Genomic DNA, 72089 nt, shown 5'->3' on the forward strand with positions numbered 1-72089 from the left:
GAACAACGCTCATCTCTAATACTGAACCAGCATGGCTACCACAGCATCTTGCAGCGGCATGCTATTCCATCCGGTTTGCGTTTAGTTGGACCATCATTTATTTTTCAAAAGGACAATGACCCCAAACACACCTCCAGGCTGTGTAAGGGCTATTTGACCAAGAAGGGGAGTGATGGGGTGCTACGCCAGATGACCTGGCCTCCACAGTCACAAGACCTGAACCCAATCGAGATGGTTTGGGGTGAGCTGGACCGCAGAGTGAAGGTAAAAGGGCCAACAAGTGCTAAGCATCTCTGGGAACTCCTTCAAGATTGTTGGAAGACCATTTCTGGTGACTACCTCTTGAAGCTCATCAAGAGAATGCCAAGAGTGTGCAAAGCAGTCATTAAAGCAAAAGGTGGCTACTTTGAAGAACCTAGAATATAAGACATATTTTCAGTTGTTTCACACTTTCTTGTTAAGTATATAATTCCACATGTGTTAATTCATAGTTTTGATGCCTTCAGTGTGAATGTACAATTTTCATAGTCATGAAAATACAGAAAAATCTTTAAATGAGAAGATGTGTCCAAACTTTTGGTCTGTATTATATATATATATATATATATATATATATATATATATATATATATATATATATACATCCAACTGAACTAACAGTCCTTCTGAGGACTAATCCAGCTACATATATTCAGTGGTGATAGCAGGAGTTAGGCAGGCAGGCAGTGTATGTGGCAGACTGCAGTGTATGATACAGCACAAGAGGGTTCATTGAACGTCCTGTCTGCTGTTGCTGTAATAATTACAGATATTTTTAGACATAGCCCTAGATATCAGGGGCCAGGGAAAAATTTTTTTTATCTTAATCCTGGTTATTTGCTTAAAAAGCAATCCACAGTACACCATTTTTCTGCTCCATTTCCTTGTTCACACTGCAGAATAAAGCCAAATCTCCATTTTTCAGCAATAAAAATCCAGAAATTTGAACTGAATGTGGAAAATATTGGCCTCCTTTTCCATTCTGTTGCAGTGTGTCGGTCAAGCTATTCACACTAGGTGTCTGTGAAAAATAGTATTAGCAAATTAAAGGCCAACTATTTAAAACCGTGGTTCTGTCAGACATATCACCTAAAAGACTGTTCCAAAATTAGACATTTCTTCCATTTTCATTCCGTTGCAGTGTGTCGGTGAAGCTATTAACACTAGGTCTCTGTGTAGAACAATATTAGTAAATTACAGGCCTACTATTTAAAACCTTGGTTCTCTGTCAAACATATCTATATATATAATTGTCTTATCCCGTCTGTCTGTCTGTCTGTCTATCTGTCTGTCTGTCTGTCTGTCCAGGAAATCCCGCGTCGCTCATTGGTCCGGCAGCGGCCAATCAGCGCCGCGGGATTTCTGAAAAAAGATGGTGGCCATTAGCGGCTCATCTGCGGGACGGAGCTCAGCGGCGATGCAGCCGGGAGATGAGCGCCGCGAGGCGCTCATCTCCCGGCCGGTACCAGCAGAAGGACCTCGACCGCCGGACCCATCTGTGGGACGGAGATGCAGCCGGGAGATGAGCGCCGCGAGGCGCTCATCTCCCGGCCGGTAGCAGCGGAAGGACCGCCGGCGTCGCTGACCTCCATGCGAAAGAGAGGACTGGGGAGCGGCGCTGCGGGTCGGGATACCTCTGCTGCGAGCGCCCGCTCATGTCCTGGGTTCTCGCTGCGGAAGTACCCGCACAGGCAGCGCCGCTCCCCGGTCCTCACCAAGACGATTTGATGATTAGTCGCGCTCTTCGGACCCGACCAATCACTGATCTTGCCGCAAAAGTTAAACACTACTGTGCTGATTGGTCGCGGACGCTGCCCGCGACCAATCACCGATTTGGGCGCCAAATTTAAATATCGGCCGCGACCAATCACCGATCTTGGCTCCACATTTAAACACCGCTGTGCTGATTGGTCGCCGACGCTAGGAGCGACCAATCACCGATTTTGGCGCCACATTTAAATAGCGTCCGCGACCAATCAGCACAGCGGTGTTTAAATGTGGAGCCAAGATCGGTGATTGGTCGCGGCCGATATTTAAATTTGGCGCCCAAATCGGTGATTGGTCGCGGGCAGCGTCCGCGACCAATCAGCACAGTAGTGTTTAACTTTTGCGGCAAGATCACTGATTGGTCGCGGGCCAAGACCGCGACCAATCACCGATTTGTGCGGCACATTTAAATAGCGGCCGCGACCAATTGGATGTCAGCGCCGCTCCCCGGTCCTCCCTTCACACCCTAGCCGCATGGATGTCAGCGCCGCTCCCCGGTCCTCCCTTGACACCCTAGCCGCTGATGTCCCCACAGTATCCGCATGGTGTTACATAGGTCCGGACATTTGTGTTAAAAATCGCTGATTGGTCGCCGACGCTATTTAAATGTGGAGCCAAAATCGGTGATTGGTCGCGCCCAGCGTCGGCGACCAATCAGCGATTTTTAACACAAATGTCCGGACCTTTGTAACACCATGCGGATACTGTGGGGACATCAGCGGCTAGGTTGTGAAGGGAGGACCGGGGAGCGGCGCTGCGGGTCGGGATACTTCTGCTGCGAGCAGTCGCTCATGTCCCAGCTTCTCGCAGCGGAAGTATCCGCACAGGCAGCGGCGCTCCCCGGTCCTCACTAATACTATTCCGCTCCCCGTCCTCACCAATACGATTCGCTGATTGGTCTCGCTCTCCGCACGCGACCAATCAGTGATCTTGGCGCTAAAGTTAAACACCGCTCTGCTGATTGCTCGCGGCCACTGCCCGTGACCCATCACCGATTTGGGCGCCACATTTAAATAGCGGCCGCGACCAATCCCCGATCTTGCCGCCACATTTAAACACTACTGTGATGATTGGTCGCGGACGCCAGCCGCGAGCTTGGCGCCAAATTTAAACAACGCTCTGCTGATTGGTCGCGGATGCTAGACGCGTCCAATCAGCGAGATTGGCGCCAAATTTAAACAACGCTCTGCTGATTGGTCGCAGACTCCAGCCGCGACCAATGAGCGAGATTGGCGCCAAATTTAAACAACGCTCTGCTGATTGGTCGAGGCCGCCGGCCGCGACCAATCAGCGATTTTGGCGCCAAATTTAAACCCCACTCTGCTAATTGGTCGCGGATGCCGGCCGTGACCAATCAGCAGTATTGGCGCCAAATTTAAACCCCGCTCTGCTGATTGGTCGCGGTTGCCAGCCGCGACCAATCAGCGATTTTGGCGCCAAATTTAAACACCGCTCTGCTGATTGGTCGCGGCCAGCGATTGCGACTAATCAGCATTATTGCCGCCAAATTTAAACACCGCTCTGCTGAATGGTCGCGGCCGTGACCAATCACCATTATTGCCGCAAAATTTAAACCCCGCTCCGCTGATTGGTCACGTTCGCTAGCCGCGACCAATCAGCATTATTGGCGCAAAATTTAAACCCCGCTCTGCTGATTAGTCGCGACCGCCGGCCGTGACCAATCTGCGATATAGGCGCCAAATTTTAACACCGCTTTGCTGATTGGTCGCGGTTGCCGGCCTCGAGCAATCAGCGATTTTGGCGCCAAATGTAAACACCGCTCTGCTCCTTGCGCCCGGTCGGCCGCATACCTATTCTAGAATACCCGATGCATTAGAATCGGGCCACCATCTAGTCACTTATAAGACTGTTCAAAAACAGACATTTCTTCCATTTTCATTCTGTTGCAGTGTGACGGTCAAGCTATTCACACTAGGTGTCTGTGAAGGATAGTATTAGCAAATTACAGGCCTGCTATTTAAAATTGTGGTTTTCTGTCAGACGTATCACATTTAACTGCATTCCAAAATCAACCATTTCTCGTGAACATGGAAAATATTGTCCTCCATTAAAAATGGTCAAGGTGCGTGGCAAGGGACGGGGAAGTGGATGTGATGGTGATGGTGCATGCAGAGGTCGAGGCTGTGGGCAAGCTGAAATTTTGCCACAACAAACACCCACATCTTGTCGCTCGACCTTCCTGTCCCAAATAATAAGGGACCGCAGAACACTACTATTGAACACCGAGCAGTGTCAAAAGGTTATTGGTTGGATAGCAGATAATGCTTCCAGTCACTAAGCCACCACCACCACCACCCTATCTTCCACACGGTCAAGTCTCAGTAGCCTTGAGTCTGGACCGCATATTCCTCACCCTGATCCTCCTTCCTCCCACCATGCCAAGTGCTCGGAGACAACTGATCTCACACTTGGACCCTCAGAAGAGCTGTTGTTATGTTCTGCTACCAAAGCTAAGGAAAGAGAGGAGATCTGTCCCTACTATAGGACTCAGCTGAATCCCTACGATGTAACAGGGAACCTGATCCTGCGATCAGACCTGCTAAAGTCCTAATCTAGTCTGTACGGAGACCTATAGATGTGGGGAGGGAATCCCTACAAGTACTAAGGACTGGGAGGAATATGGGACACCTCCTAACAGAAATAGTAGCAGACAGACGAACAAACAAAATAGATAGAACATAGAGGTCCGTAGACCAAGCAAACTAACAGAGCTAGATACAGAGCACAGGCTAGCTAGAAAGTAGATATACAATGAAGTCCAGCAAAGCCAGAAGGGCGGAGCAGGATTAAATAGGCCAACAAGGTCATGTGACCAGCAAAGGAAAAAAAACCTAACAGCAAGGTTCTAACAGTACCCCCCCTTCTAAGAGGATCCTCCGGATCCCCTAGGACCAGGCTTATCAGGAAATCTCCTGTGAAACGCTCTGATAAGTCTGGACGCGGAAACATCATCTGACCTCACCCAAGAGTTATCCTCGAGTCCGAAACCTTTCCAGGCCACAAGATACTGCAAACTACCTCTATACCGTCTAGAGTCAAGGATGCGAGAAATTTCATATTCCCCGTCCTCCACCACCGGAGGAACAGAGGCAGAGGCTTCACCATCCGACACAACAGCTTTTTTTAACAGAGAGACAGGAAAGACCGGATTAATTCTCCAGGAGGTAGGAACCTCCAACCTAACAGCAGATTGGTTGACAACCTGAAGCACCTTAAAGGGCCCTACAAACTTGGGACCCAATTTCTTAGAAGGAATCCTCAACCGCAGATTCCTAGAGGACAACCAAACCATGTCACCAACAGCGAACAAAACCTCCTGTCGTTTCCTATCAAAGTAGTCTTTAGATTTTCTGTTGGCCTCCTGAAGATTACCACGCACATCCGTCCAAACTCTTTCCAAATCACCGGAAAAATTCTCCTCCTCAGGCACGGCAGATCCCAACTTGGAGAACGACCCAAACGACGGATGTCTCCCAGAACAACAAAAAAAAGGCGAACAACCAGCAGAAGAAGATGTATGATTGTTCAGAGCAAATTCGGCAAGTGGCAGAAACTCAGACCACCCCTCTTGATTGTCTGCCACAAAACAACGCAAGAACTGCTCAACATCCTGGTTTTTCCTTTCTGTCTGGCCATTAGATTCAGGATGATATCCGGACGAAAACGACAAATGAATTCCCAACCTGTCACAAAAGGCACGCCAAAAACGAGCCACGAACTGAGGACCCCTATCAGAAACAATGTCAGTAGGAACGCCATGAAGTCTGACAATTTCCTTGACAAAGGCCTTAGCGAGAGTTTTAGCGCAGGGCAGTTTGACGAAGGGAACCAAGTGACACATCTTGCTAAAACGGTCCACGACCACCCAGATGACAGTAAAACCCTCAGAGGGGGGAAGGTCAGTTATAAAGTCCATAGCCAAATGTGTCCAAGGAGCACTGGGGACCTCCAAAGGACAAAGCAACCCCGCAGCAGGAGTATGTGAGGACTTAGATCTAGCACATATAGTACATTGGCGCACCCACTTAATGACTTCCTTCTGCCATCCAGGCCACCAAAAACTGCGACCCACCAGTCTCTTGGTCTCAGAGATTCCGGGATGACCTGCCAACCGAGATTCGTGACACTCAACAAACAAATCTCTCCTAAAGGTCCCAGGCACAAACAACCTCCCATGAGGAGTGTTAGATGGGGCATTCTCCTGAGCTTTAAGAATCTCATCTTCCAAAACGGAGTCTAAAGCAGCTATCACAACACCTTCTTGTAAAATGTTTTCCTCTTTCTCAGCACCGACTATGGGAGAAAAACTGCGAGACAAGGCATCCGCCTTAACATTCTTAGTACCAGGGATGTAAGTAACGGAGAAATTAAACCGCGAGAAAAACAGTGCCCACCTAGCCTGACGGGCATTCAGGCGCTTGGCAGCATCAAGATATATCAGATTTTTATGATCCGTAAGAACCTGAACGGGAAATTCCGCACCTTCCAAGAAGTGGCGCCAGTGTTCAAATGCGAGTTTAATAGCCAATAATTCCCGATTACCAATATCGTAATTCAGTTCAGTCTCCGAAAATTTTTTTGAAAAAAAGGCACAGGGATGTAATCCATCCCCGTTATCCTGAGACAATACTGCGCCAACCCCCACAGAGGAAGCATCAACCTCAACCAAAAACGGCCTAGTAACATCAGGCTGCATAAGGATGGGAGCAGAGGTGAACCTCTCCTTGAGATACACAAAAGCTTCAATGGCCTCAGAAGACCACTGAACCGCATCAGCACCTTTCCTGGTGAGATCAGTCAGAGGTTTGACAATACTAGAAAAAAATTTTATGAATTTTCTGTAGTAATTGGCGAAACCCAAAAACCTCTGTATCGATTTCAAACCAATAGGCCTAGGCCATTCCTGCACAGCCTGAACCTTAACCGGATCCATCTCAAAACCTTTGCTGGAGATAATGTAGCCCAAAAAACTAATTCTCTGTACAGCGAACTCACATTTCTCCAGCTTAGCAAAAAGCGAATTGTCCATTAATAACTGTAATACCTCACGCACGCTCCGCCAATGAGACTCCAGATCTGGCGAATAAATCAAAATGTCATCCAAATACACAACCACATTTTTACCGATCAAAGGTCTAAGGATGTCATTAATCAGATTCTGAAAAAATGCAGGAGCATTAGTAAGACCAAAAGGCATAACCAGATTCTCAAAATGACCCACAGGAGTGTTAAAAGCAGTCTTCCATTCATCACCCTCCTTCATGCGCAACAGATTGTATGCCCCCTTAAGGTCAATTTTAGAGAACCACTTGGCCCCCAATAACTGGTTAAACAGATCAGGAATCAATGGCAGTGGGTAAGGATTGCGTACCGTAATTTTGTTAATCTCACGAAAATCCAGACAAGGACGTAAACCGCCGTCCTTTTTTTTTACAAAAAAAAATCCAACCGCCACAGGAGACTTAGAGGGCCTAATGTGACCGGCGGCCAAACTTGTCTGTATGTATTCCTCCAAAGCCTTCCTCTCAGGAATAGTAAGGTTAAATAAACGACTTTTAGGAAGAGTCGCTCCAGGGACAAATTCAATAGAACAATCATAGTCTCTATGGGGAGGCAAAACCTGCGATTCCTTCTCAGAAAAAACTCTCCAAAAATCCTGAATAGGAACAGGCAATTCTCCCCTATCCAAAGCTGCAATACGCCCGTTACAACACTTGTCATAACATTTATGGCTCCAGGATTTAATTTCACTGGTAGACCAATCCAGTACAGGATTGTGAAATTTTAACCAGGGCAAACCCAATATTACTGGAGAAGGCAAGTTATTCAATACTACCAAATCCAATTTCTCATGGTGAACACCATTAATAGTGAGAGGAAATTCACTGACCTTGAGAGTAATATTCTTTAAAGGGGAGCCATCCACAGAAACCACAGCAATGGGGGATGATAAAGGTTCAGGTTTTAAATTGAGTTTTTCCACGAATCCCCCATCAATTACATTCAGTGTAGACCCGCAATCAACAAACACCCGAAATTCCATTAATTTTTCCTGAGCAATCGTGGAAGCAGCTAAAAATATACCCTTGGAATTTAAACAGGCAATACGGGCGTGACTGACCATTTTTTTTTCTTTCTTCATACGAAGCTCACAGCCTTTAATCAAATGACCAGATTTTCCGCAATAGAAACACAAGCCTTCCGAAAAACGACGGTCTTTTTCTTGAGAGCGAGGTGCCACCGATCCAATCTCCATCGGTTCACCACTGTTAGTACACACATTATCATAACCAGAAACTGACATAGCAGAGGATTTGCTCTCATTAACCCTAGCACGCAGTCTTCTATCCACCCGTATAGCTAATTGCATAGCCTGTTGCAAATCCTCAGGTGTAGGATAAGCAATTAGCAGGTCTTTAACCCTTTCACTGAGCCCAGCAAGAAATAGACTTTTCAGAGCAGAATCGTTCCACCCTGTTTGAGTGGACCAACGACGAAAATGAGTACAATATTTTTCGACATTACCTGATCCTTGTTTTAAACGTCTCAACTCAGTCTCAGCTGATGCCACACGGTCAGGATCATCATATAATAGTCCTAAAGCAGAAAAAAAACTATCCACTGATCTGAAGCATGTATCACTAGGTTGCAAAGAAAAGGCCCACTCCTGAGGCTCTTTGCGCAAAAGTGACATTATGAACCCTACGCGCTGGGATTCATCCCCAGAGGACTTGGGTCTCAAACGAAAATACAATAAGCAAGCATTTTTAAATGAAAAAAATTCTCGATGTTCACCAAAAAATAAATCCGGCAAACATACCTTAGGCTCCAAGAAATATGCTCCAGAACAGTTACTCACGTGCTGACGGAGCTCGGCCACTTCCAGAGAGAGTCCCTGCAGGTGTTTAGCCAAATCCTGAACCGACACCATGATGGAACAAAAAAAAAAAAATCTTTCCTTAGAGAATTTGCAGGCTGGACTTACTGTTATGTTCTGCTACCAAAGCTAAGGAAAGAGAGGAGATCTGTCCCTACTATAGGACTCAGCTGAATCCCTACGATGTAACAGGGAACCTGATCCTGCGATCAGACCTGCTAAAGTCCTAATCTAGTCTGTATGGAGACCTATAGATGTGGGGAGGGAATCCCTACAAGTACTAAGGACTGGGAGGAATATGGGACACCTCCTAACAGAAATAGTAGCAGACAGACGAACAAACAAAATAGATAGAACATAGAGGTCCGTAGACCAAGCAAACTAACAGAGCTAGATACAGAGCACAGGCTAGCTAGAAAGTAGATATACAATGAAGTCCAGCAAAGCCAGAAGGGCGGAGCAGGATTAAATAGGCCAACAAGGTCATGTGACCAGCAAAGGAAAAAAAACCTAACAGCAAGGTTCTAACAGCTGTTCACTTTTCCATTTGTAGATTCAGGCCTCTCGCCCGGCCAGCTTCAAGCAAGTAAAGAGGAGAATGCGTGTAGCAATGCCCAAATATTGGAGCAGCCACGGTCAAACGAAGGCGATAGTGGGAAAGTGCAATTACTGTCGCAAGAGGTGGATGATGATGATGATGAGACACAATTGCCAGAAAATCAGAAGGAGGACCAGGGTGCAGAATACAAGGTGATGGATGATATAGTAACTGACCCAACCTGGCAGGGGGACATACAGAGTGAGGACAGCAGCACACAGGGGGAGGGAGGTGTAGGACCACAACAGGCAGGAAGAAGCAGCGTGGTGGCCGCAGACACAAGGCGGGAAAGCGTTGATCGTAACGCCAACACGACGGAAGTTGCTAGTACAACTGTTAGGTCTTCCAAGTCTCTGCAGATAACCCCAAAAAGGCCATTTGCACCACTTGCCAGGCCAGCATCAGCAGGGGTAGCAAAATTAGCAGCCTTACCACCACATGGCAGCAAAGAACCCAACTAAGTGGTCCGAACCCTAGGTCCAGCAACAGTGTCTGCGGGTGACACCACTGCTTGTTCCGCTGTTGTGCATGCACGCCAATCCCCTGTCCATGGCGCATGCCAAGATGCCTCCCGCCCTGCACCTGTCATTGCACACTCTCAACTAGAACTATCAGCAAGCACAGGCCACACTACCAAATTCACATATTCACAAATGCTTGCGCACGAAAAGTTGCCTTTTAGGCTCGTGGAGACCGAAGCTTTCCGCAGCCTGATGGCAGCGGCCGTCCCTCAATACTCGCTCCCCAGCCGCCACTATGTGCCATCCCCGCATTACACAAGCACGTGTCCCACAACATTAGACGTGCCCTAAACAACGCAGTTACTGGGAAAGTCCACCTAACCACGGACACGTGGACAAGTGCTTGTGGGCAGGGGCGGTACAGCTCGCTGATGGCACACTGGGTTAATATATTGAAAGCCAGAACCCAGTCAGACCTTGGGACGGAAGACGTCCTCCCGACGCCAAGGATTGCGGGCCCTGGGTCAAACAGGGTTGCCCCCACATTCTACAGCTCCTGCATCACCTCCTCCTCCTCCTCCTCTTCAGCCTCCATCTCCAAAATGACCACATCAGTCACAAGCTGGAAGCACTGCAGCACTGCCTCGGCCAAGCGGCAACAGGCTGTGCTGAAGCTAATATGCTTAGGTGACAAACCGCACAATGCTGAAAAGTTGTGGACAGCTCTGAAAGAGCAGGCAGATCTGTGGCTCTATATAGTATATCTTGACTTCAACAAAGCATTCTCATACCATCCTTATTGAAAAAATGACCAACTATGGAATGGGCAAGGCAACTGTTAGATGGAGTCATAACTGGCTTAGTGATCAGACCCAAAGAGTGGTCATAAATGGTTGCACATCCAGTTGGAAGAATGTCTCAACAAGGGGTACCACAAGGCTCTGTCCTGGGCCCTGTGTTGTTCAACATCTTTATCAATGATTTAGATTAAGGAATTGAGGGTAAACTGATTAAATTTGCTGATGACACAAAGCTAGGAGGGATAGCTAATACTAGAGAAGAGAAAGAGAGGATTCAAAAAGATCTAAACAAACTGGAACTGTGGGCAGCAACTAACAATGGTTTTTAACAAGGAGAAATGCAAAGTCCTACATCTGGGCAAAAAAATAAAAAAGCATATACAGAATGAAAGGAATAGCGCTAAGCATGAGTACATGTAACAAAGACTTGGGTATACTAATAGATCACACACTGAACATGAGTCAACAGTGTGTTGCAGCAGCAAAAAAGGCAAACACAATTCTGGGTTGCAATAACAGAAGCATACAGTCTAGATAACGTGAAGTAATTATCCCCCTCTACTCCTCTTTGGTCAGACCTCATCTGGAATACTGTGTCCAGTTCTGGGCACCACATCTTAAAAAAGACATGAAGAAATTGGAGAAAGTTCAAAGAGCGACCAAAATGGTGACCAGTCTGCAAACAATGTACTATGAGGAATGATTAGAGCATTTGGGAATGTTTAGCCTGCAAAAGAGACAACTGAGAGGAGACTTAATAGCTGTCTGTAAATATCTGAAGGGCTGTCACACTGTAGAGGGATCAGCTTTATTCTCATTCGCACAAAGAAAGACTAGAAGCAATGAGATGAAACTGAATGGGAGAAGATACAGATTAGATATTAGAAAAAACTTTTTGACAGTGAGTGTGATTAACAAGTGGAACAGGCGGCCACAAGAGGTGGTGAGTTCTCCTTCAATGGAAGTCTTCAAACTGGACAGACATCTGTCTGAGATGGTTTAGTGAATCCTGCATTGAGCAGGGGGTTGGACCAGATGACCCTGGAGGTCCCTTCCAACTCTAACATTCCATGATTCTATGAGATTAGTGGGTGCAGCCGTTCTGACACAAAGTTTTTAGATTTAGAAATGAACAGAGATAAGAAAGATTCCCCCGCCCATACCAGGCTCCATATATACAATGTATATAGACCGTGAGCTGCTTATCACAAGAGGGAGCTTGCTGGACCAGGGGCACATGCATCTGTTTGGGAGCAATTATAAGCTCCTGATGCTAAAACAATCATTGCAAGCAAACAAAAACATGGAGCTTGATAAGACAGGCATCACTGAAATCAGTTTTTTAACCAGCTTACATAGCAAAAACCTGCTGACAGATTCCCTTAATGATTCACTTACATAATAACATGGGAAATGCACAGGACCTAAAGCTTGGAGGCTAGGATGTATAATACAGAGGACCAGGGCACTTAGGTCTACTAATATAGTCCCATAACCCCCATTAACCTAATTTATCTTTCAAAGATCATTTAGCTGTATTTTTGTTTCCCGGGAAAGATTCATTCATTACTTTTGTCCCAGGCACATTTACTTTATTGACTATATGTGCACTACTTGACTACTTAAAAGTTAGGAATAGTAAACGCAATACATCTGAGGGTAGTTTTACATACTGCATTGTTGAAAAATGTCATTCATGTGAAATGGGAATTATAAAAGAAGAATTGAACCATTCCTTTCTGCTTGATTCGCTTTCCAAAACACGCTCTGTTGTGAATCTGCCCTAAATTCTTTAGCATGCCAGCACATGTGGCACTGTGGAAGCAGCACAGTTATGTGTGCCTTTGGCCATGTTTTCACAGCTCTCACTCTCAGTTTTTTTTTCTAGTGGGGCTGGTTCTTCATGTCAGCCTGCTTCCTGTCTGCTTGCATTGTACGCCTCTCACCCTTTGCACTGGAGAGGAGTGGTTACTCAATAACACTGAAAGTCTCACAGTGCCTCATTTTTGCATTGTTTTTCCTGAATTGGGTCTTTCCATTTACACAGAAGGAGGGGTATCTGATTACAGTCCATGAATCTCAACAGCCTGTGACATTTGTCCCATATCATGTGGCATTTCTGCACAGTGTAGCTTCACATCAATCCGTCCCTTGGACTGCCTGTTGCAAGGTACAAGTAAGAAACAACATTCTCAGAGATCAAATGCATTGCTAACTTTATTTCTGCATATAGGTTTGTAGTTAATTTAGTTAAGAAATAATATTTATGCTGACTTTAGTGAGTACTATGAATCTGTACTATTGGATTATCCTGATATAAAGTAGACCTGGTTATATGACTGCACTCATAGGGTCAACTGGATTTTTGCCGAGTCTGACGCTCTGCTCCACTGTCAGACTCCATTGTGCTGGACTTTGTTCATCATCTTGACAACCAACCTCTTTCCAATATCTCAAAAGCGAAAATATTGACAATATATCAGCAAAAAAATGGATAAAACATGTAAATGTGTGAATTTGGCCTAAAGCTGTGAAAAAAGGTAACTTTTCAAATAATATGTCCAGTGAACCCTGTATTAAGCATGTGGATTTACACATTAAGCGCTCTTTCACACGTCCTGATATTTCCGGTACTGCAAAAGCCAGTACCAGAGATATCCGTGTTCGTGTGTACCTGTGTGGCATACAAGTGGCAACCATGTGCTGCCCATGTGCCGCATCAGGATCACACGTACTGGCGCCTGGGAATCGGCAGTACAGTTAGCGCTGTTCCCAACTGCTGGGTGCTGAAGGAATCTCTCATCATTGTCCCCTGCTTGCACTGCGATCAGCGTGAGCAAGGGACAATGTTGAGAATAGTATTCTGCTCTTGCTGTCTCCAACAAGTGTAAAATTAACAATAAAATAAAAAAATCATTATACTCACTAGGCTTGAGGCGACCGCACACGCTGAGGAGCAGAGGAGAATGACTCGCTGCAGCGATCAGGCTTCTGATCTGCGCTGAGCTCAGTGAGCGGTGTCCTGTCACTACACCACACAGGACACATCCTCTATATACTATACCACACAGGAGAGCTGACATGCTCAGGCAGTCCCTGCATGTGTTGCGGCTGTCTAACAGCCGCAAAATATGCAGCTGCGGCGACTCGAACATAGTATTCGAGAACGCCGAAGCTGCTTGGATAGCACCCGGGCGTGCTCAGATAACACCTTCATGCATCACTAGAATTAACCCTTTTGGCTGGTGGAGATGTGTCATGACTTATTTTTTGCGGGGCTAGATTGCGTTTTTATTAGTACCATTTTAGAATAGATGTGACTTTTTGATCACTTGTTACAGCTTTTTTTGTGAATTCCGAAGAACAGAAAAAAGGAAATTTTTCATTCTTAAATTTTTTTCTGTTTATGGTGTTTACTGATCGGGTAAATTGTTTTTATATTTTAATAGATTAGACTTTTCTGAATGCGACGATACCACATAAGTGTATTTTTTTATTTTTTAAATATTTTTATTTTCAGTGGGATAAAAGGGGGTGATTTGAACTTTTTGGTGTTTTTTTTTACTTTGTTTTCATTTTTATTTTTTTTTTACCTTTCAGTTATTGGTAGCCCCCTTAGGGGGCATCGCTGTATATAGTGGAAATCACAGTCTCCTTTGGAGCCCGACCACATACAGGGTTTTGAAGGTGCTCTGTAATGACAGGCACAGTTGTCATCAGTGGACCTCTGGCTGTCAAGATAAGCCATCGGCGACTCGCAATCACGTCACGGGCACGCCAATGGGCGAGAGAATGATGTGCACGCATGTCGGTGCATGTTAAATGCTGCTGTCAGAAATTGACAGTGGCATTTAACATGCGCCATACATGAAAAGCAGATGATGTGAAGGGGTGAAATACCTGTGGGCCCCCTCCCCCACTGTTTCACCTCTAATTTCCTGTGGGCCCCCTCCACCTTGTGTCACCTAATTTCCTGTGCGCCCCCTCCACCTTGTGTCACCTAATTTGCTGTGGGCCTGCTCAGAGGGGGTAAGGGGGCCCACAGTAAAACAGAGGTGATTGACACAATGGGGAAGGGGGCCCTCAGGAAATTAGAGGTGAAACAGTGGGGGAGGGGGCCCACAGGAAATTTGAAATTTCCTGTGGGCCCCCTCCTTTGTGTCACCTTTAGATTGCATGAGGGCCCCCTCTCCTAACTGTGGCTGGAGAACTAGTCAGACTGCAGGCATGATGTATTTTATTTACTTACAGTCAGACTGACACACTCACTCACACTGCAGGCTGCAGCCATCAGACTCCCTCTGCTCCTCTTCACTATTCTGTGCTGCTTGGGCAATGGGCAGGACCTTGACCAATCACAGCACAGCTCTTTGTGCTGTGAGGTCACACAAAGAAAACTAAGGCTGATTGGCTCAGCATTAGACCACTGCTGTCCAGGGTCCTGTGGTAGAAGAGCTGGAGGCACTGGAAACAGGTGACTGTGCTCTGTGGATCAGCTGTTGCTGTGATGTGTGCCTCCTCACAGATGCAGTCTCACACAGTCAGCTGTGACTGTGCTGGCTGCAGTGAGGGTTGGCAGCACGCACCACAGATCAATAGAAGCCGGCAGCAGCAGGTGCCTGCCACCAATTAAAGTGCGGGCACGCTATGAGCAGGCAGAGCAGGCTTGACTGAAGAAGGCAGGAGCTCAAACTGGGGGCAGGCCCACCAGAGGATTCTCCTGTGTCCCGGTGCTCCAGTCCGACCCTGCATACTGTAAGTATAGATTCACATTTCTATCGCCTGTATGCCCATATTAGAAGTCTGATAAATGCCAGGGGGTGACAGATTCCCTTTCCACTGTGGAAATGCATGTAATCCGTACCTTAGTATGTCAATAAAGTTTTGTCAAAGCCAAATACCTTGAAGTATCAAAAACTAAGAAGCTTTATTTAAAACACGACATACCAAAATGGAGACAAAAAACGCAGCATCAGAAACTACATAAACATGCATGTAAAGAGAAACACATGAAAAAACGCAGTGAAAAATGCAAGTAACCTAATTTACTTAAAGGAGTTGTCCAGTACTTTTTTCAGTTGCCCTAATGTATTTAGCATGTGCCCATAAGTGTTTTTGTAATTACCTTTAGTTTTACGTATTGCCTGTGAGCGGCGCTATTACTGGCCGCTCACAGGCCTCACGTGACCCCCAGCTGCAGCCGGCTCTGACAGCCCCTGATGTCACGTCAAGTTCCGGCTGCAGACGGGCGTGACGCACTCCCCGCTGATTGATGGGCTGTGGGGGAGGGTTACCCCGCACGTCACAGCCCAGCATCCACCGCGGGCATTCCCTCTCCTCATTCATTGGGAAAGCGCGCGGTGGATGCTGGGTGTGACGCACAACCCCACCCACAGCCTAGCATCCACCGCGGGGACCGCATCACTGATGTCACACCTCACTTGACAAGACATCAGCGGACGAAAAAGCCGGCTGCCGCCGGGGGTCACGTGATGCCTGTGAGTGGTCAGCAATAGGGCCGCTCACAGGCAATACTTACAACTAAAGGTAATTACAAAAACATTTATTGTATGTGCACAGGTCCAGGAATTGAAGCAGAAATTTCCTGAGCGTTTTTGCCCCTCCCTGGCAGAAAAAAACGCATTTGGATTTACATGCGTTTTTGACGCCTTTTTACATGCGTTTTACAAGTGTTTTTGAGCATCAATGAATTATTTTTGGAGCTAAATAAAGTTGGTAGGACATTGCTTAAGCCCTTGGATTACCATAAGAACTGGGGTGAGTATATTGGTTCATTTAAATGCCTGTAGTCCTGTAGCCTTTTGATGGCGTCCCTGGTAGTGAGTAGCAGTCTGGGAACTGCAGCAAGGCGCGGGAGCGCCGCTACTACCCCCCACGCCACCGCTACTCACTACCAGGGACGCCATCAAAAGGCTACAGGACCACAGGCATTGTATTTAAGACTATTATGGCATCTTCCCTCTTGGGAAGCTCCCTGAGCCCTTTACCCTGAAATACTACAGTCCAGGCTTCAATATAACCACACAACAATAGCGACTAAATGAATAAGGCTGAGTAAACTGGCCGAAACGTCTACTACTGTCGCTCTTGGAAACTGGGTATAACAAAACCTGTTTATTTTGACTGTAAAAAATTAATTTTGCATCAATATCCTCTACGTGTGCGATGAATTAACTTATTATTGTGATTGGGCATCATATGCCTATTTCATCAGCACCTCCGAATTTGACAGAGTGCACGTGAATCTTTGCCTTATCTACTGATCAACTGATGGTCGCATGATCATCAGGTGATCAGTAACGTCACCGCAGGTCCTGGAAGTACACTGCGATGTACAGTGTACAGCGAGCCACCGACGGGACAGCATCGCCCAGGAGGACACCGGAGAGGTGAGTATGAAGGTTTATTTTTCTATTTTTCCTTTTTGATTCTTTTTTACGCTGGCACGGGAGCTGGGAAAACCGCCGCGTAAACACATTAAAACCGCATCGTGTGAACTCAGCCTTATGGGTACATGCTAAATACATTGAGGCAATTGAAAGAAGTACTGGACAACTTCTTTAATTATTATTATTTATTATTATAGCGCCATTTATTCCATGGTGTTTTACATGTGAAAGAAATATACATAGCGCAAACAATTACAATAAATTTTGAACAATACTAGTTGGCGACTGGTACAGGAGGAGCGAGGACCCTGCCCCCGAGGGCTCAGAATTCACAGGGGATGAGGGAGGATACAGTAGGTGAGGGTAGAGCTGGTCGTGCAGCGGTATGGTGAAGCGAGGGTTACTGCAGGTTGTTGGCTTGTCGGAAGAGGTGGGTCTTCAGGTTCCTTTTGAAAGTTTCCACGGTAGGCTGATGTGCCTGATGTGTTGGGGTAGAGAGTTCCAGAGTAGGGTAGATGCACGGGAGAAATCTTGTATACGATTGTGGGAAGAAGAGATAAGAGGGGAGTAGAGAAGGAGATCTTGTGATGATCGGAGGTCGTGTGTAGGTAAGTATCTGGAGACTAGGTCACAGATATATGGAGGAGACAGGTTGTGGATGGCTTTGTATGCCATGGTTAGGGTTTTGAACTGGAGTCTCTGGGCAATGGGGAGCCAGTGAAGGGATTGGCAGAGAGGAGAGGCCGGGGAATAGTGGGGGGACAGGTAGATTAGTTGGGCAGCAGAGTTTAGGATAGATTGGAGGGGTGCTAGAGTAGCAGAAGGGAGGCCGCAGAACAGGAGGTTGCAGTAGTCGAGGCGGGAGATAATGAGGGAGTGCACTAGTGTTTTTGGAGATTCGTGGTTGAGGAATGTGCGGATCCGGGAGATATTTTTGAGTTGGAGTCGGCGGGAAGTGGAAAGGACTTGGATACGTAGTTTGAAGGAAATATTTGAGTCCAGGGTCACCCCGAGGCAACGAGCTTGCGGGATTGGGGAGAGTGGGCAGCCATTGACTTTGATGGATAGGTCAGTTGGGGGGGTTGAGTGAGACGGTGGAAAGATGATGAATTCAGTTTTATGCATGTCAAGTTTTAGAAATCTGTCAGAGAAGAAGGATGAAATATTAGACAGACATTGCAGGATTCTAGTTAGTAGGGAGGAGATATCAGGTCCAGAGAGACACTGAATGTCCTGTCTGTTAAATATGAGGAGATCCAAGATAGGGCCAAGTCTTTGATGCTAAGAGATGAGAGAGTCTGTAGTAAGAGGGAATGGTCCACTGTGTCAAAGGCAGATGACAGGTCCAGGAGGAGGAGGAGGACAGAGTAGTGTCGCTTGGATTTGGCAGTTAGTAGGTCGTTGGTGACTTTAGTCAGAGCAGTTTCAGTGGAGTGGTGCAGTCAGAAGCCAGATTTTAAGCGGTCAAAGAGGGAGCAGGAGGAGAGGTGGGAGGACAGTTCAGAATGGACATGTTGTTCCAGTAGTTTTGAGGCGTAAGGGAGAAGTGATATGGGGTGAAAGCTAGACAGAGAGGATGGGTCAAGGGATGGCTTTTTGAGGATGGGTGTGATCGCGGCAGGTATGAAGCATGAGGGGAAGATACCAGTTGTTAGTGACAGGTTGAAAAGGTGGGTTAGGGTTGGGATGAACACTGTAGTGATGTTAGAGATGAGGTGGGACGGGATTGGGTCACGTTCGCAGGTGGTGAGGTGTGATTTGGAGCGTAAAGAGGAAACTTGATCGTCCGTAATGGTGGACAAGCTGGTTTTGGAGGGAGACGGTTGAGTAGTTATGAGGAGAGGCTGTGGGGACTTTAGGCAAAAGCTTTGTCTGATGGTGTCAATCTTCTGCTTGAAGAATGAGGCAAAGTCTTCGGCTGAGATGAGAGGAGAGGGACGAGGTGCTGGGGGATGGAGGAGAGAATTGAAAGTGTTGAATAGCTGTTTAGGGTTGTGAAACAGGGAGGATGTGAGGGATGAGAAGTAGGTTTGTTTTGCTGCAGTAAGTGTGGACTTGAAAGAAGTGAGGAACTGTTTGAATGCGATGAAATGCTTGTTGGAGTGGGACCTTTTCCATTTCCGCTCAGCAACCCTGGAGGCCCTTCGCAGTTCTTTAGTCAGGTTGATGTGCCAGGGTTGCCTATTGAGTGGGCGAGCTGTCGTATGTTTGAGGGGGGCGACCGAATTGAGAGCTGCAGCTGTTGTGGTGTTATATAAAGTGGCAGCAGCATCTGCATTGTGTAAGGAACTTATGTCTGTAAGAGGGAGAAGGGATTCAGAGAGTGAGTGTAGGTCAAGGTGTTTGTGATTTCTGCGAGGGTGTGCAAGTTTGTGGAGTGGGGCTTGTGCACCTGGAGAGGAGAGGCAAGAGAATGTAAGTAGGTTGTGGTCAGAAAGAGGGAGAGGTGAGCTAGAGAGGTTAGATAGGGAACAGAGGCGGGTGAAGATGAGGTCCAGTGTGTGGCCATCTTTGTGAGTGGGGACAGAAGACTATTGAGCAAGGCTGAAGGAGGAAGTGAGGAATAGAAGCTTGGAGACATGAGTGGGAAGTGTCAATGGGGATGTTCAAGTCACCCATGATGATAGTGGGGATATCAGCGGAAAGGAAATGAAGCAGCCAGGTGGTGAAGTGGTCAAAGAAGGTGGTGGCTAGTCCTGGGGGGTGGTAAATGACGGCCAGTTGGAGTTTTGAGGGGGAGTAGATGCGCACACAGAGCACAGCACCACTGTATGTGACTGCAGACTTTTGAATCCTGATAGTGAGCAGTGTGCAATTTGTTGTTCGTTATTGTCGGTGAAAGCTGACAGGCACAAGAGCAATTACGCGATTTGCATACATGCAATCATGTGCCGACTAGATGTACTCGACTCCTCACAATTCACTTGTAAGCCAGGTACATCTAGTGGAATGTGGCTGGAAGTATGTTAACAGCCCACTTTCACTGGCAACACTGGTGCGCACTGCATCCTCTCAGGATTCAGAAGTTTGCAGACACATAGAGTGACTGCTGACTTTTATCAGAAGAATGGACAACCACACTGCATTCTTTCTGCATCAGTTCTTCACAAGTTAGCTAAACGAGGTTGAACAGATCAATGAGTAGGTCATTTGAAATTCAAATTTCCTGGCTTAGCAGAATTTTATCCAACAATTCAATATCAATGAGAGAGGGAGAAATTGATAGCTGTGCGTGTGATATCAGGTATCTACAAGGAAATCAGACAGTGAGCTATCAATCAAGCTAAAGAGGCTGGTGCGGGTAGGGGAAATGACCTAAGAAGGCAGAGAATTGTTAAGTGCTCTGCCATGTCCACAATGCTAATCACTGGGGAATACAGCAACAGATAGATGTAAAGATATTTAGGAATTGTGGTAAAGCGACTTGCTCGGCTCTCCCGAGGCAGACACAGGACACATGGTTTGGGTAAACTTCCTGTGGGTTTATTTTGTGGCATAAACTCCAGCAGCATCCCATAAAAATAAATAGTCCCTCTTTGGGTTAATCAGAAAACAAAAGATAAAGTATAACAGAGTCCTTTAGCCAGCGAGGCTTTGCCCGCTCCAGGTAGCACAGTGAAGTCTCAGCAACACCAGTCGTCCGGTGTTACTCTCTGGCTTCAGCCCAACACAGCCTGGAGACTTCAATCTCCTGACCACACACTACAGAGAGGAAAAATAGTGACTGAGCATTTAAACCTTGCTTAGCCACACCCTAAGGGGAGGTAGTGTGAATGGCTTCACACCCTTTTTGCCATTCACAAAAAAACACACACTTTAAGTGAGGTAACCCCCAGCATATAACTTGCTGGCAAAAATTTTGTAGGTTTTAGTTCACACAGGCTAGCAACCTGAGTGACTTATACCTCCCCTCGTATATATCACACCAGTGACTCTGTCACATATTCCCCCCTTTGCCCAAAGCCGGGGGTTTGGGCACCTTCCGATACCAGATAGGGAATTCTAGAAAGGGCATCAGCGTTTCCCGTGTAACTTCCCGGGCCTGTGCTCCACGAGAAAGTTAAAATCCTGAAGACCTAGGAACCATCTAGTTACCCTGGCATTTTTATCCCTCTTTTCCCTCAACCATCTCAACTGGGAATGGTTTGACACCAGCTTAAACTTCCGGCCTAATAGGTAATATCTTAGTGTATCTATGGCCCACTTTATGGCTAGACACTCTTTTTACTATTGCGTAGTTCTTCTCGCAGGATGAAAGCTTCCGGCTCAGATAGAGAATGGGATGTTCTTCCCCATTTATCTCTTGAGAGAGTACGGCTCCTAGACCAACCTCTGAAGCGTCTGTCTGGACCGCAAACTCTTAAAGTCTGGTGCGACCAGAACCGGCTGCTTACACAGTGCTTCCACTTCACCATGGTTGATCTGGTGCCTTTTAGGAGATCCATAAGTGGTGTGGTCATCATGGCAAAATTTGGGATACACCGCTGGTTATATCCCACCTTTTCCAGGAATGCTCTTACTTGCTTCTTGGAGAGGGGTTGCGGCCAGGTCTGAATTGCTTCCACTTTATTGACTTGCGGTTTTATTTCGCCTCTCCCGTTGACATAGCTCAAATACTTGGCCTCCTCTTTTCTGACGGCACATTTTCTCGGATTTATAGTACATACGGCCTTCCTCAGCGCATTCAGAACGGCCTGTAGTTTAGGTAAATGACTAGCCCGGTCTGGGCTAAAGACTACAATGTCGTCAAGGTAGGCTGCGGCATACTTTTTATTTGGGGCTAGGATCCGATCCATAGCCTTCTTGAAGGTGACTAGGGCCCCCTGTAGTCCAAACGGCATCCGAGTGTATTGAAAGCACCCATCAGATGTCGAGAAAGCCATCTTCTCCTTGGCCATCTGGGACATGGGGATCTGCCAATAGTCCTTCGTCAGGTCCAGAGTGGTGATGTACCTTGCCAGTCCAAGCCTCTCAATGAGTTTGTTCACGCGGTGCATCCGATACGCGTCACACTTCGACACCTCATTCACCGTTTTGAGCCCTCATGAATGTTGTCCATACAGCAGCTCAAACGGAGAAAAGCCGGTAGAGGCTTGTGGAACCTCTCTTACTGAGAAGAGCAGGAACGGCAGCAGGTAGTCCCAGTCACGTCCATCCTTCTCTACGAATTTCTTGACCATCGCTTTCAGGGACTTTTTAAAGCGCTCTACTAAGCCGTCTGTCTGCTAATGGTAAACAGAGGTTCGCAGCTGGGTAATCTAGAGGACCTTGACCAGCTCCTTCATTACCTTGCTCACGAATGGGATCCCTTGATCCTTTAGGATTTCCTTCTGCAGACCGGTCCTGGCAAATATATGGACCAGTTCCCTGGCTATGCATTTGCTCGAAGAGTTCCTTAGCGGTACCGCTTCTTGATACTGGGTCGTATAGTCCATGACCACCAGAATGTATTGGTGGTTGATTTGACTAAGGGCCCTACTAGGTCCATAGCAATCCTCTCAAAGGGGACCTCTATCACTGGTAGTGGAACTAAGGGACTGCGGAACTGGGCAGAGGGAGCGGTTATTTGGCAGGTGAGGCAGGACCTACAATAGTTCAGAATTTCTCGGTAACATCCTAGCTAACAAAACCTTCTTAATATCCTCTCCTAAGTTTTCTTGAACCCTAGGTGTCCCCGTAGAACATGTGAATGGGCCATATCTAGCACCCTCCATCTGTATGGCCCTGGCACTAGCAGCTGTTCCATTATCTCACCACCCCTTAGTTTGGCCACCCGATATAACAACTCTCCCTGAACTACAAAGTGGGAGAACCTGGTTTCGGTCTCCAGCTCTTGAGCAACCCCATTACATACAGTAACTTGGTCAAACACCCCCTTTAAGGTTAGGTCCCGAACTTGATCAGTTCCAAAATTCTCTCCGGACACATCTAACTCATGGAGGTCGGCCTCCTCGGTCACCATCTTGCCCTCATCGCTGGCAAGGACGCACAGTGGGAACTCATCCACTTCGTCAGGGGTTCTTTTCCAGGGACCTGGATTTTGCCCATGCTACTTAGTCTGGTACCCTTTCCCCACAAGTCCCAAAACCAAGAAAAATAACGGCCCAATATGACGGGATGTATCAGGTCCTTAACCACCCGACCTCGTTGGACTGGGCACCACAGTCTGTTCCCACTGTCACTATGGCCACGGGGTAGTCATTGGCATCCCCATGGATACACCAAACGCCCACAGTTTTGGAAGGGACCAACTGGAGGGGAAGGGTAGCTCTGATTAAGGTCACCAGACTCCCAGAATCTAACAGTCCAAGCACCTTTCCTCCATTAACGAACATGGTACATGCCTGTGGCTCCTCGTCGGGTCAACAGTCCACACTGCAGGCTGGATACGCATAATAGGAACACAGTCTGACGAGGCTGCAGTCCATGGGCTCAGGGGACATATGACACCAGGTGGCTACGTGTCCAGGGTTGTGACACCGCCAACAGACTATATCCTTAACAACAGTCCTTGCGGCACCTTCAATGGAAGTGGGACACCCCCCAGTGGTGGCTCTAAACCCCTTCCGTGTTGAACCCTCCCCCTTTCGGGTATCCTAGTACAGGGAAGTGACTATATCTGGTTTCCCAAGGGATTTCTCAACCACCTGGTACCTCTCTATCAGGTCAATGAAGTCATCTGCGTTCTGGGGATCGCCCTGGGCAACCCAAGTCTGCACCGACTTGGGAAGGGAGTCCATGAATCTATCAATCACCACCCGCTCGAGCATCTGTGCCGGAGTAGAAGACTCTGACTGCAACCACTTCTGAACGAGATGCAGTGCGGTAAACTTTTATCGATAGGTGGTCGTTTGACTGACTGTTTACATAGGGATACCAAAGCAATATATGCACACTGACCAATCTGTACTAGATCGCTCAGTGCACACATGATGCCATAGTTCTCGACGGTGGGAGTCCTGTTTGCACAGGACGATCCATCTTCAAGAACGATAACATATTACACTACACAAAAGATCATTTCACCCAATGAACGAGCATTTTTTACACAACATTGTACAATGTTAATAGAAGGTTATTTTTTTAAAGGTAGAGTTTGAATCTTTGATACTATAATCATCGAGCACATTTAGGGCTATTCATCAAAGTGTTTTCACCAGAAAACTGCAGTTAATTGATTTGAAAAGTCACAATTTTTTTCAAAATGAGGAGTTGGACTAGAATTTTGTGAATTTCTGCATTTTCACACCAGTTTAAAGCAGCTCCAACAAAATGGAGATGGGGAGCATCATGGGTGGGATGCCCAACCGTCTACTAATGCAAAAGTGGCATCCCCGACTGGAGAAGCATTTCTAGCACATGCCACTGATAAAATGTTCCTGTGAACCCTTCATAAAGTCTGGTCATGCACATTGCCAGTCTTAATGACTTAGCCCCATTGTCTCTTCATGAGTAAAGCTGAATTCTGAAAATTCTGCATGCTTTCCATGATCCCTTAAAGGAAATCTGTCAGTAAGTTTTTTCTATGTAATCTGAGATGGAGCATAATGCACTTCCCAAAATACATTGCTCCTTTGTGCTTCATGGCATTTGAGACAGAGCAGCTATACTTTCTGTTTTTTTAAAAGACAATCGTAAAATCTCCACATTTCAGAAATCTAAATGTGTGCATGTTGTAAAAAAAATATTTTTTTCGCACATCTCCATGTTGTCTATTATTATACTAGCAAAGCAGGCATCTGCCCCCAAAAAGGGATCATTTGGATAGTCTTTACAATTTAAGTAGCCCAAAAAGTCTGCTACTGAACGGTTCTGTTAAAATAAGATATTGTCTATGAAATAATCACTGACAGACAACGGTGGTGGTGACTTATCTCTTAAAGAACAAAAGGATTAACATCGAAATCAGACATACTGGATCCTTGCCTTTTCCTAACATCATCAATCGGGGGACAGTCGAAGGCACCCATACTCATTAGATTTTCAGTAGAACCTGTCGATATCACCGGGTTCGGCAAAAGTTAGTCTAATGTGTATGGGAGCCTTAAGGCAAGAATGTTATTACTAAACCTAAAATCACCCCATGTAAAAGTGTATGATGTAATTAATTTAGAAATTTGTCAATGTCTTTTTAATTGGGGGCATTTTTTTGTTGTCATTTTTCCATTGTGGACACAGATTCACTTTGGAAATACACCTTGAAATATTAGGTGTTTGCATCTGGATGGTGCAGCATTCAAATGGCACATTTCTAATGTGTTTTGCTCATATCTCACTTTACTATACAATGTATTTTGGGAAGTTTCAGCACAAGTTGGCATGCTGCCAACCCATTCTGGCTGAAGGGATATCCGGGCAATGTGTGGGAAGTACAGAAACCTCTGACAGTGACAGGAATGTGTAAGTAAGTATAAGGATTCTTCCTTTTACACTGAGTTCTGTGCAGCATTAAAAATGTTCTTTTCCACACTCTGTACTGTCTCTTTTTCATAACCCTTTTCAGGTACTAAGTTTTGATAAAGGAGGTCCTATATTTCTAATAAGAAAAAAAGATTTCTTTCTGTCAGTAAATGATACCCAGCTGATTATTATCCTTGAATTTTTCTTTTTAGGACCTTTGTCATGTGGTGTCTTCTGCTTCCCGTGGCTTTAGTTTTGATCTATCTCTTCAGGTGGAACCAAAGACGTTTGGTTCTTCCCAATCTCATAGATAAGTATGTGCTGATCACAGGATGCGACTCTGGATTTGGAAACCTGGCTGCCAAGCAGCTGGACAAACGTGGCATGAATGTACTTGCAGCTTGTCTTACTCAGAAAGGAGCTGAAAATCTGAAGAAGGAGACATCCAGTAGGCTGAAGACTGTAATCCTTGATGTTACTGACAGCCAGAGTGTGAATGCTGCAGCTGTATGGGTTTCTTCCATTGTAGGAGATAAAGGTCAGATTGTCAGATTTTTTAAAATCTTTTTTCAGCATCCTTTACATATGCATACATAGTCGCCTCGGCATCGAAAGTAAAATTCAAAAATACAAATTTCTTGAAATGACAAATAGATCTGTTGAACGATTAACAATTTTAGTGAAATACATAGCATAAAAATATGAAAAACAAAAATGTCATAAACTACAATTGGGTATATTTATGAATGTAAGTCCACTTGTTTTATGGTGCAAAATTCTCCAAAAACTGTCATATTTTAGAATAGACATATTTATAAACTATTTGCATCAAAAGGAATATTAGTTTTCAACATGCGCTACAATTTTTTTATCCTGAAAGCTCAAGAGTGGGTGTGACTTAGGAGTATCTAAGCTTTAGGCTGTTTCACTGCAGAAACGCTTAAAAAAATGCTTGGTAGAAGGCCTGCCATGTTCCCCAATGATAATCCGCATGTGCTGTGCACATGCTGCGGAAATTTCCGCTGCGGGTTATCATTGCGGAAAAAAACGCAGCACTACCAATTATTTTGCGGAAGCGCTGCGTTTTCGCTGCCATTGACATGCGTTTCAATCTGCAGATGGTACCCGGGTTTGGAGGACAGGAGACTCTCCTCCGGACCCAGGTACCATAGAACCTGTAAAAAGAGTAAAATAAAAAATAAATATTATATTTATCTTCTGATGGCCCGCGGTCTCCTTGTCTTCACTTGCCGGCAGATCGCGGTGGACTGAAGGACCTGCGCTGATGTCATTTAGTCATGTGACAGCAGGTCCTTTAGTGTAGTGTACCGCGAGCTGCCGGCAAGCCAGGACGGATCGGATAAAGACTCCAGGGGCCATCGGAAGGTAAGTATAGATTTATTTTTTTATTTTTTAACATTCTTTACAGTCACACTATATAAATCCATGCCGGTTGCATGGATTTATATAGTGTGACCAAGTTGTCAAGCACTTTCCAAGTGATGCTAAAATCGCTTGGAAAGTGCTTGTCAACCCGCATGCGGAAATGCATGTGAAGAACGCTTCACTTCCGCTTGTCCCTGGCAGGAAAACGCATGTACAATCCGCATGTACAATCCGCATGCGTTTTTTCTGCCAGGGAGATGCAGAAACACTCAGGAAAAAATCCGGAGCATTTCTGCATCGTGGGCACATAGCCTTAGACATATTTTCAACAATTTTTCATCAAAATGTTGATAAAAAACGGGTGCAAAATAAACCACTTCCAAATTAGTGAGATTTGACATGAAAACAGGACAAGCAACTAAGTAAAAGTTATTCAAGTTAAACTGAACAAAAATCACTGAACAAAAATCACAATTATGCCTGAATAATGACTTGGGTTTTTTTTCCCCATTTTTGTTCCTTTATGACTTTAACCCCTGACCAACATCGGATTCCTGTCTTTGACACAGGGTCATGAACTAAGTAGACAAATTCCCATAAGCATTTTAGTGGTTGGCACATCAGCATGAGAACCATGCATGTGCCACCACAAGAAAACCACTCCAATGAATATCAGAAGATATATAAGAAATAAGGAGTTTCACGGTTATATTAAGAATATATAATCTCAATAAAAATTCTTAATATAACCGTAAAACTTCTAATTTCTTATATATCTTCTGAGGGTCATGAACTAAGCCTCAGTCTTTCCTGGCAGATGATTGCTGTGTTATTCAACCATCAGATGCCTCTAACAGCTGTGAGTGCAATGGAGTGGAGCCTGTGGCTGTTAACCTGTTAAATCTGTGGCAGCAGCATTTACTGTGTTTGGCCTGGGGGGGCGCAACTGTTCTAGCTGCCCATCGGTGCCCATACAACATTATCACGAGGTCCCGGTGGGTTGCCATGACGACAGGGAATCTACTGAAAACCCTCGGGCTCATTGCATACCGGGATTTTTCCTATAAATGGCAATACTGTAGTATTGCTGTATATAGAAGAAATGATCAGTTGATCACAGGTTTATAGTACTTAAGGAGACTACAAAATATAGTAAAAAAAAGTTTTAAAAATATGAAAAAATCTATATGTAAAATTTCAAAACAACCCCTTTTAACAATTAAGAATAAATTAAAAAAATATTGAAAAATACACATATGTGGTATTTCCAGGTCAGTAAAAGTCCAGCAAATTCCATAAATATAAAATTAACTAACCCGATCAGTAAATACTGTAGTGAGAAAAAAATTCTATACGCCAGAATTGTAGTTTTTCAGCTGCCATAACGCCACAAAAAAAGGAAATTGGAGGCGATCCAAAGGTCATATCTACCCCAAAATGGAATCAATACAAAATGTCAGCTCATGCCGCAAAAAAAAAAACAGCCCTCCCACAGCCACAATGACTAAAAATTGGAAACGTTGCAGATCACAGAAAAAAGTGACGTAAGGAAATTTTTATTATTTTAATTAACTAACCCGATCAGTAAATACTGTAGTGAGAAAAAAATTCTATACGCCAGAATTGTAGTTTTTCAGCTTTTCAGCTGCCATAACGCCACAAAAAAAGGTAATTGGAGGCAATCCAAAGGTCATATCTACCCCAGAATGGAATCAATACAAAATGTCAGCTCATGGCGCGAAAAAAAACAGCCCTCCCACAGCCCCAATGACCAAAAATTGAAAACATTGCCGATCACAGAAAAAAGTGACATAAGCAAATTTTTATTATTTTTTTTTTTACGAATTTCAAATTTTTTTTATTATCACATAAATAAAATTATCCATATTTGTTATCACCGTAATTGACTGACCTGAAAAATCATATTACCGGTCATTTTACCTTGTATTGAAAGCTATAAAAAAAATCCAAAAATCTTTGGTGTAATTGCGCTTTTTTTGTCAATTTTGCCAAACTTGGATTTTTTTACCACTTTCCATTGCATCACATGATAAAATGGAGGATGTCATTGAAAAGTACAACTTGTCTTGCAAAAGACAAGTCCTCATACATCTATGTCAATGGAAAAATAGAAACGTTATGGCTCTTTGAAGAAGGGGAGTTAAAAAAAGAAAGCACAAAATGGAAAATCACCCAGTCAGGAAAGAATTAAAGACTTATGTCCACTACTTTTTCATTAATGACCTATCCCTATGATAGATCATCAGTGTATGGTCAGTCGGGGTCCAGCACCCCCGCCGATCAGCTGTTTTTGGTAGCGGCGGATGCCGGTTGGGACTGCTCGATTTGAGAGCTGCTCCGTTTTCTGATAGTGGCCGCGGCTGGGTTCTACACATCTGCCGTCTATACAAATCAATACAAGGCGGATGTGTATTAGTGCTATGCTGCGGCCGCTATCAAAAGACAGAGCAGCTCCGCAATCGAACAGGTCCAGCTGCCGCTGCCGAGAATGGATAATCAGCGGGGGTGTCGGACCCAGGCCGATCAGACATTGATGACCTATCCTAAGGATAGGTCATCAATATAAAAGTAGTGGACAACCTCTAATAATAAGGCTAATATGTAATACATCAGTTTGTGGCTCAGGGGTAAAAATTTTGCCTTCAATAACACGGGTTGATCGTTTAAATCCTAGCATTGATCTAAATTTCTAGTTTTATAGAAAAAAATATATATAAACTGTAAATATAAACAATATTTATATATGCACTGCCCTTTTTCTCTCCACTTCTTTCACTATACTTGCATTACATCGGCAAGGTACTCCAGGGAAATACTATAGCTAGTTAGCATATGTTTATTTTATCAACCTTGTACACTTTTTTTGTCCACAATTTTGGGCACATTTCAATGATTAATTTTATCGCACAATACAAATTTTGTGCAAATTTTAACTCCTTCCCTACAAATTTATATAATATATTGGGTCCCTTGCTTTGATGCATGCTCAGGAGCTTTGCTTGCGTCAATGCAGGCAGACACAAATGGCTCATTCAGACGTTCGTACATATTGGTTAAGCACTGACAGCTAATGTATGAACTGACTTCGGGTCTCCAGACCAGAGCATGGCAGCTTTATATAATTCTATGAGGCTGTGACACTCGGGTTGGGACAGCCGCCGGCCAGCGCATGCCTTGTGGTCCGATTTACATGGACGTCTGAATGAGCCTTAACTGTGCTACTGAGCCAGCATCTGCCTCTAACAGCAACTAGTAGGCCTGAGTTCCACCTGCTGCTGTGGACATCTTAAATACAGTCATGGCCAAAAGTATTGAGAATGAGACAAATAGTAATTTTTCCAAAGTTTACTGCTTCATTTTTTGGAATGGCAATTTGCATATACTCCTGAATGTCAAAGAGTGATCAGCTTAACAGCAATTACTGTACTTGCAAAGTCAATATTTGCCCAGAAAATGAACTTTAACCCCCAAAACACATTTCAACATCATTGCAGTCCTGCCTTAAAAGGAGCAGCTAACATCGTTTTAGTGATTGATCCATTAACACAGGTGTGGGTGTTGATGAGGACAGGGCTGGCGATCAATCAGTCATGATTAAGTAAGAATGACATCACTGGACACTTTAAAAGGAGGCTGGTTCTTGGTATCATTGTTTCTCTTCAGTTAACCATGGTTATCTCTAAAGAAACACGTGCAGCCATCATTGCACTGCACAAAAATGGCCTAACAGGGAAGAGTATCGCAGCTACAAAGATTGCACCTCAGTCTGCAATCTATCGCATCATCAAGAACTTCAAGGAGAGAGCTTCCATTGTTGTCAAAAAGGCTCCAGGGCGCCCAAGAAAGACCAGCAAGCGCCAGGACCGTATCTTAAAACTGTTTCAGCTGCGGGATCGGACTACCAGCAGTGCCGAGCTTGCTCAGGAATGGCAGCAGGCTAGTGTGAGTGCTTCTGCACGCACTGTGAGGCGGAGACTCTTTGAGCAAGGGCTGGTTTCAAGGAGGGCAGCAAAGAAGCCACTTCTCTCCAGAAAAAACATCAGAGACCGACTGATATTCTGCAAAAGGTACAGGGAGTGGACTGCTGAGGACTGGGGCAAAGTCATTTTCTCTGATGAATCCCCTTTTCGATTGTTTGGGACATCTGGAAAACAGCTTATTCGGAGAAGAAGAGGTGAGCGCTACCACCAGTCTTGTCTCATGCCAGCTGTAAAGCATCCTGAAACCATTCATGTGTGTGGTTGCTTCTCAGCCAAGGGAATCGGCTCACTCACAGTCTTGTCTAAAAACACAGCCATGAATAAAGAATGGTACCAGAATGTCCTCCAAGAGCAACTTCTCCCAACCGTCCAAGAGCAGTTTGGCGCCCAACAATGCCTTTTCCAGCATGATGGAGCACCTTGCCATAAAGCAAAGGTGATAACTAAATGGCTCATGGAACAAAACATAGAGATTTTGGGTCCATGGCCTGGAAACTCCCCAGATCTTAATCCCATTGAGAACTTGTGGTCAATCATCAAGAGACGGGTGGACAAACAAAAACCAACAAATTCTGGCAAAATGCAAGCATTGATTATGCAAGAATGGACTGCTATCAGTCAGGATTTGGTCCAAAAGTTGATTGAGAGCATGCCAGGGAGAATTACAGAGGTCTTGAAGAAGAAGGGGCAACACTGCAAATATTGACTTGCTGCATTAACTCATTCTAACTGTCAATATAACCTATTGGTACTCATAATATGATTGCAATTATATTTCTGTATGTGATATAAACATCAGATAAACACTAATAAAAACCAGAGGCCAGCAGATCATGTGAAAATATAATTTTGGTGTCATTCTCAAAACTTTTGGCCATGACTGTACTGCTGTCAATCTCTGACAGTAGCATTTAATGCGTGTGATCCAGGGAGTACACTGTTCAGTCTCCTCGGCACAATTGCCGGTGCCAATGGGTTTTTATAATAGCCGGGGAGCTGTTGAAGACTCCTGTGCCTGCCTTTACAGTATTGCTGTGAAAACCAGCATATAGCTGGGTTCCATAGCAGACTGTGATTATACTATACTGTATACTGCAATACTGTGGAAATGTAGTGTATAGTATAAGTGATCAGATAATCACAGTATCAAATCCCCTTAAGAGGACTAAAAAAATAAAGTACAAAAAAAAATACAAAAATTCAAATTACTCTCTTTTATCCCATTAAAAATGCAATTTTTAAAATTGAAAATAAAAATACTGAGCCCAATCTATGAAAATGTATTAACCTGATCTGTAAATGGCGTTGAGAAAAAATTGAAATGCCAAAATTGCATTATTTTGGTTGCCACGGAATTGCAAAAAAATGCAATAAGAAGCGATCAAAATTAATTTTCACCAAAATGACATCACTGAAAATGTCAGCTCGTCAGTCAAAAAACAAGACTTCACACAGCTCATTCGAAGTAAAAATGCAGATGTTATGGGTCTCGAAAAATGGCAACATAAGTAATATTTTTTTTTTTTATAAAATTCTGTACTTTTTTGATATAGCCGTAATGTTAGTGACCCGGAGTCTGATGTTGCCAGGTCATTCTTACTACGCAATGAATGCTGTAAAAATGAAATCCAAAAACGATTGCGGAATTGTGTTTTCTGCCTAATTTTATCATGTGTGGCATTTTTTCCCATTTTCCAGTATATTGAATGGTAAAATGATTGGTGTCATTCAAACTTATGACTAGTCCCACAAAAAACAAGCACTCATATGGCCATGTGGATGGAAAAATAAAAAAATTATGGGTCCTTGAAGAAGAGGAGGAAAAAAGAAAACTGCAAAAAAAGGATAATCGCCATATCTGGAAAGAGTTGACAAAAATAAATTTTGGTTAATATACACCATTTCTTTCTTTTGGGCAAAATTTATGATTGTGCATGTTCCCGAATCATAAATATGACAAAAACTAAGACTAGTTGTGAGGTTTTCTGCTATCCCTTATATTGTTTCCCATCCTAGGTCTATGGGGTGTGATAAACAATGCTGGTATTTCTGTGCCAAGTGCCCCAAATGAATGGCTGACTAAAGAAGATTTTTCTAAAATCCTGAATGTAAATCTGTTGGGTGTTGTGGATGTCACTCTTAAGATGCTGCCTTTGATTCGAAGAGCTCGTGGACGTGTAGTGAATGTTGCAAGCATCGCGGGTAGATTTACCATCTGCGGAGGGGCATACTGCATGTCAAAATATGGAGTGGAATCATTCTCCGATAGTCTCCGGTGAGAAATGCTTCATTATTCATTCTATATTATACTGCTTTTCTGTAACTCAGAATCTAATTTTCACACTAGGGTAGATTTCAAAGGAAGCCAGTTAAGCCATTTTTTGGGTGAAGACTTTTCTTTGTAAGGCCACCTGCACACATTGAGTATTTGGTGAATTTTTTACCTCAGCATTTGAGCGGCAAAACCAGGAGTGGGTAAAAAAATGAAAAATATGCAAAAGAGGTGCACATGTTTCTATTATACTTTTCCTCTGATTCTTCCATTCCTGGTTCTGGCTTACAAATACTGAGGTAAAAAACTCACCAGACACTCAACATGTGAACGTGGCCTTAGATGCTATGATCAATAGCAACTGCAGCATGTAAGGAGCTTGGCAGAGAGTCGGCACTCCCTCTGTCTATCCGTCATCACTCAACAATGCAATTGAGGAGCTTGGGGAAGCAATGCATTACAATGGCATCCCAAGGGTCTGACTTTGGCCCCCAAGTTAACCAAATGCATCTGATCATTAGGCCATGTCACAGTTTAAAAGTTTGCCTGTAAGTTTTATACCAATAGTCAAGAAAGATTAGAAATACTATGTATTCCGAAGCTTATTCAAAATGGATCATTCAAAGGATCTCAACTTATAGTTGTTCCTTAGTGCGATTAAAAAATAGTTAAATTAAGTGACAATTATAAGAACCCATAGAAAAAAAGATAATTTATTATCTAAACTGTATTATTGTATTACTGCGCATTGCCATAACTTAATAGGTACTATTTTTAATCATTGGATAGGGATGGTAGACATTCTGGCTTCCTTGGCAACTTATCGTTGCCTCTCTATGCCATGCACATTTTTTATGGAAACAGAAAAGATGTCTGAAGCTGAAAGGTTCATTAAAGGCGATCACACAACTTTAACCGCTGTTGGCCAACTGGAAAGGTGCCAACAATTCTGTTCTGCCCTTTTTTGTGGTTCTGTGTGAAATGATATCCATTTTGCCTTTTTGTTCCAATACACAAAAAGGAAATAAAAATATATAGGAAATATATATGTGTATAACAAAACATGTGTAATTGAAACATTTTTCCTGGAGAAATGCTTCATTTTCTGGAACTACTTCAAGGGTGCCAGAACTTTCGTCCATGACTGTATGTATCAGACCAAGCCACCATATACCATGGCTTTACCACCAGGCAAAATTTTGAGGTTTCCAATCCCCATGTAAGCACTTTGAAAATGGGCAGGGATCACTCTTATTCGTCACCATATGCATGGTGATGCAATTTGTGTTCAGATACCATTTTACCATACCCAGAATTAGTTTTTTTTTTAGCAATTTGTGCCTCCATAGCTCCTCTGCGCAATTTAACCAGGCAGACTGATGTTCACTCACCTTGAGCATGAACAAGCTTTGGGCAGTCATGACTATGTTGTGATGTTCTTGGTTTTCCTTCCTTGTACTATTTCTGGTAGGCACTCGTCACTGAAAACAACCGTTTTGGAGATTACTCATCTAGCTATCACAACTTGGCCCTTTTCAAAGTCTCTCAGATCCTTACACTTTCCAACTTTTCTTTAAAAACTTGCTGCCCAGTATATCCCACCAATTGATTAGTGCCATTGTAAAGAATGTTATTCTTTTGCCCTGTCAGTGGTTTAAACATAATGGCTGATCAGTTTATCTGAAGCAATAAATACATGGCTGAGGGCTCATTCAGACTTTCGTGCAAATCGGTCCAATCTTGGAGTGAAATGCACAGACTGGCTGCTGCTCTCCTGACCCAAGCGTGACAGCTTCATATATTTCTAAGAGACTGTCACGTTGGGAGAGCCACAGCCAGTCTGTGCATTAGCGGTCCACATTCGGACTGATTTCAATGGGTGTCTGCATGAGCCCTAAAGCAGTAGAAAAATGGTCACATATGCTTATGTATTTGTTATGTACAGTACAGACCAAAAGTTTGGACACACCTTCTCATTTAAAGATATTTCTGTATTTTCATGACTATGAAAATTGTACATTCACACTGAAGGCATCAAAACAATGAATTAACACATGTGGAATTATATACAAGGTGTATATAAAAAAGTGTGAAACAACTGAAAATATGTCTTATATTCTAGGTTCTTCAAAGTAGCCACCTTTTGTTTTGATGACTGCTTTGCACACTCTTGTCATTCTATTGATGAGCTTCAAGAGGTAGTCACCGGAAATGGTCTTCCAACAATCTTGACGGAGTTCCCAGAGATGCTTAGCACTTGTTGGCCCTTTTGCCTTCACTCTGCGGTCCAGCTCACCCCAAACCATCTCGATTGGGTTCAGGTCTGGTAACTGTGGAGGCCAGGTCATCTGGCGTAGCACCTGATCACTCTCCTTCTTTTGCAAATAGCCCTTACACAGCCTGGAGGTGTGTTTGGGGTCATTGTCCTGTTGAAAAATAAATGATGGTCCAACTAAACGCAAACTGGATGGAATAGCATGCCGCTGCAAGATGCTGTGGTAGCCATGCTGGTTCAGTATGCCTTCAATTTTGAATAAATCCCCAACAGTGTCACCAGCAAAGCACCCCAACACCATCACACCTCCTCCTCCATGCTTCACGGTGGGAACCAGGCATGTAGAGTCCATCTGTTCACCTTTTCTGCGTTGCACAAAGACACGGTGGTTGGAACCAAAGATCTCAAATTTGGACTCATCAGACCAAAGCACAGATTTCCACTGGTCTAATGTCCATTCCTTGTGTTCTTTAGTCCAAACAAGTCTCTTCTGCTTGTTGCCTGTCCTTAGCCGTGGTTTCCTAGCAGCTATTTTACCATGAAGGCCTGCTGCACAAAGTCTCCTCTTAACAGTTGTTGAAGAGATGTGTCTGCTGCTAGAACTCTGTGTGGCATTGACCTGGTCTCTAATCTGAGCTGCTGTTAACCTGCGATTTCTGAGGCTGGTGACTCAGATAAACTTATCCTCAGAAGCAGAGGTGACTCTTGGTCCTCCTTTTCTGGGGCGGTCCTCATGTGAGCCAGTTTCTTTGTAGCGCTTGATGGTTTTTGCAACTGCACTTGGGGACACTTTCAAAGTTTGGCCAATTTTTTGCACTGACTGACCTTCATATTCTTTATTTAGCTGCTTTTTTCTTGCCATAACACAAATTCTAACAGTCTATTCAGTAGGACTATCAGCTGTGTATCCACCTGACTTCTGCACAACACAACTGATGGTCCCAACCCCATTTATAAGGCAAGAAATCCCACTTATTAAACCTGACAGGGCACACCTGTGAAGTGAAAACCATTTCCGGTGACTACCTCTTGAAGCTCATCAAGAGAATGCCAAGAGTGTGCAAAGCAGTCATCAAAGCAAAAGGTGGCTACTTTGAAGAACCTAGAATATAAGACATATTTTCAGTTGTTTCACACTTTTTTATTAAGTATATAATTCCACATGTGTTAATTCATAGTTTTGATGCCTTCAGTGTGAAGGTACAATTTTCATAGTCATGAAAATACAGAAAAACTTTAAATGAGAAGGTGTGTCCAAACTTTTGGTCTGTACTGTATAAGAATGTTTGTTCAGGTAGGTAGCATAGGTGATGTACAGTACAGACCAATAGTTTGGACACACCTTCTCATTTAAAGATTTTTCTGTATTTTCATGACTATGAAAATTGTACATTCACACTGAAGACATCAAAACTATGAATTAACACATGTGGAATTATATACTTAACAAAAAAGTGTGAAACAACTGAAAATATGTCTTATATTCTAGGTTCTTCAAAGTAGACACCTTTTGCTTTGATGACTGCTTTGCACACTCTTGGCATTCTCTTGATGGGCTTCAAGAGGTAGTCACCGGAAATGGTCTTCCAACAATCTTGAAGGAGTTCCCAGAGATGCTTAGCACTTGTTGGCCCTTTTGCCATCACTCTGCGGTCCAGCTCACCCCAAACCATCTCGATTGGGTTCAGGTCTGGTGACTGTGGAGGCCAGGTCATCTGGCGTAGCACCCCATCACTCTCCCTCTTGGTCAAATAGCCCTTACACAGCCTGGAGGTGTGTTTGGGGTCATTGTCCTGTTGAAAAATAAATCATGGTCCAACTAAACGCAAACCGGATGGAATAGCATGCTGCTGCAAGATGCTGTGGTAGCCATGCTGGTTCAGTATGCCTTCAATTTTGAATAAATCCCCAACAGTGTCACCAGCAAAGCCCCCCACACCATCTCACCTCCTCCTCCATGCTTCACGGTGGGAACCAGGCATGTAGAGTCCATCCGTTCACCTTTTCTGCGTCGCACAAAGACACGGTGGTTGGAACCAAAGATCTCAAATTTGGACTCATCAGACCAAAGCACAGATTTCCACTGGTCTAATGTCCATCCCTTGTGTTCTTTAGCCCAAACAAGTCTCTTCTGCTTGTTGCCTGTCCTTAGCAGTGGTTTCCTAGCAGCTATTTTACCATGAAGGCCTGCTGCACAAAGTCTCCTCTTAACAGTTGTTGTAGAGATGTGTCTGCTGCTAGAACTCTGTGTGGCATTGACCTGGTCTCTAATCTGAGCTGCTGTTAACCTGCGATTTCTGAGGCTGGTGACTCTGATAAACTTATCCTCAGAAGCAGAGGTGACTCTTGGTCTTCCTTTCCTGGGACGGTCCTCATGTAAGCCAGTTTCTTTGTAGCGCTTGATGGTTTTTGCAACTGCACTTGAGGACACTTTCAAAGTTTGCCCAATTTTTCGCACTGACTGACCTTCATTTCTTAAAGTAATGATGGCCACTCGTTTTTCTTTACTTAGCTGCTTTTTTCTTGCCATAATACAAATTCTAACAGTCTATTCAGTAGGACTATCAGCTGTGTATCCACCAGACTTCTGCACAACACAACTGATGGTCCCAACCCCATTTATAAGGCAAGAAATCCCACTTATTAAACCTGACAGGGCACACCTGTGAAGTGAAGACCATTTCCGGTGACTACCTCTTGAAGCTCATCAAGAGAATGCCAAGAGTGCGCAAAGCAGTCATCAAAGCAAAAGGTGGCTACTTTGAAGAACCTAGAATATAAGACATATTTTCAGTTGTCTCACACTTTTTTGTTAAGTATATAATTCCACATGTGTTAATTCATAGTTTTGATGCCTTCAGTGTGAATGTACAATTTTCATAGTCATGAAAATACAGAAAAATCTTTAAATGAGAAGGTGTGTCCAAACTTTTGGTCTGTACTGTATGTTGGAGAAATTCTCGCCTATAAACAATACTTCATATGGATGGCAACAAAAAAATGAACTTAATTTGAGATGGAGGACACGCATAAATTCTTTGATGCCTTTTGCATCTCTATGACAGCCCTTTTAAAAGACTGAATCTAAATACTGTAGTAATATTATATTGTGCATTAACTCTTGCTGACAGAATTTATATCTTATAGCCGTGAGATGAATCAATTTGGTGTGAAGGTCTGTATTATAGAACCTGGATTCTTTGCAACGCAAGTAACTGATGCTAAACTGATGAAGGAGGGAACTAATAGAGCTTGGACCCAAGCACCAGATGAAATCCGTAGGAGCTATGGACAACAATACTATGAAAATTGTGAGTATATTGTCCAGAGAATGATAGAGAATTTTAATCATCTTTTGGGACTCATTCAGACATCAGTTTTTCATAGGTATGAGAAAAATGGACAGATTTTGATCAGCCTTTGTTAAGAGCTTGGAAAAGAAAAAAAAAGTTTCTTCTCTTATACTAGTTTATCAGAAGGCCAACATGGTTATCATTCCTTTATGTATTTTTGCAGCATTTTCCTGAGTGCTGCAGCCACGATTTTTAAAAAATTTAGATTGTAATTTTCTAATTCGTGCATTTGAAGTAAAGGAAATGTGGCACTCACCATGCCTTAAAAGATTAGTCCTTTATTCCATATAACGGGACAATCGTGTGACAAGCAGGGGGGCGTCCTATTCTCCCCACTCCTCCTAGAGACAATAATATATAGTGATATATATTACTGTCTCTAGGTTGGTGCTGATATTCCTGCAATTGAATTTTCTAATTGGCTTGTCAATAAATTTTGTCTTTGTACTTGATGGAACATGCTGATGAAATGACAGTTCATCATCAGTTTCTGAGAAGCTCATTCTAATGGGACAGTCGATTAAACACCTAGCAGAGAACCCTTTTCCAAAGGTTTTGTGTGTCTTTGAACTTCCAACGCTAAAAGTATAAAAGGTTTGGCATTGGTGGATTTCAGCATGTCTTCTCCTTTGCTTCCACTTGAGGTAATATGCTACCAGGAATGTCTAGCAGCAGATATATCCTTTCTCCAAATTGAAATAAACTAGCATATGCAGCTGAGCCAAGCATATTAATGGGGGAGGTGTTCCTACTATCTAAAGTGTATGACACCGTTTGTTCTCTTTATCTGTCGTCTGAGCTTTTACAATGCATAAAAAACTGAAAGACACCATGAAGCAAATGATAAATTCAGAGACAGCGCTGCCAAGCAATATAATGTTGACCTTGGTCATAAAGTCCACAGATAACATGGTTTTAGATAGTATTTTGCCTTGGAATAAAGAAAGTGTTTTATACCTGCCTTGAATGTAATATTTGTAACAAATCTTGTTTTCTATTTCTCTGTTCAGATTGTAGCTTTGTTGATCTGGCTATGTCGACGTCCAACACCAATTTGTCTCTAGTCACAGACTGCATGGAGCATGCGCTGACTGCTGTCCACCCCAAGACGCGTTACTCTGCTGGATGGGATGCCAAACTCTTTTATCTCCCCCTTTCTTACTTGCCTGCAATGATTACTGATTTCCTTATAGGTACTCAATTACCTAAGCCAGCAAAGAGTGCTTAAATAACTGCCTGCTCCTTAAACGTGATCATTCTGTTCTAAAAGCACATTACCTAACCTAATAAATGTGTCTATACATTACATTATAAATGTGTCCCTATGCATAAATGTACTATTATTTCACTGCAATTTAACTAAGTTGCGTTTTTTCAAAATGTGTTTTGCTTGGGTAAGCAAGCACTCGAGAAATCTCAATGAGCTCTTTAATTTACCTCATAATGATAGATCAACAACATGTGTACAAATAAATTGTTTAAAAATTACATAAAAACTCTCTGATTTGGCTTTTATCCTAAGTCATACTGCCCGACTCGTTAAAGGGTTGATTGTGACTAGAGATGAGCGTTGTTCTACTCGAACTGTTCGCCAATCTCAAATTCGAGCTGTTTTGGGCGGTGTTCGAGCCGTTCGGCGAACACGAACAATTTGAGAAAAATTCGGCTGTTCGAGGTTATGTTCGATAACTGTTCGTGCACCAAAATCATAACTGGATTTTTTCTCAGTAATGATGAAAATTAATGTTAATACGCAGTTTGAGTGTACAGCGGGGTGGGGGGAGGGGCAGGGGATGGATCTCTGCAGGAACAATGAAGATCTTGGAGAACAGGAGAAGTCCCAGAAGACTGGAGAAGAGCAAATGTTGTTCCTATCTTCAAAAAGGGGAAGAAGGTGGACCCAGGGAACTATAGGCCGGTGAGTCTGACTTCTATACCAGGAAAGATCTTTGAACAAATTATTAAACAACATGTATGTAAGTACCTGGATAAGAATGAAGTGATTAACCAGAGTCAGCATGGGTTTGTAACTAACAAGTCATGTCAGACTAACTTAATTTCCTTCTATGACAGAATCACTGACTGGGTGGATCAGGGAAATGCTGTAGATATAGTATATCTTGACTTCAGCAAAGCATTTGACAAAGCATCTCACACCATCCTTATTGAAAAAATGACCAAGTATGCAATGGACCAGGCAACTGTTAGGTGGATTCATAACTGGCTTAGTGATCGGACTCAAAGGGTGGTTGTAAATGGCTTCACATCCAGCTGGATGAATGTCTCAAGTGGGATACCACAGGGCTCCGTCCTGGGACCTGTATTGTTCAACATCTTTATCAATGATTTAGATGAAGGAATTGAGGGTAAACTGATTAAATTTGCTGATGACACAAAGCTAGGAGGAATAGCTAATACTAGAGAAGAGAGAGAGAGGATTCAAAAAGACCTAAATAAACTGGAGCAGTGGGCAGCAACCAACAGAATGGTTTTTAACAGGGAAAAATGCAAAGTACTACATCTGGGCAATAAAAATGAAAAAAGCATATACAGAATGGGAGGAATAGAGCTAAGCAACAGTACATGTGAAAAAGACTTAGGTATACTAATAGATCATAGACTGAACATGAGTCAACAGTGTGATGCAGCAGCAAAAAAGGCAAATACAATTCTGGGATGTATTAACAGAAGCATACAGTCTAGATCACGTGAAGTCATTATCGGTCTTTACTCCTCTTTGGTCAGACCTCATCTGGAATACTGTGTACAGTTTTGGGCACCACATTTTAAAAAAGACATAGACAAACTGGAGCAAGTTCGGAGAAGAGCGACCAGAATGGTGACTGGTTTGCAAACCATGTCCTATGAGGAACGGTTGCAGGATTTGGGAATGTTTAGCTTGCAAAAAAGAAGACTGAGAGGAGACTTAATAGCTGTCTACAAATATGTCAAGGGCTGTCACATTGTAGAAGGATCATCTTTATTCTCATTTGCACAAGGAAAGACTAGAAGCAATGGGATGAAACTAAATGGGAGGAGACACAGATTAGATATTAGAAAAAACTTTTTGACAGTTAGGGTGATTAATGAGTGGAACAGGCTGCCACGAGAGGTGGTGAGTTCCCCTTCAATGGACGTCTTCAAACAGAGGCTGGACAGACATCTGTCTGAGATGATTTAGTGAATCCTGCTTTGAGCAGGGGGTTGGACCAGATGACCCAGGAGGTCCCTTCCAACTCTACCATTCTATGATTCTATGATTCTATGATCTCCATTTTTTTTTCTCTTTCCCGCATTTACAGTGGGGAGGTGCAATCTGTCAGCCTATCAGCAGCGCACACACGGAGCGAAGTACTTTTTTTCACACAAGCAAGGGCATGTGTCATTGGCAGTGTATGTCACATGTCCTTGCCCTATAAGACCAAGCCATTTTCCCCGTCGCCACCATTTTCTCACTGCTGCAGCTGCGTGTTAGACGGCACCGCTGTTGCTGTGTGCGCTATACCTTGTTAATTTCAAGCCAATTTTCGCACAAATATACAGATAGCTTGGGAGTAGGGAATAGTTGTGATTGCAGTCCTTTTAAGGACTAGGTTACAGCATTTCCTACGACTTTTATCAGGCAGGTCTGTGCTCTTAAATAGATAGGTTGTGGGAGTAAAGACTAATTGTAATTGGAGTCCTTTTCAGGACTAGGTTACATCAGTTCCTATCAGTTTTTGCCAGGCAGGTCTGTGCCAGTGCTGTGCAAGTTTTTTTCACAGCATTTGGCTGAATCTAGCAAAGCTAATCCTTTTTGGCCTATTGCAGAGTGTGTTAGTCAGTGGAGTAGCCTATCTGTGTTGCAAGATATACCACCTGTGTATAGAATACCAATTTTTTTACTGCACCTAGTGAAGAAAAAATCTTTTGGGCATAGCATCATTCTATTAGTCCATCTATACTGACCTCCATCAGGTTGCAAACTGAATATATTTTTTTCTGCATCTACCTCTGAAAAAATATTGGGCTTCTAGCTGTGTGTGGGTCTTGTTCTATTAATCCATCTATACAGACCTCCATCAGGTTGCAAACTGAATATAATTTTTTTCTGCATCTAGCTCTGAAAAAATATTTGGCCTTCTAGCAGTGTGTCGGACTTTCTCTATTAGTCCATCTATACTGACCTCCATCAGGTTGCAAATTCAAAATAATTTTTATCTGCATCTACAGTACCTCTGAAAAAATATTTGGGCTTCTAGCTGTGTGTGGGACTTGTTGTATTAGTCCATCTATACTGACCTCCATCAGGTTGCAAACTGAATATATTTTTTTCTGCATCTACCTCTGAAAAAATATTGGGCTTCTAGCTGTGTGTGGGACTTGTTGTATTAGTCCATCTATACTGACCTCCATCAGGTTGCAAACTGAATATATTTTTTTCTGCATCTACCTCTGAAAAAATATTGGGCTTCTAGCTGTGTGTGGGACTTGTTGTATTAGTCCATCTATACTGACCTCCATCAGGTTGCAAACTGAATATAATTTTTTTCTGCATCTAGCTCTGAAAAAATATTTGGCCTTCTAGTAGTGTGTCGGACTTTCTCTATTAGTCCATCTATACTGACCTCCATCAGGTTGCAAATTAAAAATAATTTTTATCTGCATCTACAGCACCTCTGAAAAAATATTTGGCCTTCTAGCAGTGTGTCGGACTTTCTCTATTAGTCCATCTATACTGACCTCCATCAGGTTGCAAATTCAAAATAATTTTTATCTGCATCTACAGTACCTCTGAAAAAATATTTGGGCTTCTAGCTGTGTGTGGGACTTGTTGTATTAGTCCATCTATACTGACCTCCATCAGGTTGCAAACTGAATATATTTTTTTCTGCATCTACCTCTGAAAAAATATTGGGCTTCTAGCTGTGTGTGGAACTTGTTGTATTAGTCCATCTATACTGACCTCCATCAGGTTGCAAACTGAATATATTTTTTTCTGCATCTACCTCTGAAAAAATATTGGGCTTCTAGCTGTGTGTGGGACTTGTTGTATTAGTCCATCTATACTGACCTCCATCAGGTTGCAAACTGAATATAATTTTTTTCTGCATCTAGCTCTGAAAAAATATTTGGCCTTCTAGTAGTGTGTCGGACTTTCTCTATTAGTCCATCTATACTGACCTCCATCAGGTTGCAAATTAAAAATAATTTTTATCTGCATCTAAAGTACCTCTGAAAAAATATTTGGCCTTCTAGCAGTGTGTCGGACTTTCTCTATTAGTCCATCTATACTGACCTCCATCAGGTTGCAAATTCAAAATAATTTTTATCTGCATCTACAGTACCTCTGAAAAAATATTTGGGCTTCTAGCTGTGTGTGGGACTTGTTGTATTAGTCCATCTATACTGACCTCCATCAGGTTGCAAACTGAATATAATTTTTTTCTGCATCTAGCTCTGAAAAAATATTTGGCCTTCTAGTAGTGTGTCGGACTTTCTCTATTAGTCCATCTATACTGACCTCCATCAGGTTGCAAATTCAAAATAATTTTTATCTGCATCTACAGTACCTCTGAAAAAATATTTGGGCTTCTAGCTGTGTGTGGGACTTGTTGTATTAGTCCATCTATACTGACCTCCATCAGGTTGCAAACTGAATATATTTTTTTCTGCATCTACCTCTGAAAAAATATTGGGCTTCTAGCTGTGTGTGGGACTTGTTGTATTAGTCCATCTATACTGACCTCCATCAGGTTGCAAACTGAATATATTTTTTTCTGCATCTACCTCTGAAAAAATATTGGGCTTCTAGCTGTGTGTGGGACTTGTTGTATTAGTCCATCTATACTGACCTCCATCAGGTTGCAAACTGAATATAATTTTTTTCTGCATCTAGCTCTGAAAAAATATTTGGCCTTCTAGCAGTGTGTCGGACTTTCTCTATTAGTCCATCTATACTGACCTCCATCAGGTTGCAAATTCAAAATAATTTTTATCTGCATCTACAGTACCTCTGAAAAAATATTTGGGCTTCTAGCTGTGTGTGGGACTTGTTGTATTAGTCCATCTATACTGACCTCCATCAGGTTGCAAACTGAATATATTTTTTTCTGCATCTACCTCTGAAAAAATATTGGGCTTCTAGCTGTGTGTGGGACTTGTTGTATTAGTCCATCTATACTGACCTCCATCAGGTTGCAAACTGAATATATTTTTTTCTGCATCTACCTCTGAAAAAATATTGGGCTTCTAGCTGTGTGTGGGACTTGTTGTATTAGTCCATCTATACTGACCTCCATCAGGTTGCAAACTGAATATATTTTTTTCTGCATCTACCTCTGAAAAAATATTGGGCTTCTAGCTGTGTGTGGGACTTGTTGTATTAGTCCATCTATACTGACCTCCATCAGGTTGCAAATTGAATATAATTTTTTTCTGCATCTAACCCAGACAATAGTTTTGGCCTAATACCACAGTTTGGCCACTCAGCTCTGCTCGGTTACCATCCATTGTTTTTTTGTGCAAACAACTCCAGAGTTGTGAATTAGTTAACCACCAAATGAGTGGAAAAAGGCCTGCTGCTGGTGGAAAGGGGAATAGGCGTGTTGGGAAGGGGAAAAAAGGTTGTGTCCGTGGGGTAGGTGTTAAAGCAACAGTAACATCTGCAGAAGAAAGACCATCTTCCAGCCAAACTAAAATGTCTACTTCTTTTAGCGGACAATGTGATAAGATCCCTTTCTTACGGCCACGCCAATCGCTACAAATTCCAGATGAGGCACAAAAACAGGTGCTTCAACGGATATCAAGTGCTCCTTTAAGTGGGCTCTCCTCCACATCAACTTCAACATCACAAATACTCCAGTCCTCAAAGGTGTCACCCAAATCGCACTTGCTTCCTCACAGCTCCCAAATCTCCAGCTGCCCGTCTGAGTATGAGGTAGAACAGATGGTTGAGTCTGCAGAGCTGTTTACTCATACTATAGCCTGGGAATCAGAGGTCGACTCCAGCGCTTCTGTGAATCCAGACGAGGAAATGATCTGCACTGATGCCCAGAATCTTTATGAGTCGGATCCAGGACCAGACGCAGAAGGTTCTGACCATAATGTAGACCCTCATTCCCAAACTGTAACTCCTGTTGGTGGAGACAATGAGGAAGACGATGATAAGACTCAAATACCTGATTGGAGCGACAACTTTAGTTTTTTGTCAGGGCAGGAACAGGTTGGCTCTGAGGACGACGGGTGTGATAACACACAGGGTGATGATGATGAGGTTGGAGATCCCACTTACTGTCAACCCACAGTCAGCCAAGAGATGAGGTCAGCAGAGGAAGTGGAGGAAGATGCTAGTGACGACGAGGTCAGGTTGCGCCTTCCTGGACAGAGACGTAGTACTGGAAGCACGTCAACAACTGCATCCTCAAACACAACTCTGCCTCTCACCACAAGTCGTGGTGGCTCTGCAGGTCGCATGGGTGCTAAGCCTTGCATAGCCTGGGCATTTTTTCAGATCGATAAAGATGACCCAACTCGTGTTATCTGTAACATTTGTCAGCAAAAGCTAAGTAGAGGCCAAAAAATACATAGTTTGAGTACTTCATGCATGAACCGGCACATGGACATGAAGCATAAGTTGCAGTGGGAAGCTCAGTGTGCTACAGTGCGGCCTAGCCGGCCGGGCCAACCACCGTCTGCCATATCTTGTGCATCCGCGGCCTCTTCATCCTCTGTGACTGGGGGGACAGCAGTCACACCTGTTTTGGGGCGCAGACCTGCCACCACTTTACCCGCAACAGCCAGCGTGATTGGCAGGTCATCATTTTCTTTGGAGGTGGTAACACCAGCTGGTGTTGAGCGCTGTCCGACATCGATAGCACCACCTTTGGATCAAGGCAACCTAACATGTCCGCCTGCATCTTCCTCACAGACCGGCAGTTTGCCGGGGACACCCTTATCAACCCCGTCTAAGCACAATAGCCAGCCCTCGGTCCCTCAGATGTGGACAAGTAAAAGACCATTTCCTCCTAGCCATGAGAAAGCTAAGAGGTTGAATTTCACCATCTGCAAGCTCTTGGCTACAGAAATGCTGCCTTTCCGCCTGGTGGACACAGAGGATTTTCGAGACCTTATGTCCGTCGCAGTGCCCCAGTACCAGATGCCCAGTCGGCACTACTTCTCAAAGAAAGGTGTGCCTGCGCTCCACCAGCATGTCGCACACAACATCACCGCTTCTTTGAGAAACTCTGTGTGTGACAGGGTGCATTTCACCACAGACACTTGGACGAGTAGGCATGGACAGGGGCGTTACATGTCGCTGACTGGGCACTGGGTAACTATGGTGACAGCAGGACAAGGGGCTGCTGTCCAAGTCTTGCCGTCCCCACGAGTTGTGCGTCAATCCTCTTTATGTCAAAGTTTCTCCACTGCTTCTGCCTCCTCAACCTCCTCTCGGTCTTCCACCTGCACCCAAAGCCTGTCTGGTCATGCCACAAGCTTTCTAACTGCGCAGAAGGGATCCTGCACACCTCCTTACTATGCTGGCAGTAGGGCTCAACATCATCAGGCGGTTTTTACTTTGAAATGTCTGGGAAATGTGAGTCACACAGCTGAGGAGTTGTGGTCAGCTCTGGAGAACCAATTTCATGAATGGTTGTCTCCACTGGACCTGAAACCAGGGAAGGCCGTGTGCGACAATGCTGCAAACCTGGGTGCGGCCCTTCGCCGGGGCAATGTCACACACGTGCCTTGTATGGCTCACGTGTTGAACCTGGTTGTCCAGCAATTTTTAGCCCACTATCCCAGACTAGATGGCCTTCTGCAGAGGGCACGGTCGCTGTGTGCTCACTTCCGCCGTTCGCATCCCGCAGCTCAGCGACTTACATCTCTACAGAAGTCGTTGGGCCTGCCACTTCACCGGCTAAAATGCGATGTGCCTACCCGGTGGAATTCAACTCTGCACATGTTGCAGCGACTGTGGCAGCACCGACAAGCCCTGGTGCAATACGTTCTGACGTATAGCCTGGGCCAACGAGATTCAGAGGTGGGGCAAATCACGCTGGAGGAGTGGTCTCAGATCAGGGACCTATGCACCCTTCTGCACAGTTTTGAAATGGCGACGAAGATGTTTAGTGCTGACGATGCCATTATCAGCATGACTATTCCGGTGATTTACATGCTGGAGCACATGTTAAACAGAATTCGGAGTCAGGTGGTGGCACAAGAGGAGGTGGAGGAAGTAGAGGAGGAGGAGTTGTATGCGGAAGGGCTAACATCTGCAAGGTCCAGACGGTCGGCAGCACCAAGGCGGCAGGCATGTGAGGGTGGGGGAGATGGTTTTACCAGGGCGCATGGTAGCAGCCAAACTAGTGAGGAAGGTGCAGGAGCCCAGGAAGAAGTGGAGGACGAACTGATGGAAGACTCATCAGATGAGGGAGACCTTGATCACATTTCTGTTGTGCGAGGTTGGGGGGAGAGGACAGAGGAAGGAAGCATGATTGTTACCTCGCCACCAACACAACAGGGACTTGGTGCTCCTGGATGCGCAACACACATGAGTGCCTTCTTGCTGCACTACCTGCAACATGACCCTCGAATTGTGAGAATTAGAAATAATCCTGACTACTGGGTTGCCACACTGTTAGATCCCCGGTAAAAAAGTAAATTTGCAGAAATTATTCCTGCCATAGAAAGGGATGCACGCATGCAGGAGTATCAGCAGAGACTGTTGCAGAATCTTACATGTGCTTTTCCACAAAATACCAGTGGTGCACGTAGTGAATCTCACAGTTCCAACTTGCCAACCGTGGGACCGTCAAGTGTTCAGCACTCAAACCGTAACAGAACCACAGTATCTGCTGGTAACATCAATTTTGCGGAATCATTTCACCACTTTTTTAGCCCATCCTTTGCAAGGCCACAGGAGACAAGAAGTCTGACACATGGTCAACGCCTAGAGACGATGGTACAGGAGTATCTCCAAGTAAACATTGAAGCCACGACTGTGTCACTGGACCCTTGCTCTTTTTGGGCTTCCAATCTGGATAAATGGCCGGAGCTAGCCACTTACGCCTTGGAGATCTTGTCATGCCCCGCAGCCAGCGTTCTGTCTGAACGTGTGTTCAGCGCTGCTGGTGGTGTGCTGACAGATAAGCGCACGAGGCTCTCCACTGATAATGTAGACAGACTCACGTTCATAAAGATGAACAAATCATGGATCCGAAACGACTTTTCTACCCCTGTGTCATCCTGGGGAGAGTAAAAGCTTGATGATTGGTTAAAATCACCCTACCAACCGTTTTAAGCTTTCAAATTACTAATCATGTTTATCTGTATCTTGACTGGAAAATAATTTGGGCTTTGTAGCAGTGTGCAGCACTGATCCTATTAGGCCATCTATAATAAGCTCCACCAGATTTAAAATTAAAAATAATTTTTAGCTGCATCTAGCCCGGAAAATAATTTTGGGGCTCCGAGATGCGCAAGACACATAAGTGCCTTCTTGCTGCACTACCTGCAGCATGACCCTCATATTGTCAGAATTCGAAGTAATCATGACTACTGGGTTGCCACACTCTTAGATCCCCCAAACTTTTCGATCAACCTTTTCATTTTAATAAAGACCAAAAAAATGGTCATTTTTGAAATTATAAGCATTAGCAGGTTGTTAGAAACTGAAATCAAACAGTTTTCAACTCAAAACTTTATTGTAGGTGATGTTACATTTTCACATAGGACCCCTTGTTCGAAAGGAGCTTCTGAACTCTCTCGTCCATTGAATTTGTCAGGTTTTGGATGGTTTCTGCTTCAATTGTTTTGCATGAGGACAGAATACCCTCCCAGAGCTGTTGCTTAGATGTGAACTGCCTCCCGCCATCATAGACACTCCTTTTAATGATGCTCCAAAGGTTCTGAATGGGGTAGAGGTCAGGGGAGCATGGGGGTCACACCATAAGTTTGTCCCCTTTTATGCCCATATCAGCCAGAGATGCAGATGTTTTATGTGCAGCATGAGATGGTGCATTATCATGCAGAAAAATGATCTTGCTGTGAAATACACGGTTCTTCTTCTTGAACCATGGCAGGAAGTGCTGTTTGAGAAAATCCACATACATTATGGAGTTCATCTTTAGCGCCTTCAGGGATCCTAAAGGGGCCGACAATCTCTCTCCCCATGATTCCAGCCCAAAACATTACTCCACCTCCTCCTTGTTGGCGCTGTAGCCGTGTTTGCGTGGGGTGTCCATCAACCAGCCATCCTCCACTCCATCCATCTGGACCATCGAGCGCTGCACGGCACTCATCCGTGAACAAAACAGTTTTGAAATCAGTCTTCATGTAATGTTTGGCCCACTGGAGCCGTTTCTGCTTGTGTGAAGTGGATAGAGGAGGTCGACAGGATGGCGTATGCACAGCTGCAAACCTCTGAAGGACCCTGCATCTTGTTGTTCGGGGGACGTTGGAGGCACCAGCAGCTTCAAAAACTTGTCTGCTGCTATGACAAGGCTTTCTTGCCGCTGCTCTTTTAACCTGACGTAATTGCCTGTAGGAAAGAGTCCTCAATTTGCCCTTATCAGCACGCACACGTGTGTACTGTGAATCAGCTACATACTTCTTGATTGCCAAGACACTTCATCCTGATCATCGCACAATGTTGATTGTAGTCATGCCTTGACCTAAACACTCCACAATTTGTTGCTTCTCAGCAGCCGACACATCCTTTTTCTTTCCCATTTTGGCAGAAAATGTAGGCTGCTTAATAATGTGAGAGAGCCTTCTTAAGTAGTCTTGCCTTTCATTGGACACACCTGCCAAACTAATTAGCACAGGTGTCTGCAATTGCTTACAGTGATATAAAGAGCCCTGACACACATCACCATCAATGAGTTTAACTGACAAACAAACAAATTCTTCCCTTATCACTCCTAAACACTTTTTGCATAATAATTTGGAACGCGGTGTACATGTGCTTTTCCACAAAACACCAGTGGTTCACGTAGTGAATCTTACAGTTCTAACTTGCCAACCGTGGTCTGTATGGAATTGTTCAATAAAGGGCCCAAAATTAAGATAACATAGATGGGAGAGGTCTCTATGAATAGGAATTCCTAAGTATTTGATACCCTGTGAGGGCCAGGCAAAGGGAAAGTTGGACTGGATGGAATCCTATATGGATTTGGGGAGGGAGACATCGAGGGCCTCAGACTTCGCTGCATTGATTTTAAAATTTTACCATGTAACAAAGTGATCTATTTCAGCCATAACAGCAGGGATGGATATATGTGATTGAGTGATATATACTAGGACATCATCAGCAAATAGAGAGCACTTGTACTCGGTGCCTCCCACCTCAATCCACCTAATATTGGGGTTATGGCGAATTGATGAGAGCAGGTGCTCCGTCACTAGGATGTATAAGAGAGGGGACAGAGGACATCCCTGCCTTGTCCCATTGGTGATTGCGAAAGGTGATGAAAATGTTCTGACGCACCCCCTGGGCCTTGGGACACCCGGAGCCGGACCCTTTTTGGTGGATGCTGGTGGTTGTAGTCTTCGTGGCGGCGACCCGGTTCCGTGGCTCAGGGCGGTCAAACCAGTGGCGGAACTATTTATGTGGTTTTGATGTTTAAATGTCCGACTACGCCACCCGTGGATTGCGGTCAGAGTGAACCGCCGCTACAGGGCAGACCGCTGAGGCTGGTGTTGTGGGTGCAGCAGAGCGTAGCATAACTCCCCACGGGAGGAGTATAGCCTCAGGGCAGTGTATGCGGCGGATGGGGGTGATGGTGCAGGGCAGCAGCAGTAACGACACGGAGTCAGTGATGCAGTCCAGGGCCTTTACTCACAGTTCTTATTATCCAGACCACGTCTGCAGGTAACGGCTGCCCACGTCGTACTGTGCTCACCAGGTGAGGGGCTCAGACAACTCCCAGATAACTTTGGAGCACTTCACAGGACCCCCTTTGTGTGTCCTTTGTCTGGCCTTTCTTACCAACACTTCTGTCCGGCTGCCTCGGGCCTCCTCTTGGTAAACTTGGCGCCAGTTTCCCTGACCCTATGTGGTGCCTTCCTAGCGGGTGTAGCGAGGGGCTGCGCCACATAAAATGTCAGAGCCTCCGGTTTCTAGCTGAGGGTCGTTTCCTGCCTCCACTAGTTCGGGGACCGGTCTCCCCCTTTGGCCTGACCCCTCCACGCAGGTGGATTCAGGCGTGCGGTGGCGACTCGCCCGTCCGCACCCCTGGGATCCCTTCATTCCTCGTTCCTGGAGCCTTCTCCGCTCCTCTTCCTTCCTTCTCCCTCTTCCAGGCCTGGGCCTCTGTTACTAGGCCCGCCTCCGGAGCAGAGCTCATGCAGAGCCCCTGCTCCCTGCCACTTCTGCTCAGACTTCTCTGCACTGAACTAAGATGGTGCCCACCTTTTATACTCCCTTCTCAATGCACCCAGGAACTGCTTCCTCCCTGCTCCTGCACTACAGGGTTCCCCTTCCTCAGTGTTCCCTCCCCCCACTCCAGCCAGGGACAGGGACTGTCGTGCCCATCTCAGGGGCATATTGGTCGCCCTGCCCCACGGCAATGTGGTGTAATGCATGCAGGTGTCGGGTCCTGATCCACACTCCATCCTTACCTGAGAGTGAGATATCACACCTCTGGGTGAGGTGCAATACGTCTGTAGCAACCGAGCCCTCAGGGTGCTACAGTTCCATTTATCTTCAGCCTAGGTGACGTATTGCGATACAGGGCCGTGATTTTGGCTATAAAAGGGTCCCCTAGACCCCTACCCCAAGCTTTTTAAGAGAATCATATATGGCGTGCCAGGAGACTCTATGGAATGCTTTCTCAGCATCCAACGAGAGTATCTAATTACAAATTTTTAACTGCATCTAGCCCAGGAAATACTTTGTGCCTAGTAGCAGTGTCTGCTAGTCAGCGGATTATCCCGGCTGTTAAGCAAGCTACACTACCTGTAGTTTAGACACTTAATTTTTTCAAAGGAAATGCTTCGGGACCATGGGATACTTAGTGAAGAGCATCAGGAGGCACCCCAAGGCATAGGGGCTGGGACTGGCAGTAGGATGCCTTGCGGTGGACAGCCGAGCTCGATCCTTATAAAAGCTTTTTAACTGCAGCAGCTTTAGTGGACGCTACTGGAGCTGGAATTACTGCGGCTGCTGGCATGAGACTTGCCCTCCAATAGATCCTTGTAAATGGATTTAAAGTGTATTCATTCAAATTAGAGAGACAATTTAAATTAAAAAGCTTAGAGCTGCCTCCACCACAGGGGGGCTCGCTCGACCCACCAGCGGACAGGCACCAGTATTGGGAGAGGGGGGCTGGCCGTCAGGGTTCACCGCGGCTCTGGCACAAACCCGGCGACACGGAGGTGGCACGGGCAGGAGCGGACTGGCCGTGTCGGCTTCTCACTTTTTGGATTTTAGAAGGGCATGACATGCCTATATCTGTGTCTCCCCCTCCTTTTACTCCTCCACCTCTTTAATTTTCGCATGACTATATGTACTTGTCACTTTTCCATGTGTTAGTTATGTCTTCTGAGCAGTTTGTCAGCTTTTGGACACCTTTGAAGGTGTTTTCTATGTGTTTCTATGTGTTTTTGTTTGCCTGCCATTGGTTTTAACGGTGTTCGAAGGTGTTCGACGAACAGTTCGACGAACAGTTCGGCGAACACACGGGTGTTCGACGAACCGAACCGAACTCGAACACTACGGGGGTGGCTCAACACTAATTGTGACTTGTAGAATAGCTGCTCCCAATAGGTGGGGCTGTAGAGTTCGAGTCCTCTTTTTCTCCGAAGAGGCAATTTGCATATAAAAACTCTCACAAATTTAGAAATCTGCAAGCAATTTTTCATTCAGTTTGAAACACACAAAAAACATTTGTGAACACTGTCATACAACAGAGTCAATGGAATTTACAATCTGAAGATGAACTGTGCCATCAACAATCTTCCCCAGATCACCATGCTTCCTCAGGCAGCTAAATGATATACGCTCTTCCTTTTGCGCTTGTCAGTTTAAAAACCTGTTAAAGGGACCTGTCAGCACAGAATGACTGTTCAAACCAAGTACAGGCGCTCAGTGCACTCTTGGCGGGGACAAACATTTAAGTGCATCTTACCACCTACTTGTTTTCCCGTTATCTTCACCCCCCATTTTCTTTGACAGCTCTTGCATTATGGAGCCATAAAAAGGTGGAGATAGATGGAAAACAAGTAGGGGGGAAGGTGCACTTAACCCCTTTACCACCCAAGCCTGTTTTCACCGTCATGACCAGGCCAAATTTTACAATTTTGACCAGTGTCACTTTATGTGGTAATAACACTTCGACGGATCCCAGTTATTCTGAGACTGTTTTTCAGTGACATATTGTACTTCATGAAGGTGGTAAAATTTGTTCAATTTGACTTGCGTTTATTTGTGAAAATATCGAAAATTTGGTGAAAATTTCACAATTTTCAAAACTTTAATTCTTATGCCCTTTTTTTGTCACACAAAATATTTAATAAATAACATTTCCCATATGTCTACTTTACATCAACACAATTTTTTAAACATGTTTTTTTAGAAGGTTAGAAGAGTTAAAAGTTGACCAGCGATTTCTAATTTTTCAAAAAAAATTTACAAATCCATGTATTTTTGGGGACCACATCACATTCGAAGTGATTTTTGGAGCCTATATGACAGAAAATACTCAAAAGTGACACCATTCTAAAAACTGCACACCTCAAAACCACATTAAAGATTTATTTATTAACCCTTCAGGTGCTTCACAGTAATTAATGCAATATGGAAGGAAAAACATTTTACTTTTTTTTCACAAAAATTTTACTATAGCCCCACAAGGGTAACAGGAGAAAATTGACTAAAAAATGTGTTGTGCAATTTCTCCTGAGTGATAAACTACTATTTGGGTACATGGCAGGGCTCGGAAGAGAAGGAGCACTGTTTGACTTTTTAAAACTCAAAATGGCTTGAATCAAGAGAGGACGCCATGACGCGTTTGGAGAGCCCCTGATGTGCCTAAACAGTGGAAACTCACCCAAGTGACCCCATTTTGGAAACTAGACCCCTCAAGAAATGTATCCAGATGTACAGTGAGCACTTTGAACCCCAAGGTGCTTCACAGAAGTTTATAACGTAGAGCCATGAAAATAAAAAATCAAATTTTTCCCACAAAAATGTTCTTTTAGTCCCAATTGTTTTTTTTTCACAGTAGTAACAGGAGAAAATGCACAGTACAATTTTGTTGTGCAATTTCTCCTGAGTTTGCCGACACCCCATATGTAGAGGAAAACTACTGTTTAGGCGCACGGCAGGGCTCAGAAGGGAAGTAGTGCCATTTGATTTTGGAGCTCAAAATTGGCTGAAATAATTAGTGGACGCCATGTCACGTTTGGAGAGCCAGTGATGTGCCTAAATAGTGGAAAACACCTGCAAGTGATCCCATCTTGGAAACTATGCCCTTTAAGGAACTTATCTAGATGTGGGGTGAACACTTTGAACTCCCAGGTGCTTCATAGAAGTTTATAATAAAAAAATCAAATTTTTCCTACAAAAATGTTCTTTTAGCCCCACTTTTTTTATTTTCACAAGGGTAACAGGAGAACATGGAACAGAAAATTTGTTGTGCAATTTCTCCTGAGTATGCAGATACCCCATATGTGAGAGATAAGTACTGTTTGGGTGGACGGCAGGGCTCAGAAAGGAATGAGTGACGTTTTGGAACGCAGACTTTGATGGAATGGTCTGTGGATGTCATGTCGGGTTTGGAGAGCCCCTAATGTGCCTAAACAGTGGAAACCCCCCCACAAGTAAACCCATTTTGCAAACTAGACCCCTCAGGAAATTTATCTAGACATGTGGTGAGCACCTTGAACCTACAGGTGCTTCACAGAATTTTACAATGTTGAACTGTGAAAATGAAAAAAAAAAAAATTTTTACCACAAAAATGTTGTTTTAGCCCCAAATTTTTTCATCTTCGCAAGGATAGAAGGAGAAATGGACCTCAATTGTTGTGCAATTTCTCCTGAGTACACCGATATTCCATATGTGATCGAAAACTACTAGTGTTGAGCGAGCACTAAAATGCTCGGGTGCTCAAAGCTCGGGCCGAGCTCGCCATGATACTCGGGTGCTCGACCCAAGCAACGAGCCCAATGTTAGTCTATGGGAGACCCGAGCATTTTTGCGGCGGCACCCCCGACAGTCTGTAGAAAGCCTAAAAAGTGCCCAAAACGATAGTGACAGTGCTCAAAAGACATGGGGACAGCATGGGCATCGCCCCAGGAAGCATTTCTGACCCCCAGGTCACTGCTGTCAACAACGTGGTCAGCGGTATTAAGCCACTTTTACGGGCTCACAATAAAACGTTCAAAAACGAAACTGAAACGGTTTTCCTGTGAAATATGTTAAGGAACTTCCTTTCCAGGGTAAAGACTTGTGTATAAGGTAAAATAAATAACCAAAAACAAAAATACTCCTCCACACCTTGGGCTATGTTCACAAGTAGCATTTTTTATGTGTTTTTGCACTTTTGTATTGCTTTCAACCGTGACAAATGCATTCACCGGGAAATGTCATTTTAACATTTTACAATCTTATCTGGCCATGTGCTGTGTGACACATGCATACAGTGCTGAAAAGACATGGGAACAGCATGGGGAAGACACCTGGAAGCATCTCTGACACCCAGGTCACTGCCTAAAAGTGTGCCCATCAGAAGTGATCCTTGCCGCATCAGAAGATGCAGACTTGCAACTATCCCCGTGCAAGTCCTTGTCCCAGGGCAGTGTTCAATTGTACCTCCCCCATTCCTTGCAATGCAAGCGCAAGTATGCAGCCTGCCACCCACCCACCCCCAGGCTGCAATACCATACTGATAGCTTGCTTGCACTCGAAATTGGGCCTGCTGAGGCGGAATCTGGCCACCACATCATGGCTGCGTCGGCGGCCTGGTATCCATACTCAGTCCCCAGCTGCCCAGCGGCCGGGTGTCCACGCTCGGTCCCCAGCCGCCAGGGGGCGGCCGGGTGTCCATAAACAGTCCCCAGCCGCCCCGCGGCCGGGTGTTCACACACGGTCCCCAGCCGCCTGGGGGTGGCCAGGTGTCCATAAATGGTCCCCAGCCGCCCCTATTTCTCCTGTCAACTTCCCCCCACACACTTTTCTTAGCCCGGCCTGCTTTAGGGCAGAATTAGACGAGCCCACCAGAGAACCAGACTCCTCCGTTGGGCCCTGGCTTCTCCATCAGGGGAGTTGAGAGTGCCAAGGTAAGGAGCATGATGATGATAGAAGTTAGCATCTGCTTTGTTTTCTTGGAATGCAAGCGTAAGTGTGCAGCCTGCCACCCACCCACCCCCAGGCTGCAATACCATACTGATAGCTTGCTTGCACTTGAAATTGGGCCTTTTAGGCATGTGGAGGCGGAATCTGGCCACCACGTCATGGCTGCGTCAGCGGTCTGGTATCCATACTTAGTCCCCAGCCGCCCGGTGGCCGGGTGTCCACGCTCGGTCCCCAGCCGCCAGGGGGCGGCCGGGTGTCCATAAACGGTCCCCATCCGCCCCTATTTGAAGGACAGCCTAACCACAAACACGTGGACAAGTGAATGTGGCCAGGGATGGTCCATTTCACTGACGCCTTCACACTGGGTTAATATTGTGGAAGCCGGGACACAGTTGGACACTGGGATGCAACACGTCCTCCAGACATAGAGGATTGTGGGTCCTGGGTCAATCAGGCTTCAACACAAAGTTCAAAAGGTAGACAGCAGTAGTGGTCGGCCTCCTACACAACGAGTAAATTATTCATGATCATAAGGCCATCCATCTACTTAGCTTTCTGTTCCTTGGAATGCAAGCGCATGTATGTAGTAGCGGCTAGGCCTGAGGTGGTCAGCGTTTTGGCTCATATCCTACCTCCTCCGAGGATTGCTGCTACTATCCCAGTTCTATGACTCCTGTTAAAACAAAGCTTCAGGTGATGAATGATGGATGAGGTGGTGGCAAAGGAGAAAGAGCAGGAGGAACAGGGACCATTCACATCAATATCAGGCCAGTTAACCACACATGTCTTGTAGGATATGTTTCTGTACCAAAAGGAGCGGTTCGGCTACACTGTTATAGGGCATACAGTGAGTGCAATGCCTACCAAAAATTTAGAGGCACTCCAATGCCACTTGGAAGTGACATGGAGGTCAGAGGGCCTTATCTAAACCGTTTTTTCCATTTATAGCAACTGGGTCTCCTGTACACTGTTGGCCTAAGCAGTGAATGGAAGGCTTTCCAAAAATTATGAGGAACTGCAATGGCCCTTGAAACAGATGTGGATTACAGCGTACTAAAAACCTTCTACCCATTATTGGGGAGTGGGTCTCCCTTGGTTTTCGCCTTTGCATTGAAAAGTAAAAGCTGACTAAAATTAGGAGGAAATGCAATGCCTGTTGGAAGAGTCATGGAGGTTAGAGTTAATTAAAAACAACATTTCAATGCCCTTTGGAAGAGCTGTGGAGTTCAGAATGGTTTAACAAGATCGTTTTAATGCCCCTTGGAAGAGACGTGGAGATCACAGTAGCTTAACAAGACGGTTTTAATGCCCCTTGGAAGAGATGTGGAGGTCGCAATAGCTTAACAAGACAGTTTTAATGCCCCTTGGAAGAGACGTGGAGGTCGCAGTAGCTTAACAAGATGGTTTTAATGCCCCTTGGAAGAGACGTGGAGGTTGCAGTAGCTTAACAAGACGGTTTTAATGCCCCTTGGAAGAGACGTGGAGGTTGCAGTAGCTTAACAAGACGGTTTTAATGCCCCTTGGAAGAGACGTGGAGGTTGCAGTAGCTTAACAAGGCGGTTTTAATGCCCCTTGGAAGAGACGTGGAGGTTGCAGTAGCTTAACAAGACGGTTTTAATGCCCCTTGGAAGAGATGTGGAGGTTGCAGTAGCTTAACAAGACGGTTTTAATGCCCCTTGGAAGAGACGTGGAGGTCGCATTGGAATAAAAATATAATATCAATGCCCCTGGGAAAAGTGGTGGAGGTCGCAGTAGCTTAACAAGATGGTTTTAATGCCCCTTGGAAGAATGTTGTAGGTCGCAGTGGAATAAAAAGACAATATCAATGCCCCTGGGAAAAGTGGTGGAGGTCGCAGTAGCTTAACAAGACGGTTTTAATGCCCCTTGGAAGAGACGTGTATGTTGCAGTAGCTTAACAAGATGGTTTTAATGCCCCTTGGAAGAATGGTGGAGGTCGCACTGGAAAAAAAAGACAATATCAATGCCCCTGGGAAAAGGGGTGGAGTACGCCGTAGCTTAACAAGACAGTTTTAATGCCCCTTGGAAGAGACGTGTATGTTGCAGTAGCTTAACAAGACGGTTTTAATGCCCCTTGGAACAGACGTGGAGGTTGCAGTAGCTTAACAAGACGGTTTTAATGCCCCTTTGAAGAATGTTGGAGGTCGCATTAGCTTATCAAGACGGTTTTAATGCCCCTGTGGAAATTGGTGGAGGTTGCAGTAGCTTAACAAGACGGTTTTAATGCCCCTTGGAAGAGACGTGGAGGTTGCAGTAGCTTAACAAGACGGTTTTAATGCCCCTTGGAATAATGGTGTAGGTTGCAGCGGAATAAAAATACAACATCAATGCCCCTGGGAAAAGTGGTGGAGGTCGCAGTAGCTTAACAAGACGGTTTTAATGCCCCTTGGAAGAGACGTGGAGGTTGCAGTAGCTTAACAAGATGGTTTAAATGCCCCTTGGAAGAGCCATGCAGTACAGCATCTTAAAAACATTATTCCCATTATTGGGGATTGAGTTTCCCATAGTCTTTGCTTATGCCTTCCAAGCAAAAGCTACCAAAAATTAGGACTGAGGAACTTGCAAAGCTGGCAACATGGACCAAGGTCACCCTGGTGGTATAGTGGTGGTGGAGGCTGAGGATAAGGAGAAAGGCAAAATATAGCCAAAATGAGGAAGGGTATACCCATGTGTGTGTGTGAAGCGGTGCATGGAAATACACCTCCCGAAATAACACATTGGATTTGACTTTATGTTACTCTGCTGTCATTTGGTGGTGATGAGAAGTCTGTCCCAATCCAGCCCTTGTTCATTTTGATAAGGGTCAGCTTGTCAGCATTGTAAGTTGACAGGCGAGTGCGCTTATCTGTTATAATTCCCCCAGCGGCACTAAAAACACGCTCCGATAACACGCTAGCGGCAGGGCAGGCCAGGACCTCCAAGGCGTACAGAGCGAGTTCGCTCCAAGTGTCCAGCTTGGATACCCAATAATTAAAAGGCACAGAGGTATCACGGAGGATGCTGGTACGGTCGGCAAGGTACTCCCTCACCATGTTTTGAAACTTTCCACTCCTTGTGAGAGTACCCCGCGCCTCAGGGCCTGTAAGCTGGGCGGGTCTCAGAAAACTGTCCCAGAACATTGACAGTGTTCCCCTGCCTCTGCTGGATTGGAGTTGCATCTCTCTCGCCTGTACGCCTTGGTTGGGCAACGAACTGTGACCTCTGCCGTTCAGATGGGAATTTTTTTAACAGTTCTGCAGCAAGGGCCTTCTGGTACTGCCCCTTTTTGTAGACCTCTCCACCTCAGGAATAAGAGAGTGAAACTTCTCCTTGTAGCGGGGGTCTAAAAGTGTCACTGTGGCGCCCCTGAGGGTTCAGTCACCACAGAGGTACTGCTTCTCACCCAGAGGTGTGGTGTCTCCTTCTCTCAGGTAAGTAGGGAGTGCTTCCCGGAAGCCCAACACCTGCATCCAACACTACACTGCTCCAGGCCAGCTGGAAGGGCAAGACGCAATGTATGTTTCTGCTGAGCCCTTTCCCTGGCTGGAGTGGGGGGAACCCAGAGGTAGGGGGAACCAGTAGTGGGTGTGGGTGGAGGAAGTAGTTAGGGGGAGCACTTTGGTAGGAGTATAAAATAGGGAAGCCATCTTAGGGTGGCAGATCAGATAGTGGAGTAGTGAGGGGACAGTTCAGAAGAACAGTCCGGGAGCAGAGTCTCAGTAGGAGCTCTGCTCCACAATTGGGCCTAGTGTCAGAGGCCCAGGAGGGGAACAGCGAGTAGGCTCCGTTCTGTTGAAGGGATCCTAGGGGGTACAGCGAGTCCAGGACGACACCCGTACGCCCCGCATCTGTCAGAAGACAGAGGAATCGTAGGCCGCAGGAAGGGGACCGGCCCCTGGCACAGTCGTGTGCTTCAAGTCCCGGCTGTAAAAACAAGAGGCTCCTGGCTTATATAGTCAGTTGCCGAAGCCTCATTCTAATCCCCGTGAGGGTCAAGCAGGTCTGTGAACTCTCGACGGACAGGAGGGACTTCAGAGCACCCGAGCAGGATTGAGAGTGGGAAGCGCAGGGCAGGAGGGAGAAAGACCCAGCATTAAGACGGTCTAGCTAGGAACACAAGAAAGTGGGGTTCTGCCAGGTACTCCTGATCTACCTGAGGAAGTGCTGAACCCCTGCCTTATGAAAGCAGTGCGACGTGGGATGCTAGCACCTGTACAGTGCGCTAGTGGAACTGTCATAATAACTGTGAGTAAAAACTCGGATGACTGCACCGCACTGCCTCCGTCCATTCTTTAATCTGCGTCATTGTTCCTTCTCTGCACTACAAAGCCCAGCGCAACCACCATTTTCCTACACTGCCCTGGAGCTTGCTCTACCTGTGGAGAGCCACACCACTCCTGCTGCCGTAACACCAGCTCCAGAGGACTGCTTCGCAGCGGCGGCACCCTTTAGCCGCAATCCACAGGTGGTGTCACGAACAATCCCAAAAACCCCATAAAAAAGTACCCCCCTTTGCACTGACCGCCCTGGGTCACTGACCGGGCCAGCCACCGTGATACTCCCCTACCGGCATACACAGAGGCCCGGCTGCCGAGTACCCAACGGCCCTGGGGGCGCGTCATCACCAACCAGTAATGACTGTCACCCAACATTTTGACAGCACGAGGGTCATGGTTAAGGCAGCGTAACATAAAGTCAGCCATGCGTGTCAGACTGGTAACGGGCAAGACTTCCGTGCCCTCCTCACCAAAATGATGACTGACCATGCTCTCCTCCTCCTCCCCCCTGTCCTCAGGCCACCTACGCTGAACCGACGGTATGACAGTGGTACAGGTGGTACAGGTACTACCGTCTACAGCGCATGATACCAGCTCCTGTTCTTCCTCCTCCTCTCCCTCATTGTCCCCCAATGCACGTTGGGTTGAGATGAGGCTGGGCTGTGTGTAATTGCCCGCTACGGCTTCTTGATCCATCTCATCATACTCTGGCTGCAATGCCTCCTCTTTAATTCTCTGCAGAGAGCGTTGCAAAAGACAGACAAGTGGGATGCTGACGCTAATGATGGCGTCATCGCCACTCACCATCTTGGTGGACTCCTCAAAGTTTGTCAGGATGGTACATATGTCAGATATCCAGGTCCACTCCTGAGGTCTTATGTGTGGAGTCTGACCTGAATATCGACGGCCTTGTTGCAGCTGGTAATCCACTTTGCAACATGTGGAGGGCAGAGTTCCAACGTGTGGGGACATCACACACCAGTCGGTTTGCCAGAAGCTGCAAACGCTGCTGCAACACAGCAAGGGCGGCGGAAGCTGTAGCCGACTTGCGAAAATGAGCTGACAGGCGGCGTACTTTGACGAGCAGATCTGGCAACTCGGGGTACGATTTAAGAAACCGCTGAACCACGAGGTTAAGCACATGAGCCAGGCATGGTACGTGTGTGATCTCGCCTCGCCTCAGAGCCGCCACCAGGTTACGGCCATTGCCACACATGACCATTCCTGGATGTAGGTTCAGCGGTCTCAGCCACAGATCTGCCTGCTCTTTCACAGCTGTCCACAACTCACAAGCAGTGTGAGGTTTATCACCTAAGCTTATGAGTTTCAGCACAGCCTGTTGCCGCTTGGCTGAGGTAGTACTGCAGTGCTTCCAGCTTGTAACTGATGTGGTGATATCTGAGATGGAGGCTGAACATGAGGAGGAGAAGGAGAAGGATGCGCAGGAGCTGTACACTGTGGGAGCAACTCTGACTGACATAGGGCCCGCAATCCTCGGTGTGGGGAGGATATGTTCCGTCCCAAGGACCGACTGGGTCCCGGCTTCCACTGTTTACCCAGTGTGCCGTCAGGGAGATGTACCGTCCCTGGCCACAAGCACTTGTCCACGTGTCCGTTGTCAGGTGGACTCTCCCAGTAACTGCGTTGTTGAGGGCACGGCAGATGTCTTGGGACACGTGCTTGTGTAGTGCGGGGATGGCACACCGGGCAAAATAGTGTCAGCTGGGGACCGAGTACCGAGGGACGGCCACCGCCATAAGGTTGCGGAAGGATTCCATCTCCAACAGCCTAAAAGGCAGCATTTCCAATGCAAGCAGTCGTGAAATGTATGAATTTAGGACTGTGGCCTGTGGGGCATTGGCTGCGAATTTGCGCTTTCGTTCAAAGCTCTGGGATATGGACAATTGAACGCTGCGGTGGGACGTTGACGTGGACGTTGATGCTGTTTCTTGAGAAACTGCCATAACAAGTGAAGACTGAGAGGAGGGGGCATCTTTGCATGCAGTATGGACAGGGGATTGCCTTGCACACACAACAGGGGGTTCTATTACTCGCACAACAGCGGAAGAAGCAGTGGTGACACCCGCTGACACTGGTGGTGGACCCTGGGGTTCGCCCCACAAAGTCGGGTGCTTTGATGCCATGTGCCTGATCATGCTGGTGGTGGTCAGGCTGGTAGTTTTCTCACCCCTGCTGATGCTGTCATGGCAGGTGGTACAAATGGCTTTTTTGGGGTTATCAGCAGAGTCTTTAAAAAAATTCCAGACTCTGCAACGTCCCTCGTGTTGGTGTTACGGGGAACTGTTGCCCGCCTTCTGTGTGCAGCCACCACACTGCTTCTTCCTGCCTGTTGGGGTACTCTGCCTCCCTCCCCCTGTGTGCTGCTGGCCTCGCTCTGCGTGTCCTCCTGCCACGTTGGGGCAGTTACTAGATCATCCACCACCTCCTCCTCTTCCACTTGCGCACCACGATCCTCCTCCTCACTTCGTGGCAATTGTGTCTCGTCATTGTCCACCTCTTGTGACAAATTTCCAGCGTCGACTTCCTGTGGCCGTGGCTGTTTAAATATTTGGGCATCGCTACATGGGATCTCCTCTTCCACCACTTCAAACGGAGCAGGCGAGGGGCACAAATATGGAAATGGACCAGTGAACAGCTCTTCAGAGTGTCCAAGTGTGGGATCAGTTGCTGTCTGACGACACTCGGCATGGTGGGAGGAAGGAGCATCAGGGTGAGGAGTATGCGGTCGAGACTCACGGCTACTAAAACTTGACGGTGTGAAAGACAGACCGGAGGAGGTGGTGCCCAGGTAACTGGAAGTATTATCTGCTATCCAATTAATAACCTGTTCACACTGATCAGTTCGCAATACTGGTGTTGTAGTGTGCTTCCCTAGTAATTCGGTCAAGAAGTGGGAGCGAGAAGATGTGGCTGTTGGTTGTGGCACATTTTCACCTTGGCCACGGCCACGTCCTCTACACCCTCCATCACCAGAACGTCCAGTTCCACGTCCCTTGCCACGCGCCTTGCCCATTGTAAATGAAGAAAAATAGCTTACACTCGCACTATCAATGGAAAAAGGGTAACAAAAAGGAGATTATGTAACATACCTGGTGGCGGGCTTGCATGGTGCACCATCTCTCACTATGCAAGATCGCAACTTGATCTTCAGTCCAGTCTGCTAGCCTGGCTTCTATTCATGCTGTCTGCTTGTCTCTATTCTGACTGCTTAGGGCGGCTGCCCGGTTACTTCCTGTTTTTTGTAGCTGCTGTGGGCACACCCCTAATGCGTCCTCAGCCTATTGCTGTCTGTCACTGGATATTTAAACCAGCTCCACCTTGAAGCTGGTGCCTGAGCAACTCTTATCCTCAGAGGGCTTCTTGCCTCTGATGTGCCAGGTCATGTTCTGTTTTTCCTGCCTGTCCGCCTTCCTGGAGGCTGTATTCCCAGGCCTGTCTGAACATGCTCCTAGCCTGTTCGTCCCGCCTTCTGGGGGCCGCATACCCAGAGCTGTTATCTGTGTCTTCTAGCCTGTTTTTCCGCCATTCTGGGGGCCGCATACCCAGGCTCGCTCCTGTATCTCGCTGCAGTGTCAGTTCCTGTCTGAACACTCAGTTCCTGTCTGAACACTCTCCTAGCCTATTACCTGTTTTTCTCTATGTCCTTGTTAGAACTCTCCTGTTAGGTTTTTTCCAGTTTGCTGGTCACATGACCTTTTTTGCCTATTTAATCCTGCTCCGCCCTCCTGGCCTTGCTGGACTTCATTGTAATTTCTACTTTTGAGCTAGCTTGGTGCTCTGTTACCTTTCTCAGTCAGTTTTGCTAGGTCTTCGGACCTCTATGTTCTATGTTGTTTGTTTGTCTTATTTCTGCTACAATTTCTGCTAGGAGGTGTCCATCTTTCTCCCAGTCCCTAGTTCTTGTAGGGATCCCTTCCTCACATCTATAGGTCTTCGTTCAGACTAGCCGAAGACTTTAGCGGGTCTGATCGTAGGATCAGGTTCCCCGTTACATCGTAGGGATCCAGCTTAGTTCTATTGTAGGGACAGATCTCCTGTCTTTCCTTAGTGCTTGTAGCAGATTATAACAGTAAGTCCAGTCCAAAAAATTTCTCTAAGGAAAGACCTCCAGTTTCCATCATGGTCTCGGTTCAGGATTTGGCTCAACGCTTGCAGGGACTCTCTCTGGAGGTGGCCGAGCTCCAACAACACGTGAGTAGCTGTTCTGGAGCGCATTTTGTGGAGCCAAAGGTACGTCTGCCTGATCTATTTTTTGGTGAACAACAAGATTTTTTTTCCTTTAAAAATGCTTGTTTGCTGTATTTTCGTTTGAGGCCCAGATCCTCTGGTGATGAATCACAGCGCATAGGGTTCATAATGTCACTTTTGTGCAAAGAACCTCAGGGATGGGCCTTTTCTCTCCAACCTAGTGATCCGTGCTTTAGATCAGTGGATAGTTTTTTTTCTGCTTTGGGGTTGTTGTATGATGATCCTGATCGTGTCTCATCTGCTGAGTCTGAATTAAGACGTTTGAGGCAGGGATCAGGTAATGTGGAAAATTATTGTACTCACTTCCGTCGGTGGTCTGCTCAGGTGGGGTGGAACGATTCAGCTTTGAAAAGTTTGTTTCTTGCGGGGCTAGGTGAAAGGGTTAAGGATCTGCTGATTGCTTATCCTTCACCTGGAAACTTGCAGGAGGCAATGCAATTAGCTATACGGGTGGACAGGAGACTGCGTGCAAGGGTTAATGAGAGTAAATCCTCTGCCATGTCAGCTCCGAGTCTTGAGAGGGTCTGTACTGACATTGGAGAGCCGATGGAGATTGGGGCGATGTCACCCCGCTCTCAGGAAAAAGACCGCAGATTTTCTGAAGGTTTGTGCTTTTATTGCGGTGGATCTGACCATTTCATTAAGAACTGTGTGCTTCATATGAACAAAGAAAAAAAAAAGGTCAGTTACGCCCGTATAGCCTGTTTAAATACTAAGGGTGTACTTCTTTCTGCTACTACCACTGCTCAGGAAGAATTAATTGAATTTCGGGTATTTGTGGATTGTGGTTCTACTCTGAATGTGATTGATGGGGGATTCTTGGAAAAACTTAAATTAAAACCCAAACCTTTGTCATCCCCTATTGCTGTGGTTTGTGTCGATGGCTCTCCCTTAAAGAGTGTTACTCACAAGGTCTGTGAATTTCCCCTCACTATTAATGGTATTCACCAAGAGAATTTGGATTTGGTAGTATTAAATAATTTGCCTTCTCCAGTAGTGTTGGGGTTACCCTGGTTAAAATTGCACAATCCTGTACTGGATTGGTCTACCAATGAAATTAAGTCCTGGAGCCCTAAGTGTTATGACAAGTGTTGTAACGGTCGCATTGCTGCTGTGGATAAAGGGGAATTACCTGTACCTATTCAGGATTTTTGGAAAGTTTTTTCTGAGAAGGAATCGCAAATTTTGCCTCCCCATACAGACTATGATTGTACCATTGAATTTGTCCCTGGAGCGACTCTTCCTAAAAGTTGTTCATTTAATCTTACTATTCCTGAGAGAAAGGCTTTGGAGGAATACATACAGACAAGCTTGGCCGCCGGTCACATTAGGCCTTCCAAGTCTCATGTGGCTGTTGGATTTTTTTTTGTTTAAAAAAAGGAAGGCGGTTTACGTCCTTGTCTGGACTTTCGTGAGATTAATAAAATTACTGTACGCAATCCTTACCCACTGCCATTGATTCCTGATTTGTTTAACCAGTTAGTGGGGGCGAAGTGGTTCTCTAAAATTGATCTCCGGGGGGCATACAATTTGTTGCGTATGAAGGAGGGTGATGAATGGAAGACTGCTTTTAACACTCCTGTGGGTCATTTTGAGAATCTGGTTATGCCTTTTGGTCTTACCAATGCTCCAGCATTTTTTCAGAATCTTATTAATGACATCCTTAGACCTTTAATCGGCAAAAATGTGGTTGTGTATTTGGATGACATTTTGATTTATTCGCTGGATCTGGAGTCTCATTGGCAGAGCGTACGTGAGGTATTGCAGTTATTGATTGACAATTCGCTTTTTGCTGAGCTGGAGAAATGTGAGTTCGCTGTTCAGAGAATTAGTTTTTTGGGCTACATTATCTCCAGCGAGGGCTTTGAGATGGACCCGGTGAAAGTTCAAGCTGTGCAGGAATGGCCTAGGCCTATTGGTTTGAAATCGATACAGAGGTTTTTGGGTTTCGCCAATTATTACAGAAAATTCATAAAAAAAATTCTATTATTGTCAAACCACTGACCGATCTCACCAGGAAAGGTGCTAATACGGTTCAGTGGACTTCTGAGGCCATTGAAGCTTTTGTATTTCTAAAGGAGAGGTTCACCTCTGCTCCCATCCTTATGCAGCCTGATGTGACTAAGCCGTTTTTGGTTGAGGTTGATGCTTCTTCTGTGGGGGTTGGTGCGGTGTTGTCTCAGGAAAACAAGGATGGAGTACATCCCTGTGCCTTTTTTTCAAAAAAATTTTCTGAGACTGAACTTAATTACGATATTGGTAATCGGGAATTGCTGGCTATTAAACTCGCATTTGAACACTGGCGTCATCTCTTGGAAGGTGCTGAATTTCCCATTCAGGTTTTCACTGATCATAAAAATCTGATCTATCTTGATGCTGCCAAGCGCTTGAATGCCCGTCAGGCTAGGTGGGCACTTTTTTTCTCGCGGTTTAATTTTTCCGTTACTTACATCCCGGGTACCAAGAATGTTAAAGCTGATGCTTTGTCTCGCAGCTTTTCTCCCATGGTCGGTGCTGAGGAGGAGGAGAGCATTTTACAAGAAGGTGTTGTGATTGCTTCTTTGGACTCCGTTTTGGAGGATGAGATTCTTAAAGCGCAGGAGAATGCCCCATCTAACACTCCCCATGGGAGGTTGTTTGTGCCTAGGACCTTTAGGAGAGATTTGTTTGTTGAGTGTCATCAGTCTGGGTTGGCAGGTCATCCAGGAATTTCTGAGACCAAGAGACTTGTGGGTCGCAGTTTTTGGTGGCCTGGATGGCAGAAGGAAGTCATTAAGTGGGTGCGTCAATGTACTGTGTGTGCTAGATCTAAGTCTTCGCATGCTCCTGCTGCGGGGTTGCTTTGCCCTCTGGAGGTTCCTAGTGCACCTTGGACACATCTGGCTATGGACTTTATTACTGACCTTCCCCCCTCTGAGGGTTTCACGGTCATCTGGGTGGTCGTGGACCGTTTTAGCAAGATGTGTCACTTGGTTCCCTTCATCAAACTGCCCTGCGCTAAGACACTCGCTAAGGCCTTTGTCAAGGAAATTGTCAGACTACATGGCGTTCCTACTGACATTGTTTCAGATAGGGGACCTCAGTTCGTGGCTCGTTTTTGGCTTGCCTTTTGTGACAGGTTGGGAGTTCATTTGTCGTTTTCATCCGGATATCATCCTGAGTCTAATGGCCAGACAGAAAGAAAGAACCAGGATGTTGAGCAGTTCTTGCGTTGTTTTGTGGCAGACAATCAAGAGGGGTAGTCTGAGTTTCTGCCACTTGCTGAATTTGCTCTTAACAACCATACATCCTCTTCTGCTGGGTGTTCGCCTTTTTTTTGTTGTTCTGGGAGACATCCGTCTTTTGGGTTATTCTCCAAATTGGTATCGGCTGTGCCTGAGGAGGAGAGTTTTTCCGGTGATTTGGAGAGAGTTTGGACGGATGTGCGTGGTAATCTTCAGGAGGCTAACCAAAAATCTAAGAGGTACTTTGATAGGAAGCGGCAAGAGGTTTTGTTTGCTATTGGTGACATGGTTTGGTTGTCCTCTAAGAATCTGCGATTGAGGATTCCTTCTAAAAAATTGGGTCCCAAGTTTGTAGGGCCCTTTAAGGTGCTTCAGATAGTTAACCAATCTGCTGTTAGTTTGGAGGTTCCTACCTCCTGGAAGATTAATCCGGTGTTTCATGTTTCTCTGTTGAAAAGAGCTGATGTGTCAGATGGTGACGCCTCTGCCACTGTTCCTCCGGTGGTGGAGGACGGGGAATATGAAATTTCCCGCATCCTAAATTCTAGACGGTATAGAGGGAGTTTGCAGTATCTCGTCGCTTGGAAGGGTTTCGGACCCGAGGATAACTCATGGGTGAGGGCGGATGATGTTTCTGCTTCCAGACTTGTCGGAGCATTTCACAGGAGGTTTCCTGATAAGCCCGGGCCTAGGGGATCCGGAGGATCCTCTTAGAAGAGGGGGTACTGTTAGAACTCTCCTGTTAGGTTTTTTCTAGTTTGCTGGTCACATGACCTTTTTTGCCTATTTAATCCTGCTCCGCCCTCTTGGCCTTGCTGGACTTCATTGTAATTTCTACTCTTGAGTTAGCTTGGTGCTCTGTTACCTTTCTCAGTCAGTTTTGCTAGGTCTTTGGACCTCTATGTTCTATGTTGTTTGTTTGTCTTATTTCTGCTACAATTTCTGCTAGGAGGTGTCCATCTTTCTCCCAGTCCCTAGTTCTTGTAGGGATCCCTTCCTCACATCTATAGGTCTTCGTTCAGACTAGCCGAGGACTTTAGCGGATCTGATCGCAGGATCAGGTTCCCCGTTACATCGTAGGGATCCAGCTTAGTTCTATTGTAGGGACAGATCTCCTGTCTTTCCTTAGTGCTTGTAGCAGATCATAACAGTCCTGTAAAAAAAATACAGGATTTAGATGAAAAAAAAAAATTTTTTCCTGGCCCCTGAGACCGGGGTGATAAGTCTAGCAATTTGACCAACAGGAGCACACAGGACTGTAATGCAGCGTTTGCTGGTATAACCACTGCATCTCCCATACAGCCTGCCTGCCTGATATCTGGGATGGATATTAGTCCTGAGATGGACTGTTTGGTTGATTTGGCAGGCTTTAGAGACCCTACACTACCTATTTCGCACTATATATCTCTCCCTAACTCAGAAGCACTGACCCTACACTGGCTGATCCGGAGCGACTGTGTCCAAGATGGCGGCGCCCGGTTTTAAATATTCGAGGTGATGCTGTGCAGCCAGCCAATCACTGTAATGCCCACAAACAACATGGCTGCGGCATTACAGTGACTGGCTGGCAATCCCTGCATGTTCATTGGCTCTGTAAAGAGCGCCAAACATGCAGGGCGGAGACCCGAGCTCCCGCCCGAGTAACCCGGAAATGCTCGGTGCTCGCCGAACATCCCGAGTAGCGTGATGCTCGGGCGAGTAACGAGCAGTGTCGAACATGCTCGCTCAACACTAGTCACCACTAATGATGTTTTCTTCTTTTGGAGCTTTGCAAGTTGAAGAGACGTGAAGAAGTTGTCTGTCATCACATTCTTTCCTTGGTTTAGAAATGTCTCCATGAGGCAGAGAACAACATACTCTCCCAGTGGCTGCTTGTTTGGATGGGCATCGTCTTTCCCATGGTATGGGAAGGCATTGTAGACATACTTTGTTTCTACATCTGCACAATCCAGAATTTGATTCCGTATTTGTCTGGCTTGTTTGCCATAAATTGAGTAAATTTACATCTTGTTTGGTTTGGAAGCAAAATCCAAGCTTGGGCCTAATAACCCTGTAAAAATTATGAGCAAGGGCCGCCTGTTTGCCCCCTAAAAATCTTGAGCAAGGGCACATGATTACCTTCTAAAATTTTGGAATGAGGCCCGCCTGTTTACCCTCTAAAACCTTGGGATGAGGACTGCATGTTGACCCTCTAAAAATTTGGAGCAAAGGCCACCTGTTTAGCCTCTAAAAATTAGGAGTGAGGGTGGCATGATGACCCTCTAAAAATTTAGAGTGAGGGCCACATTATGACCCTATAAATATTTGGAGCAAAGGCTGCATGATGAAACTCTAAAAAGTTGAAGAGAGGACCGCATGATGACCCTGTTGATATGGTGGAGGAGGAGGACAAGAAAATGAAGAAACCATGAACCGTATACCCTTTTTTTGTGGGAAGGGGTACATGGGAATACACCAGAAAAAAAGGTACATTTGAATTGGCTTTATGTCTCTGCGTGCACCATCAACTGTACGTCCTCTTCCCCGTCCCTTACTGCGTGCCTTATGCATTTTAAATTAGGTTTATAATATATGACTGAAAACTTTCTGGTTTTAATAGGGAAAAGAAAATATATAGCCCTGTAAAGGACTTTTGTTTTTAAGTTGCAGCAGCAGTATATCTATAGAAGGACTGTAAGACCATAAATCCTGCCTATAAGCCTCTAATCCAAAAGGATACCTCCTCCCCCAGCTATCCCTACACTGAATGCAGGTAACAGAGGTTTTACTAGAGAAGGGACAGTATGTGGCCCTGAAAAGGACTTTTGCTTTAAACCCTTTCACGACCTATGATGTATAGGTACATCCTAGGTCACCTCCCTTTGAAGTGGGCTCCGGCGTTGAGCCCACATCTTCGCAGGCACATGACAGCTAATCAGCTGTCATGTTCTCCTAACAGCCATGGTTGGAATCGCGATCCACCCGCAGCTGTTAACAAGTTAAATGCTGCTGTCAATCTCTGACAGCGGCATTTAACATGCTCACTCTGCAAGCGAGTCACTAACCCCGCCCATCGGCACCCCTGTCACATGATTGCTGGGCGCCGATGGGTTGGCATGACAACTGGGGGTCTGTAGAAGACCCCCGTGATTGTCTTTGCCGATCTGCTATGAGCACCTCCCAGTGGCCAGTGTTCATAGGAGATGATCATTTCTGCTACACATAGCCGAAGCCCTGCTATGTGTAGCACAAGCTATCAGATTCAAGCCTACAAAGGAGATTATTGAAGCAAGTAAAATGTAAAAAAAATGTTTTTAAAAATTTTAAAAAATATAAAAGTTCAAATCACCCCCTTTTGCCCCATTCAAAATAAAACAATAAAAAATTCAAAAATACACATATTTG

General features: G+C 45.2%; 1 protein-coding gene across 2 annotated transcripts; it reads left to right on the top strand.

Annotated features, from left to right (window-relative positions):
* Positions 1-12481: 12481 nt before the first annotated feature.
* Positions 12482-39975, top strand: LOC141201313 (retinol dehydrogenase 7-like). Of its 2 annotated transcripts, none has more exons than XM_073663366.1 (5): positions 12482-12739; positions 25586-25911; positions 32777-33035; positions 38455-38618; positions 39671-39975. In XM_073663366.1, the coding sequence occupies exons 2-5, from the start codon at positions 25596-25598 to the stop codon at positions 39886-39888; spliced, it is 957 nt and encodes a 318-aa protein (XP_073519467.1). In that variant the 5' UTR covers positions 12482-12739; positions 25586-25595; the 3' UTR covers positions 39889-39975. The 2 variants fall into 2 exon arrangements, with proteins under 2 accessions (XP_073519467.1, XP_073519466.1); XM_073663365.1 differs by having other exon boundaries at positions 12483-12733.
* Positions 39976-72089: the final 32114 nt, after the last annotated feature.

This window comes from Phyllobates terribilis, unplaced genomic scaffold, assembly GCF_046119375.1.
Source record: "Phyllobates terribilis strain yellow unplaced genomic scaffold, ASM4611937v1 Scaffold_2__4_contigs__length_985480577, whole genome shotgun sequence".
Lineage (NCBI taxonomy): Eukaryota > Metazoa > Chordata > Amphibia > Anura > Dendrobatidae > Phyllobates > Phyllobates terribilis.

Excerpts from the sequence above, each read along its gene's own strand:
- LOC141201313 (XM_073663366.1), top strand. The coding sequence starts at position 25,596 with ATGTGGTGTCTTCTGCTTCCCGTGGCTTTAGTTTTGATCTATCTCTTC. Across the intron at positions 33,036-38,454 it reads TCATTCTCCGATAGTCTCCG|CCGTGAGATGAATCAATTTG; the intron begins GTGAGAAATGCT and ends TATATCTTATAG. Across the intron at positions 38,619-39,670 it reads ACAACAATACTATGAAAATT|ATTGTAGCTTTGTTGATCTG; the intron begins GTGAGTATATTG and ends TTCTCTGTTCAG.